Source organism: Pongo pygmaeus, chromosome 3 (assembly GCF_028885625.2).
Source record: "Pongo pygmaeus isolate AG05252 chromosome 3, NHGRI_mPonPyg2-v2.0_pri, whole genome shotgun sequence".
Taxonomy (NCBI): domain Eukaryota; kingdom Metazoa; phylum Chordata; class Mammalia; order Primates; family Hominidae; genus Pongo; species Pongo pygmaeus.
This window is the reverse complement of record NC_072376.2, coordinates 100,068,435-100,140,523: the sequence shown is the minus strand read 5'-3', so window position 1 is coordinate 100,140,523 and position 72,089 is coordinate 100,068,435. Positions and strand designations below refer to the sequence as shown.

Here is a 72,089-nt window from a genome sequence, read left to right as displayed (position 1 = left end):
GAAATTTACATGGAACAGAAATAAGCTTCTGTCTTGTGGACCAACATTTTTCATGTCCTTGTCAAATAAGCTGAACCAACATTCCACTAACACCAGTCTATGAAAGGAACTGGAATGGGAAGAGATTGCTGTGGGGAACATTTTTGAAAATCCAACTTCTGGCCCTGGACATGATGGAAGGAATAGATATTAGACTTATTCTCCCACTTTTAACAGATGTAAGACTGTATAAGATATATTAATCAAGTTTTTTCAGCCTTTGGTCAACAGACATCTAAGGGCTATAATCCTTGAGAGAGACATAAAGCATAGGTGGATGCCTTATTTACTATAGTTTACTATCTGAGAGTAATTTCCAAACTGTGACCCCAAAAAGTGGAGTTAAGCAGAGAGCAACAGTCTTGCTGGCCATATAAAAGGGAGATTGAAGGTTAGGACTACTGAAGAAGCTGAAATTTGCATCTCAGGTTACCAGAAATAAAGGAGCTTAGCAGAGAAGAATCCCCAGGAATCTGCATCGATATCCTCTGTTAAGTCTGACTGAATGCCTGTGCATGCACATGGTACAATTCAAAGAGGCCTAGGAAAAAGCAGATACTTTGGGCTGCTTTTTGTGGCTTAAATGGAAATACTAGAGAATACATAGTGCTGAGAGACAGGGGAATTCCAACAAACCAAAATTGAGGCCCCAGAAAGGTCATGATTTAGGAGTAGGGACTACTCTAGCCCTAGCATAAGTGTACTCTAGACCTACTCTAACAAAGCTGAAAACCAAGCCCCTCAGCAGAATCAAGCTGAGCTGCCAGTAACTTAATCCTCTGGCAGAATAAGATCCAACATTCTTCATAGGAAGACAAATAAATTCAGAAGCTCAACAATATAGCATCCCATGTCAGGCTTAAAAATTAAAAATTACTAGCCATATGGAGAATTTTTTTAAAATATGAGGAAGAAATGGCAATAGAAACAAACCTAGAGGTGACATTCATGGTGGAATTAGTAAACAAAGACTTCAGATGAATAGATGTGGAATCTCAGCAAATAAATAGAAACCAAAGAGACAGAAACAAATGAAAATCACAGAATTAAAAATATATAGTATCTGAAATTTAAAAATTTGCTAACTTTAACAGCAGTTTGAATACTGTAAAAGAAAAGATCTTGAAGACAGGTAAATAGAAACTATCCAAATTAAAGAACAGAATGCAAAAAGAAAAAAGACTGACTAAATATACCTATACACAGTTTCAGTGACCTGTGGATTCTTATAAAGTCCTCTAACATATGTGGAATAGAAGTCCTAGAAAGAGAAAAGAGATTTTGACAAGAAAAAAACGTGTTAAAAGAAATAACAGTTCAAAAATTCCCCAAATTTAATGAAAAATACAAATCCACAGAGAATATTGTTCAGCACCAAATAACTAATGCCCCTGAAGACATTAATTTATTTTCTCAGCAAGAAGTGAACATTTAAAAACTTGGTTTTGAAAATCCCAACTTCTGAATCTAGCCATAATTGAGGAATGAACCACAAAACTGCATAAACACAAAGAAAACCACATCTAGGCATATCATAGCACAATTGCTTTAAATTAAAAATAAAAATTCCAAAACATCTAGAAGAAAAAACATATTACATATAAGAAAGTAACAATAGAATAACCATTAATTTCTCATCAGAAACAATACAACCCAGAAAACAATGGAATGGCAGTTTTAAAATGCTAAAAAATAAACTATTAAATTAGAAGTCCAAATCCAGCAAAAGTTTTCTTCAAAAGTAAGGCAAATAAAGATATTTTCAGATAACAAAGGTGATGATCTGCACAGAAGAAATGTTAAATAAGCTCATTCCAGTTAAGGGGAAATTGTACCTGGCAGAAACTCAAATCTACATGAATGAATGAAAGAGCACTACACAATTTTCTATTTCCTTCATTTCGTTAAAAAGAAATTGATTGCTTGAAGCATAAGTAATAACAATGTGTTGTGGGATTCATAATGTATAGAAGTAAAATATATGACAAATGGTACAAAGAAGAGGGGAGGGTAAATGGAATTATATTTATATATGGTTTTTACATTATATATAAAGTGGTATACTATCAATTTAAGTTATACTATGATAGGTTAATAATGTATATTGTATTCCCTATGAAACAACTAAATAAATGAAACAATGAAATAATAAGCCAAAAAAGGAGATGAAGTGTAATACTAAGAAGTGCTTAATTAAAATGAAGGAAGGAAAAGATGGAAAAAGAAAAGGGATAAATGGGCCAATTAGAAAACAAATAGTAAAGAGTAAAGTGGTAGACTTAAACCTAACCATACCAGGAATTATGTTAAGTGTACAGGTACTAAACAATCAATCAAAAGGCATAGAGGCAAGACCTAATTAATTAGATGCTGTTTCAAGGAATTCTCCTCAAACATAAAGACATACGTAAGTTAAAAGTAAAAGAATGGGAAAAAAAAGATGTATCATGTAAACATTAATCATAAAAAGCTGGAAAAGGCTATATTAATATCAGACATAGTATCCCACTTCAGAACAAGGCATATTACCAGCACTAAAGAGACATTTTATTTTGATAAAACAGTTAATACATTAAGAAGACATAACCATGCTAAAAGTCTACGCACTTTATGATAGAACTTTAAAATAAATGAAGCAACAACTGGCAAAGGTAATAGAAAAATAGACAAATCTATAATTGCGGTTAGATAGTGTAGCACTCCTCTCTCAGTAATTGAAGTATAAAAGACAAACAATAGTAAGCATGTTGATTTGGACCACACTATCAACCAACTTAGTCTAACTGACATTAAGAGAACACTGCAGCCAACACCTGAGCCATATACTGGGTCATAAAACAAGGTTTAATAAATTTTAAAGAATTGGAGTATTCCAGAGTATGTTTTATTTTTTATTTTTTATTTTTTTTTTTAAATGGAGTCTTGCTCTGTTGCCCTAGCTGGAGTGCAGTGGTGAGATCTTGGCTCACTGCAACCCCCACCTCCCGGGTTCAAGCGGGTCTCAGGCCCCAGCCTCCTGAGTAGCCGTGATTACAGGTGCCCACCATCACACCTGGCTAATTTTTGTATTTTTAGTAGAGATGGTATTTCACCATGTTGGCCAGGCTGCTCTCGAACTCTTGACCTCAGGTGATCCGCCTGCTTCGGTCTCCCAAAGTGCTGAGATTATAAGTGTGAGCCACCACGCCTGGCTCTGAAGTGGGATACTATGTCTGATATAGTATTTCCCATAAATGTTTAGGGATAAATTTAACAAAAGCTATGATACCTTCTTGGCTAAAAACTATGAAACATTGCTGGGAGAAATGAAAGATCTTTTAAAACAGAGATATTAAAAATCATGTTATCTGACTAACATGGAATTAAATTAAAAGTAAATGAAAAACATATCAGAAAGAAGTTCTTACATGTTTAGGACTTAAGCAACCACTTCTAAATACTATAATTTTAGGTAAGAGAATTCAGAAAAGAAGATTAGAAAATAATTTGAGAGATCGCTAAAAACTGTGCTTAACATAAAACATACAGCTTTAAATGCATATGTTAGAACATAAGAAAATATTTAAAATACATGTTTTATGTTTTCACTTAGAGAAGATAAAAAACAGGCATAAACTAAACTGAAATTAAGTTGAAAGAATAAAATATTTGTTCATTTATGAGCAGCAATCAATTTTTTTAAAAAAAGAAAAGGGACATACAATACAGAAAATCCATGAAAACAAAAGTTGGCTTTTTGGAAACATTAATGAATTTGATAAGCCTTATACTAGACTGAAGGAAAAAGAGAGAAAATAATACAAAGCACAAATATTAGAACTCAAAAAATGAACATCTCTGGATAGACATTAGATAGACATTAAGGCACATAAATGTTTAGGGATAAATTTAACAAAAGATATGATAACTTCTTGGCTAAAAACTATGAAACACTTCTGAGAGAAATGAAAGACGGTCTTTAAAAACAGAGATCTTAAAAAATAGATTCAATCTATGAATCCCATGTGCATAGACTGAAAGATACAGATGTCAAGTAGATGCACGATGCTGGTGTCAAATCTCCTCAAATTAATCTATAGGCCCAACGCAATCCCAGTCAACTTCTAGTTGATTCTAAACTATATATGGAAATATGAATAATCTAGAAGAGTTTTAACAAACTTGTAATAGAACAAAATTGATTATACTACTTATTTCAAGACTTACTGTCATCAAAAGATACTGTCAATATGTGAAAAGATGAGAAGATATTCACAAGACATATCTGATAAAGACTTGTATCCAGAATATATATATAGAAGTTCTACAACTCACTAATACAAACAGCACAATAAAATTAATGGGCAAAGAACTTTAACAGAAAGTTGATAAAAGAAGATACACACTGGTCGATACCCACAGAAAAAGTGTTCAGCACAAAAGTTATTGATAAATGCAAAATAAAACCACAATGAGATACCGCTACAGTTGGAATGGCAGTTTTAAAGTGCTAAAAAATAAATTATTAAATTAGAATTCTAAATCCAGCAAAAGTTTTCTTCAAAAGTGAAGGCAAACAAAGATATTTTCAGGTATCTTTCACTGAATAACAACATCAAGTGTTGGCGACAATGTAGAATGATTATAACTCTCACACATTGTTGGATAGAGTGTATAATGATACTGGTTTGAAAAACTATCAACTTTATAAAGTTGAACATAGGACTTAGCAATTCCACTCCTAGGTGTCTACTCAAAAGAAAGATAACATATATCCAGTGGTATGCTGATAAATGTTTAACCACCACTTTAAAATTAATTCATAAAAGTGAAAAATTTTTAAAGCCTGATTTGTAGTATTGGCAATTTCTGTGGTGTAAATACTCCCACGGTGGCCAATCTTAAGCTACCAACATAATGTCACTGAACACAGAGTTAGGAAGAGATACCCATTATCAGCTCTACTGAGCCAGTGAGAGCTAGCTCCACCATACGTATGTATAGGGCCAAAATATATTTTTAGTCATAGTTTCATCATCATAACAAAAAACTGGAAGCAACTGAAATATTCTGCAACAGAAAAGTGGACAAACATATAGTGGAATAGTCATATAACAAACTGACAATGAAAAGGGATGAGCTACGGATGCATGAACCATTATGAATGAAAAAAAGCACAGACACAAAGGAGTATACAGTATGGTTCTACTAATATGAAGTTCTGAAACAGGCAAAACTCAGCCACCATAATGCTGGCTGCGGCAGGGAGGCACAGCTGGGACTGCACACTCCAAGGAGCCAGTAGGAGCCCCGCCCCTTCTGAGTTGGAGCAGGAGCTATCCTGGTGCCACTGCAGCTGCTCAAATCCAGCTGCAGATCCAGGCCTCCTGCTGCATGGAGCAGGCAGAAGATGGGGAAAAGTGGGAGCCCTGCCCCTTCCGAGTTGGCAGGGCAGAGCTCCACAGGTGCAGCTGCAGCTGCTGCTGCCCTCCCAGGCACAGGCACAGAATCTGGGCATCTCTGCAGCTTGCACCCTCAGGGGCCAGGAAGCTCCATACCCTCTGTGCCTGCAGGCTGGGGGTGTCTGCTCCACTGCTTAGCCTTTCTCCTCTCCCAGCCTGTCCTCTTTCCTCTCCCAGTGCCTGCTCCAGTCTCTGAGCAGGGTTGGGGCTGAACCCCAGGACCATGAATGGCAGTGTGAGGCACACAGATTCCTGGGTGGAAGGTGGGGGCAGGTTCCTGGTAAAGGCCTCTCCTTCAGGCTAGGGAGGGCCTGAAGGCTGGGGGCCAGCCTGCCAGTCCCACAGACCGGAGTGGGAACTTGTGGTGCCTCCTCTGGATACCCATGGCCTCCCAAGGACCAGTGGGCACACACTTCCTCTCCTCTGAGGTCCATAAAAGCCCCGGGTTCAGCCAGAGAGGGAAGAAGATGAGAGCCAGAGAGGGAAGAAGATGAGAGCTTCAGAGGTTTGCAGAGATGTCCAAATGACCAGTGGACAGAGAGGAGCCACCCTCTCCAGGGCCTCCTCCCTGATGGAAGCAGCAAGGGACTGGACAACCAATGGGCAGAGAGGAGCTACTCTCTCCAGGGCCTCCTCTCTGCTGAGAGCTGAACACTCAACCAGAGGGGAAGACTTGCCTTCAGAGAGGAGCTACCTGCTGCAGGTCTCCACTGAGCTGTTCTAACACTAAATAAAGCTCCTCTTTGTCTCCTTCACCCTTCACTTGTCTGCTTACCTCATTCTTCCTGGACACAGGACAAGAACTTGTGCAAACATGCCACTGGCCACAGAGGTTGCCAGAAAGAAAATGGACACCCCAGAGATCCCGTAACACTAATTTATGGTGATAGAAATCAGAACAGCTACTGCCTCTTGCGGTGGGGGTGGGGTGGGCAGTTGACAATTAACTGGGTCGAAGCATAAAAGAGCTTTCTGGGGTAATGGAATGCTATATCTTAATGGTGGTATCGGCTATATATGTGTACATATTTGTCAAATCTCATCAAACTGTGCACTTGGGATATGTGCATTTACTCTAAGAAAGTACACCTCAATTTAAAAACTTTAAAACTTTAGTTTTGCTTTTGCTATCCTGTCTCAACAAATATTTTCATCAAAAGTTGTAAAAATATGTCTGGATATATAATATGTTAAAATGTTTGTAAGTAAACTAAAATCATAAAGGACTGGCCTTGGATAGAATTTTAAAAGTGTTAAGGCAATTGGAGTATATAAAGATTTTAAACAATTTTGAAAGTTTTAGGGCTTAACTATCTTAAAAATATGGGAAAATGTGAAAATAAGTTTGCTAGAGCTTCTATTATATGTTTTTATGCTCAGGGTTTTTATTTTATGGCTGGGTTGGATAATGTCAGTTTTTAAGTAATGCCACAAATATTGAAGTATTGGAGGATAAAACAAAATGCAAGTCATGAGTTTCCCAATTGACCTATCTTTTTATAGACATTATTTGTTTACAGGGGTAATGTAATCTTTATATTTGCAAACTGGAACTATAAAGTGGAAATATGAAAGAAAATTTTATGTTCTTCTCAACTGCCTGAGACCTTTGGCTACATCATATACACATTTTCTCTTTAACATTTTCCAAATTATTCTTCCTCTCCACCTCATCAAAGAAGTGTATCTGTCAAGGTTAAAGGAAAACATCATGGGCTTATATTTAGATGACACTTTATGAGGTACTTCCAATAAAATGTTACAATTACTATTGTTACAAGTGGCTTTGTTGAATTACAGAGGGAGAGATTCTTGAACTGCTCTCTAAATATGAATCAAATTCAAAGCACCTTATTTTTTTCCAACTAGTATCTCTTAACTCCCTTAAACACATGAGCATTTTAAGTGTGATGTGAAACCTTTCAAGTTGTTTTATATTCATTTATGCTTATCAAAACATTATTTTCAAGTAACTATTTATATGCAAATGTTTTCCTGAGCATTTCTCCTTACAGGAAGTTAAAGTAAAAAGGTCAAATTGTAGTCAGAACATTTAATTTAGGGCTTTATCTTGATCAAATCTCATTTTAAAATATATTTTTCCTAAAGCTTTAGAATACATTTCCTTTCTCCCACCTCCCCATCCTGTATCATCATTTAACTTGTATTAATCTATCAACATTGCAGAATTTTAACCAAAAAATGTTAATAGACTTTGATTAAAAAACAGGTTTAATAATGTGAGAACGTGCTTAAAAGATAATCCACATTATTTTAATATATAAGAAGTAGATGGCATTTATAATGGGAAGTTTTGCCTTAGCAAAATATTTCAGATATCCATATTCTTCATTTCCTTTCACCTGGAAATGGAAGAGAGATGAGCTGTCTTAATGGATAGTCTCCACATCATCCTTGCTCCCTTATCATTTGATTTTGACCTATGGGAAACAGCAATATCAGGAGATCAGAGGTTTGGAAGGAGATGGGGATCTATGGGAAACAGCAATATCAGGAGATCAGAGGTTTGGAAGGAGATGGGGATCGGGTATTAATACTCCCACTCCCTCCCTATGTTGCTATGGTTTTGACAGTTCCTGTCAGGCAGCGCTTCTTTCAGAGCTCTTTCAGAGCTCAACTTCTTCCCAGGCTTGGTTACATGATTCCCTCCTTTTGATCCTTCAGGTCTATGAGTGGTAACAACTTCTTATTGTTGGAGAAAGCTGATTGCCTCACCATCAGTTGTTTTTCCTTCCTTCTTCCCTTCCTTCCTCCTTTCCTCCCTCCTCCCTCCTTTCCTCCCTCCTCCCTTCCATCCCCCTCCCCTCCTTTCCCTTCCATCCCCCTCCCCTCCCTTCCCTTCCATCTCCCCTCCCTCCCTCCCTCCCTCCTTTCTTTCCTTTTCTTTCTTTCTCTCTCTCTTTCTCTTTCTTTCTTTCTTTCTTTCTTTTCTTTCTTTCTTGTCTTGCTCTGTTGCCCAGGCTTCAGTGCAATGGCACAATCTAAGCTCACTGCAACCTCCACCTCCTACAATTCTCCCTGCTTCAGCCTTCTGAGTAACTGGGATTACAGACACCTGTCACCATGCCTGGCTAATTTTTGTATTTGTAGTAGAGACAGGGCTTCACCATGTTGGCCAGGCTGGTCTCAAACTCCTGACCTCAGGTGATCCACCGGCCTCGGCCTCCCAAAGTGCTGGGATTACAGGCATGAGCCACCACGCCTGTCCCATTTGTTTTCTTAACTGTGCCCATACCTCTGTAAAAAGTCCTTTCATTAAATTCTCTTCCATTATGTCTTTTTAGGAATGCCATGTGTTCTCTGTGGACACTGATTGACAGAGTGACTGGTTAGGCATGACCCCAGAAAACAGATTCTCAAAGTAGACTCTGGACTGATTGTCATGAGTACCAGATAATCTTCTTAACAAGAGAAAATATGCCATTGGTAAGCTATGGCATGAAAAGGCACTCAAATTATCAGCAGTAATAGCATGAGACAGGGTCCAAGTGGAGAACAGGGTTTGGGAGATGAAGTAGCTGGACATTTGTTGTTATTGCTTTGACAGTAATAACATATCTATAGGGGGTGATATACCTACTTCTGACTGCCTTGAAGAACTTTTTTTAAAAAAGATGAACGTAAAGCTTTACCCTCCAAAATCAAGGTTTAGGGGGAGAATCAGAATGCCTTTTTGATGTCCCTAAAGAAAATCCTTATCTTATGTAGCTGTAAGGAAGATATGGTTAAGGTTCATGCCCAAGGCATGATTGCATAGGTTACAGAGTTACAAAACCAGTTAAATAGGCAATCTGATCAAGTTAGGCTAAGCTAAGGGCCTCATTCAGAAAGCACTGGGACTCTGAAACTTGGTATAGGGAAATTTGGGCAGAAATAGCCCATGCTGAGAACTATAAATCCCCCCAGACCTCCCTGCATCATTTTTGCCAATTGAAGTAAACTTTCACCTTCTCTAGGGGAACAGAATTCCTCTGCATAAAATAATTTCACAGCCTTTATATTTAGCATTTTCCTTCAAGACAGGGTACCAAATTTTGAAGGGATCCACTCTACCACTCCCCCTTGCTTCCAGAGCTTCCAGATGTATAGTAGATCCCAGCACAGTCTAGATAGGGAAGGTCTGCTCTAAGAGGAGATGGTATAGACACTGAAGACATTGTAGGGTCTTGCTAATTTATAGTGACAATTCTGGGGACCTTGCATGGAAGTAGATTCCAAGGGTGTTAGAGCAAGGAGAGTGAAATACACTGTTGGATTGGACCAGATTCATCAATATGGGTGCACATTCCTGAGATTTTGGATTTAATGTGTTGCCTCCAGCTCTTGGCAATGGTGCCAACAATTTCCTGTGTTTTTAAATAAAGCCTTGGCTCAGTGGTAGCCTATATCCAATATGACTGAGATGCTAGAACTTCTCTGGCATAGTGTTGAGAAAGGAGTGTAAGGCTTAAAAATGTGAAAATATTGGAGTGAATATATTATGTTGAATATGCTTAGCCACTCTCTAATGCTACCCTCCAGAGGGACTGGTGGACCCTTCTTCTTCAAGACATTCATTGGTGAAGACAGCATAAGCATCCCTAAAAAGAAGGTTCTGGTTTGCCACTAGGGCAATGTATTAGTCTGTTTTCATGCTGCTGATAAAGACATATTGGAGACTGGGAAGAAAAAGAGGTTTAATGGACTTGGAGTTCCACATAGCTGGGGGGGCCTCACAAACATGGTGAAGGCAAGGAGGAGAAAGTCACATCTTACATGGATGGCGGCAGGCAAAGAGAGAGCTTGTGCAGGGAAACTCCCATTTTTAAAACCACCAGATCTCATGAGACTCATTCAGTATCATGAGAACAGCCCAGCAAAGACCTGACCCCATAATTCAATCACCTCCCACTGGGATCCTCCCATGACACATGGGAATTGTGGGAGTTACAATTTAAGGTGAGATTTGGGTGGGGATATAACCAAACCATATCATTCTGCCCCTGGCCCCTCCCAAATCTCATATCCTCACATTTCAAAACCAATCATGCCCTCCCAGCAGTCCCCCAGAGTCTCAACTATTTTCAGCATTAACTCAAAAGCCCACAGTCCAACATCTTATCTGAGACAAGGCAAGTCCCTTTCACCTATGAGCCTGTAAAATCAAAGCAAGTTAGTTACTTCCTTGATACAATGGGGGTACAGGCATTGGGCAAATATAGCCATTCCAAATGGGAGAAATTGGCCAAAACAAAGGAGCTACAGGACCCATGTAAGTCCAAAATCCAGTGGGGCAGTCAAATCTTAGAGCTCCAAAATGATCTCCTTTGACTCCATGTTTCACATCAGGCCTCACTGATGCAAAAGGTGGGTTCCCATGGCCTTAAGCAGCTCCGCCCCTGTGGCTTTGCAGAGTACAGCCTCCCTCCCAGCTGCTTTCATGGGCTGGTGTTGCCTGTGGCTTTTGCAGATGCAGAGTGCAAGCTGTCAGTGGATCTACCATTCTGGAGCCTGGAGAATGGTTGCCCTCTTCTCACAGTTCCACTAAACTGTGCCCCAGTAGGGACTCTGTGTGGGGGCTCTGACCCCACATTTTCTTTCTACACTGCCCTAGCAGAGGTTCTCCATGAGATCCCTGCCCCTGCAGCAAACTTCTGCCTGGACATCCAGGCATTTCCATATATCATCTGAAATCTAGGCAGAGGTTCCCAAATCTCAATTATTGACTGCTGTGTACCTGCAGGCTCAACACCACATGGAAGCTGCCAAGGCTTGTGGCTTGCACCCTCTGAAGCCGCGGCCCTAGTTCTATGTTGGTCCCTTTCAGCCATGGCTGGAGCAGCTGGGATGCAGGGTACCAAGTCCCTAGCCTGCACCCAGCATGGGGACCCTGGGCCCAGCCCATGAAAGCATTTTATCCTCCTAGGCCTCTGGGCCTATGATGGGATGGGCTGCTCTGAAGACCTCTGACATACCCTGGAGACATTTTCCCCATTGTCTTGGTGATTAAAATTCAGTTCCTTGTTACTTATGCAAATTTCTGCAGCCAGCTTGACTTTCTTCTCAGAAAATGGGATTTTCTTTTCTATTGCATTGTCAAGTTGCAAATTTTATGAACTTTTATGCTCTGCTTCCCTTATAAAACTGAATGCCTTCAACAGCACCCAAGCCACCTCTTGAATGCTTTGCTGCTTAAAATTTTTTTTTCTTTTTCTTTTTCTTTCTTTCTTTCTTTTTTTTTGAGACAGAGTTTCACTCTTGTTGCCTAGGCTGGAGTGCAGTGGCACGATCTCAACTCACTGCAACCTCTGCCTCCCAGGTTCAAGTGATTCTCCTGCCTCAGCCTCCTGAGTAGCCAGAATTACAGGTGCACGCCAGCACGCCCAGCTAATTTTTGTATTTTTAGTAGAGATGGGGTTTCACCATGTTAGTCAGGCTGGTCTCAAACTCCTGACCTCGTGATTCACCTGCCTCAGCCTCCCAAAGTGCTGGGATTACAGGTGTGAGCCACTGTGCCCAGCCTAATTTTTGTATCTTTAGCAGAGACAGGGTTTCATCCTGTTGACCAGGCTGGTCTCAAACTCCCAGTGTCAGGTGATCTGCCTGCCTTGGCTTCCCAAAGGGCCAGGATTACAGGCATAAGCCACTGCACCTGGTCACTGCTTAAAAATTTCTTCTACCAGATACCCTAAACCATCTCTCCCAAGTTCAAAGTTCCACAGATCTCTAGGGCAGGGGAAAAATGCCACCAATCTCTTTGCTAAAACATAACAAGAGTCACCTTTGCTGCAGTTCCCAACAAGTTCCTCATCTCCATCTGAGACCCCCTCAGCCTGGCTTTCATTGTCCAAATCATTATCAGCATTTTGGTCAAAGCCATTCAACAAGTCTCTAGGAAGTTCCAAACTATTTCACATGTTCCTGTCTTCTTCTGAGCCCTTCAAACTCTTCCAGCCTCTGCCTGTTGCCCAGTTCCAAAGTTGCTTCCACATTTTCAGGTATCTTTTCAGCAGCACCTCGCTCCTGGTACCAATTTACTGCATTAGTCCATTTTCATGCTGCTGATAAAGACATACTCAAGAAAAGAAAAAGAGGTTTAATGGACTTACAGTTCCAGATGGCTGTGGAGGCCTCACAATCATGGCAGTAGGCAAGGAGGAACAAGTCACATTTTATATGAATGGCAGCAGGCAAAGAGAGAGTTTGTGCAGGGAAACTCCCATTTTTAAAACCATCAGATCTCATGAGACTCATTCACTATCACTAAAGTAGCCCAGGAAAGACCCAACCCCATAATTCAATCATCTGCCACCAGGTTCCTTTCACAAGATGTAGGAATTGTGGCAGTTTATAATTTGAGATGAGATTTGTGTGGGGACACAGCCAAACCATATCAGGTGAGTAGAGATTAAATGCCTAAGCCTGGCACACCAAGCAACTGTATAACCTGATCTTCATGTCATGAACTAGATGTTATATGTTTTACAAATCATAAAGTTGGACTTGTATAGAATTATTTTATTATTACATTGAGATGGTGTATGACAGTGGTCCCCAACTTTTTTGGCAGAAGAGACCAGTTTTGTGAAAGACAATTTTTCCATGGATGGGGTGAGGGGGTGGATGTTGCTGATGGTTTAGGATGAAACTTTTCCACCTCAGATCATCAGGCATTAGATTCTCATAAGGAGCACACAACCTAGATCCCTTGTATGTGCAGTTCATGACAAGGTTCACCTTCCTATGAGAGCCTAATGCTGTGGCTTATCTGACAGAAGGCAGAGCTCAAGTGTTAATGCTCACTTGCCTGTGTTCACCTCCTGCTGTGTGTTCCAGTTTCTAATAGGCCACAGACTGGTATGAGACAACGTGTAAGCAAGATAATAAAGAACAGGTAACTTACCTAAGTAGGTGGCTAACATCTCACCAGGCTCTTGTAACAAAATTCCCTCCCTTGGCACTTTCAGACCTAAGAGTGGCAATGGTGTCCTACTATGGCTAGTCTCTGGGTGCCTCACCATTCTGTTGGGATCCTTAGCCCCACCCATACATCTGTAGGTAATCTCTTCACTACATTCTTAAGTTAAACCCTTTTGAGTGAATGAATTATCTACTACCTACTATGACCCTGACCCTAATTTAGTGCACAAAATACATACCCACATGTACATACACACACACACACACACACACACACAATATTCCCATTATCCACGATTATGACAAAAAAAAAAAGAATGGAACCTGCGTGAGTCCAGAGAAATAGCATGCTGTTTTAGAAAACAGATAATCTCTGGAGTTACATGCTCTGAGATTTAATACCCAAAGTCATTATCTGACTTTGGATAAACTTATTTTCCCCTTTGAACCTCAATTTCTTAATCTGTAATGAAGAAAATAAGATTATCTCATTAAGTCATTTTGATGATTAAATGAAACAATGTGTAATAATACGTAAAGCACCTAAGATACTACATGTATAATGTGTCATCTAATTAGTTGTAGGAGTACAGTAGAGGATCATTTATCAAGGAATATAAACACTGGAAGCAGCCAAATGAACTTTTTAAAGCATTTGCTTTATGATTATGTATCCTCAAAAAAATCAGAGCAGTTTGAATAACTGAAGAACAAGTCAGGCTGGGCACGGTGGCTCACGCATGTAATTCCAGCACTTTGGGAGGCCGAGGCAGGCGAATCACGAGGTCAGGAGTTCGAGACCAGCCTGGCCAATATGGTGAAACCCTGCCTCTACTAAAAATACAAAAAATTAGCTGGGTGCAGTGGCAGGTGCCTGTAATCCCAGCTACTCAGGAGGCTGAGGCAGGAGAATCATTTGAACTCAGGAGGTGGAGGTTGCAGTGAGCCAAAATTGTGCCACTGTACTCCATCCCAGGCAACAGAGTGAGACTCCGTCTAAAAATAAAAAAATTTAAAAATTTAAAAAAAAAGAGCAAGTCACTATGGTGCATCTTGCTGGGTAATAGTGAATTTCCACCAGACGGCAAAAGGCTGTCCAGTGTTAGAATCCACACTGCCCTCACAGAGTGTTGGAGATCCCAGTGGATGAGTTCAATGACATCTTGGTAATCTGGCTGGGACAGCATGACTTGTGAGAGAGGCTGTTAAGAATGTGAATATTCTTTACATGTTTTATCAGATCATCATTCTTCTGGGAGGTAAAATATCAAAACTCTGGGAATAACCATTAACTGAGAAGAGTCTGAGTCCTTGGCTTTCAAAATTAACAATTTTCTACCTCTTGCACTTTGTAATTGCTGGCTACTGATAAAACCTGTACTCACCTTGAAGTGCATAGTGGATTATTTTTCCTCTAATAGAATCATGGACACCTAATGGGATAATTGTATTTTCATTTAATTTAGTTTAGCTCTGTGTTGTTACTATAAAAGGATTTGAGGCAGCTTACAAAAATATACAAATGGGAAGAAACTAAACAGATGACCAAACCTGAGTGAAGGGAAATGAGGGTAGGAAAATAAAATAAAGCCAAGGGAACTGTTAGTATGTAAAAAATCCAAGTCATAAACTACTATGCACTTATTAAAGCGGGACCACAAGTATGTGTTTAAACTTTCTGGAAAAGAAGAGAAACACAATTGGCTATAGGATTCACAGAGTGCATGAGTTTAAAATAGATCAGTTGCTGAGAAGACACAGCATTTCCTGGCAATGAAAAGTGAGAGCAATTTCTCTATAGGTCAACATTAGAGGGACTACAGAAGGTTATGTCCTTTACAAACATTTCCTACAATAAACAAAATAGTATCATCTCATGGGACTATTTCATGTAACTTCCCTAAATATATTTGGTAAAAGTTAGTCACTGAATGTCAAATGATACATATAGTCAAAGTTTGTAGGATATGTGTGGTCTTGTTTGGTAGGAATGGTAAAATTAAAACACCAAGAAAAAATTAACATGACACATATACACTGTTAGGAACTAGCAGAACACTCATTGATATTCTTATAAGCTAATGTAATAACTTGGATGGTAGAGATTTGATGTTGCTCACTAAAGACATATCCATATGCTTTGATCATCAATTAAATGGTGGAGGACTGGTTTAACAGTACCTATGAAAGTTAAGAAGCCCAACCAAGACACATGGCTGATCAACTGACTATCTTACCTTATAAGAGGTAGACTGAGGGTTTATAAGGAAGAGCCAGGATTTAACAAAAGAATTCCTATAACGAGATAAGTGCTACAAATATTCTATTACTTTTTTCCATTTATGTCCAATTTATATTCTTCAAGCTTTTTAAGTGGAGGTTGAACTGACACAAAACGTTTCCAAAGTATGTCGTATTTCTCTTCTCTCTTACTCTGACATTGGTTGACAGCCAATTACAGGTCAAGCACTGTGTTAGACACTAGAAATGCAATGATGGGAAAGATACAGTTATTGTCCTAAATGCCTAGAGAGGTAGACATATTAGGTAGCAGATATATTAGGTAGCCATATTTGTAAACACCAGTTCCAATGTAGTCTACGATACTATAGCAGTAAACCAAAAAAGCACTTAGCTTTTCTTGAAAAAGGAATTTAGGGAAAACTGCATAGAAGAAGAGATGACTAAAATAAATTTTAAAAGATGGGTGAGGCGGGACACAGTGGCTCACACCTGTAATCCCAACACTTTGGGAGGCTGAGGTGGGTGGATCCCATGAGCTCAGGAGATCGAGACCAGCCTGGCTAACATGGTGAAACCCCATCTTTGCTAAAAACTCAAAAATTAGCCAGCGTTTTGGTGTGCACCTGTAGTCCCAGCTACTTGGGAGGCTAAGGCAGAGAATTGCTTAAGCCCAGGAAGTAGAAGTTGCAGTGAGCCAACATGGCGCCACTGCACTCCAGCCTGGGCAACAGAGCTAGACTCTGTCTCAAAAATAATTAAATAAATAAATAAAGATGGGTGGGAGTTGCTGAGTGGAGAAGGGGAGAGAATGTGCTTTAAATACAGAAGATAGCCCCTGGAAAAGCAGAAAGTGAGAAACAGTGCTTCAAGCACAGCCTGTGGAGAGACACAGAGTTGAGAAATGTATGACAAATATGGGTAACAGCAGGTAATTTAGCAATGAAGATGTACAGGGAGAAGTAAGGGAAGGAGGGACTGGAAATCAGGGGCTTTTAGGCTAACTGAGGCATCCAAAGATGTTAAGTAAGGAAACAACACCATCAGACTTGGCTTTTAGAAAGATCTCTCTGGTAATAGATTGCAGGACTGTGCATAAGTAAGTTTCACCCCTGTATGGTTTGAGATTGCTGATAATGATGGTCTGATATATTTAGAATGTAATATTTAGAATGAAATACTTAGAATGTAAAACTGACGTGACTGTGTGGTCAATTAGATTCGATAGTCAGTGATAAAGAAAAAGTGTAATTGAGAATAACCTCCAGATTTCCAGCTTGGGCAACTGTGTGGCTAATAATACTATTCACAAAGATAAAAGAAAATGAGAAAGAATAAATCTGAATTAATGAGTTCAGATTGGCTTTATTGATGATGAAACACCTTTGGGAGATCCGATGGTGTCTTATTGGACATTGGAGAGATAGCAAGGCTGAAGAGAAAATGGTAATTGAAACATAGGTGTGTGGATAAGATTGTGAAGGGCAAATGTATAAAATTCAGGACAGAATCATGACAAACCCATATTTAAGAAAATTAGAACTTGTAAAAGAAACCGGTTCTGTAATTCCAGAATATTGGGAGGCCGAGGGGGGCAGATCACCTGAGGTCAGGAGTTCGAAACCAGCCTGGCCAACATGGAAACCCTGTCTCTACTAAAAATACAAAAATTAGCCAGGCGTGTGGTGGTGGGTGCCTGTAATCCTAACTACTCAGGGAAGCTGAGGCACGAGAATCGATTGAACTCCAGAGGCGGAGGTTGCAGTGAGCTGACATCACGCCACTACACTCCAGCCTGGGAGACAGAGCAAGACTCCATCTCAAAATAAAAAAACAAAAAGAAACCAGTCAGGACTGGTCAGGCAGGAAGAGAACAAGTTATCAGGGAAGCAGGAGACAGAAAACTATTATAAAAGAAGAAGAGTTCTATAGCATTAAATGCTAAGAAGTAAAATTGAAAATAAAATGAGTCAATGGGCTTTGGAAATTCAATTTTTGTTAACCGTGTTTAATAAAGCACACCTACTCCGAGGCACTCTTACAAGAGCTACAGATATAGCAATGAAGAAAACAGACAAAAATCCCTTTCAACATGAAGCTTACACTCTAGGCAATAACAAATAAACATATTCCATAGGTAAAAAGTAAATTTGATTTCACTTTGAAGATTAAAGTGTTATGGGGGAAAAAGTGGGGTAAAAAGAAAGGGGTGGTGAAAGGAGGGCATGGAGGAGGATGACTTGAGTCAACATCATTGGCAAGGTGACCTTCAGGCAAACACATGAAAGACACGAAAGAGTGAGCCATGAGGATAGCTGGGGAAGAGACTTCAGGGGGAAGAAGTGGCTCCTGGAAAGGCTGCAGATATCCCTGGCATGTTTCAAAAATATGGAGGAGGCCAGTGAGGCTGGAGGAGGGTTAGCAAGGAAAAAGCAATGGAGTTGGGGTCAGAGGATTCTGCTCATCTAAGACCTTGTAAGCTGTTGTAGGAAATTTGATTTTCACTTTCTGTGAAATGGTGAGTCCACTGGAGGGTTTTGACAAGAAGACTGACAAGACCTGACTCCTGTTTTAAAGACTCACTCTGTCTACAGGAAAGAGAATAGACTGTTGGGTGCGGGAGAGGACATATTAGGGCAAGGGTGGAAGGAGGGTGCTAAATAAGATGCTCTTACAACCCTCTAGGCAAGAGGTGCTGGTCAGACCAGGTAGCCAAGGTGCTGAGGACAGAGAAGCTTCTAGATATTTTCTCAAGATAGTGCCAGCAGAGTTTTCTGATGGAGATGATGTATGAAACCACGCATAAGCAAGTCCATAAAGAACAAATAACTCACATCAGAACAGGGTATGAGATGAAGAGAGGAGCCACTATTTTTGGCCTGAGAAACTGGAACAATGCAGATGTTATTGGCTGAGGTGGGGAGATAATGGATAGAACAACTTTGGGTAGGGGAGAAATCAGGAGTTCAGTTTAGGACATAGGAAGATTGACATTCTGTTAAATATCCTGGTGGAATAGGTAGTTGGTACACAAATATAGAGTCTATGCTCACTTCATGGTATTTAAAGCCATAAGACAGGTTGAGTTCATCAAATGGAAGAGAAGAGGACTAAAGACCGAACCCTGGGGCCCTCCAATATTAAGAGATGGAGAAAACAAGTCACTGAAAGAGTGGTCAATGAGGTAGAGGAAAAATCAAGTGCATATGTTATCCTCAAAATCAAGTGAAGAAAATGCAGCAAGAGGAGGCTACTGATCAACCACACCAAATCCTGCCATTAAGTCAAGTAGGCTGTGGAATGAGAATTGACTATTGAATTTAACAACGTCATTGAGGACTTTGACAACAGCATTTCACTGAAACAGTAAAGGCAACCCACTGAGTAAGATGAGTTTAAAAGACACATTTGAAATAACGAGGAGTTTTGTTGCAAAGAGGAGCAAATAAATGAAGATCAGTTGGTGGAGGAGTGGTGGCAGGAGAAGGAGTTGTGTTGTTGTTATTGCTACAGATGAGAGATGCCTACAAACCATATTGCAGTGGGTTGAAGAATGAATGGAAGTTGAAAAAAAGGCCGGGCACAGTGGCTCATGCCTGTCATTCCAGCACTTGAGGAGGCCAAAGTGGGCAGATCACTTGAGCCCAGTAGTTCGAGATCAACCTGGGCCATATAGCAAAACCCCATCCCTACAGAAAAAAAAAAACAAAAACAAAACCCGAAAAATTTAGCCTGGCATGGTGACACATGCCTGTAGTCCCAGCTATTTGGGAAACTGAGGTGGGAGGATCTCCTGAGCCCAGGATATCGAGGTTACAGTGAGCTATGTTCACACTACTGCCCTTCAGCCTGGGCAACAGAGTGAGACCCTTTCTCAAAAAAAAAAAAAGAAAAAAGAAAAGGGAAAAGAAAATAAAAAAGAAAAAGAAAAAACAAATGATTCTTTCAGAAAGCTTGGTTGTAAAGGGATGGAGTAAGAGAAGATACTAACCAAAGGATTATTCAGGGCAGAAGAAACGTTTGCTTCCTGTCTTTTTAAAGAAAAATAATGATGAACTGTGGCCCTGAGAAGGTAGAAGAATCTGGGCCCCAGTGCACAGGTAGATGGTGCTGCCTGGACAGAATACAGGCAGTCCTTAAATCAGGATGCAGTAAGGATAAAGATGGAGGGAGTTGGAGATGTTTGTAGATGTGAGCATCGAGTGATCAGGGAGATTGTGCTGACTGGTTTCTATTTTCTTTGCAAAATGAAAGAAAAAGTCATTTCCTGAGAGTTGGGAGAAGAGCAGAGATGTAAGAAGAAGAGTGGAGATCCTGGGCTTAGGTGATGAGGGAAACTCATGAGGGGGCATATGATTTGGAATGGTTGTTATTTGCTCTCTGCTGCTGGCTGAACACAAACTACTCTTCTCTAAGCACCCAAACATAGACACATAGCCACACACAAACACAGGCATGCAAATAGGAAAAAATGCAGCTGAACATAATCTCTTAAATACCCCACTAGGATTGTAACATTCTTTCTTTTATTTACTATATAGCATGTGCTAGGTGTGGGGCAAAATTCAAAGATAGCCTCCCGCGATCCTCACTTCCGGATAGTCATGGCTTTGTGTAATCCCCTCCTCTTAAGTGTGAGCTGGATCTAAAAACTTGCTATCAACGAACAGAATACAGCAAAAAGATGAGATGTCACTTCTGAGATTAGATTATGGAAGACTATGACTTGTCTTGCTCACTCTCTTGCTTTCTCCCTCCAGTGGAAATTGACTTCCTTGTTCTGAGCTGCCCCATGGAGAGGCCACGTGGCAAAGAATTGAGGGTGGCCTCCAGCCAACAGCCAGCAAGGAACTGTGGCCTTCAGTGGGAGGAACGGAATCCAACTAACAACCATATGAGTGAGCTCGGAAGCAGATGCTTCCCCGGTTGAGACTTGAGATGACTGTAGACCCAGTTGACACCTTGATTGCAGCCTATGAAAGGCCCTAAAGCAGGGGACCCAGCTAAGCCAAGGCCAGGTTGCTGACCCATAGGAACTGTGAGATAATAAAATTTTTTTTTTGTAAACCACTAGGTTTTTGGATAATTTGTTACACAGCAACAGATGCTAATACACTCACAGATTTTACACTTCTGTTTCTAAAGTACACAGGCCCCTTCAAATAACTAAAACTTTCCCTGTCCCTGAGTATTTACCATGACAATAACAAAATAAATACATTGTATAGAATGGGCAAGAATTGAGTAGGAGGTGGAAGAGAAGTTTAAAGGAAAAGTGAGGAAATTGATCAGGATATAAGTCAGTAATTTCACCTGTATGGGAGCAGACATAGGATACAAGACAACCCAGAGGAATGAAAAAGTGAAGGAGAAAAAGAAAAGGATTTTGAACAAAAAGAGTGGAGGCATGAAGGAGACAAGCCCTCCCCAAACTTGCTTTAAATAAGCACTAAATAAACTCAGTGTTTAAGGAATGGATAAATGAGTAGCCCTTGCCACAGACCAGCCAAGATTCCTCAGTGCAGATACTGATTTTAGACTGTGAAATAGCAAATTGTGATATAGAAGCAAGTCAGTTGCCCAAGATAGCTCAGTGCCTATCTAGTTGGATAGGGCATTGGATTAAGTTCTTTAGGTTCCATGGCACAGGACAGCATTACCTTGTGTCTAGGCCTCAATAATTACCAGGCACAATATCAGGTCTGTGCAGCCCCAGCTTTATCTCCCAGAAACCAACCTGCTTCTCCCATCTGCATGGTTAGGACACATCCATTTTGAACAACTTGATCGCATTCCACTGGTTGCAGATGATCCGTCCAAATTAGGCTAGTCAAAATTCGCCTTTGTTCTCCCAAATCACAGATCTTTTAATGCAACAGCGACAATATCATCAATCCTCTGGATTTTAGAAGAGTAAAAAGAGCATGTAGTGTATCTATACATTCTGTCTAGTTATAATCCTTTTCTATTTCTTATTGGTTGTCTAGTCTGAGTAATATGGATAACATTTCTTTAATCAAATAAAAATAATACAGAGGTCCTAGTTAAAGGGAGCCCAAATTAGATTTGAATCAAGAACTCCTGGATTTAGTCTCCTACACTGTCTGTTTTTGCCTTTTAAGAAAAAGGCAGATTATTTGGACTGGGATCCTGATTTCATTATGTTGTCAATATTTAAAAGGATCCTACTAATGTCTCCTCTGAGTGTTAAATATGTTTATGATTCAAGTCCCCATTTTTGGTGTTGGGTATAAGGAAAATTACATGTCAGAAATAGAATCCGTGCTCCCAGAAAGAAAATTGCTACTCTTGGGTGTCTTTTTAAAGGTTCTGAGATTCATGATGGTGCTTCTGCCAAAATAGAGAAGCCAGTTCAGATCTGACTCTCATGAAAGTAAACTTTCAAAACTTAGAGCAATTCATTGAGTTTTTAATTTGAGAATATAAGAACTAAATTTAAATCCTTCTTGACCTATATTACGATCTGCCACAAAAATCCTGGTGGACGTTCCAAGCCAGTTCAAAACCATCTGCATCTTCAAATCACTCGATTGCATTCATGTCATCCCCCCATAGTTCCACTTTTTCCCTTTTCTTGTTTTGATTTATAGTACTTGGAGTTCTTTGATGCTTTCTTTCACCTTTTATCTAATCATTCTCCATGTTGTACAAATTCTTTCCCCAAAATGTCTCCTATGTATGTCCTCTTTTTATTGTTCCTTCAACATCACCGTGGCACAGTACAGCATTATCTCACGTCTAGGCCTCAATATGTATGGGGCACATTGTCAAGTCTTTGCAACCCCAGCCTCATCTTCCAGGAACTGACCTGCTTCTCCCATCTGCATGGTTAGGACACAACCATTTTGAACAACTTGATCGTATTCCACTGGTCACAAATGATCAGTCCGAATTCGGCTAATCAAAATCTTTCCCCAAGACTGACAAAAGAATCCGTTTCTGTGATGACGGAAAATGTAGGATCTGGGTTGATGGTCATCTTCTCCCCGTGTGTACCAAAAAAGGAGGCCGAGTGCAGTGGCTCACGCCTGTAATCCCAGCACTTTGGGAGGCCGAGGCAGGCAGATCACTTGAGGTTGGGAGGTCGAGACCAGCCTGACCAACATGGAGAAACCCCGTCTCTACTAAAAATTCAAAAAAAATAGCCAGATGTGGTGGCACATGCCTGTAATTCCAGCTATTCAAGAGGCTGAGGCAGGAGAATCGTTTGAACCCGGGAGGCGGAGGTGGGAGTGAGCCGAGATTGTGCCACTGCACTCCAGCCTGGGCAACAAGAGCGAAACTCCATCTAAAAAAAATAAAAGAGAGAGAGAGAGAGAAAGTGCCCGTTTTCAAGAGAGAGAGGGAAACAAATACATAGATAAGAGCAAAGACAGAAATTAGAGGCAGAGGTCTGATAGTGATCACCTTCCCTGTTGATATTATTCCTCGGGCCTGCTGCATTCCAATCCTTTATAATGAACTCCTTTTTAAATTTCAGTAATTTAAATCGTTCTAACTAAAACACTGCGGGAATCTCCTAATTGTTCTCCCTACTTCCTGTCTTTCCCTATTTGTATCCATCCTCTATGCCACTGCAGGAGAGGCCAAATTTACCCCTACTCAGAGATTTTTGGCTGGGCCTGAGACTGAAATTGGCGTAAGACAGACTACTTGGAGAAAAGTATACACATTTATTTAATACAAGTTTTGCATGGCACAAGAGCTCTCATAAAAAATGAAGACCCCAAGATGCAGTTACAGTTGAAGATTTAGATACTGAATTGAACAAAGAGCAGTAAGTTGTGAAAATGCGAGAAGGCCAAGGGGTTTGGGCTAGGGGAGTTAAGTAAGCGGATATGTGATTAGGAAGATCAGGGTTAATTTAATAAAGTTTGTTTGCACAGATTCCCCTCAGCTTCAGCTTCCCCCTGCTGATAAGAATGGAACTTTCCCTCTGGAATAGGAAGGACATCTTTCACATGGGACTTTCCTCGCCTGCTGTTAAGAAACAGAAGGAAAGTCAGAGTGACCTTCTTGCACCTGCTGTTTTCCAAGTGCCTTCAACTCCAAATAATCAGTATTCCAGAGCAGCATATTGTGACGCCATGTCCTTAACTCTTTCACCACTGACAGACAGATAAATTGGAATCAGTGGGTGAAAGCTCTTAACTTTCAGATTAAGGAATTAAACTTTTTGAATAATCAAAGGGAACCTATGTGCAGTTGTAGAGAGGGGGTGACGTGGGGGAAAAGTTAGTTTTACAAAGTGAAGCTAACTCAGTTTAATAAATAGTTTTAGAAGTTTTTAGTGGTTAACAAAAGACTGCATCCCTCTGATGCAAGAACTGCCCATGTTTCATCTTGTCCGAGGATGACCATCCGTCTGTGCGCTGAACGTGACTCTTCCAGCCCCTCAGGGACCACAGCAGCGAGCAACATCGCCACCTTCTGGGACTTAGAGAAATTACAGAATTGGATTATCTAGTCAAATATTCTTGGATTTCAGGGTTTAAAGGTATATTTTAAAATCCTGTTTTTTTTTTAAAAGAAATACAAACAAGTTCCAGTTGTGTTTAATGATAATTTTTATAGTTTATGTCATAACGGTATTGTTAAATTATAACTCTTAGACTTGAACTCTGGAAAGGCTGCAATTTAGGAATTGCTGCTGTCTTTGAGTAATTTACATTTTAACTCTCAACTGGTGCCATTAAATCACCAACATTAAATCAAGAAACTATAGCCTATGTGTTTTGCAATAGACGGGGGTTAAGGCACATATGATTCTGTGATTCTCCATTCAAACTGGGTGGAAGAATAAATGTAATTAAATTAAAAGGCATCTTGCTAGAGGGAAAATCTGTTCAGTGTTACTCTTGGTAATGGATGCTCTTTTCTTTAGTTAATTTATAAGAGTCAATCTAGGGTTTTAAGCAGCAAAATGATATTTGCCTAAAGTTCATTGCCTCATTACTAATAGCAAAAAAAAAAAAAAAGAGAGAGAAGAAAGATGGACAAGTAATTAAGTAATGTATGATACCTTGAAAACTGTAAAAATCCAAGAATATGTAAGTTAAATGAGGAAAATAAAAATTGCTGTAATATTGCAACTGTGGAAAAATATGCATGCTTATGGAATGGGGCCCCAGGAAGTCAAGCCATGTTTCTCCTTATGGAACTCTTCATGTTAAAGCATTTGCATGTTCCCTATGGTACCTTTGCCATGTATCATAATCCTAATCATATTAATCTAGTTTTGGCCAAGGTCTGAAGCACCCTGTCCCACTTCCTTCTATAGAACCTTCTCTAGGCCACTGACCTCATGTGGATTAGATTTCAATTTGCCATAAACCTTCAGGCTTGCTATTGGACCTCTCCCTGTGTTCACTACTCTCCTTAATACTGCATTTGAAAAGTCAGGAAGGTACAGTCCACTCCCAGATAGAAAATGGTAACATTGCAGCATCAAGCACATAACAATCTCCAGAGGACAGTGAAAACAGTTCTTTACTTTGGCACTCAGACAATTATTAATCCATGTGGTATCCAGTTCCCATGGACATAAGGATGTCTCTGGTCTCCCTTCTCTGTCTTCCTCTTTCTTCTCTTCTCTCCTTTCATGCCTTCTTATTTTACTCTTTTCTTATCCCTCAGGGTCATTTGGTTCCATCAAATTTATCCCTTGGTGAAGCTAGAGCAAAGAAAAGTGGGGAGAGTAATTCACATCCCTTAAGTCCTGCATAGGGAAGGATAAAGGACAGTGATCCTTTGAGGTCCATCCTCAGAGTGAAATATCTAAAAGACAAACAAAAACTTTCTCTTACTGATATTGTCTTCATTTTAAAACATAGAAAAGCTTGTCCTTTCTGCATCTATGTAAATTCCCTATTTATTTCTCTCTTTTGATATTTCCTGGAGTTGGAGGGGAAGCATGATTTAAGTGGGGAAACACCTAACCTGGGAAGGAGATGAGGGAGGGTTGAAGTTCTACTTGGGGTGGGGGTGGATGTGAACCCAATGACCATGACCCATTCAGACTCCCCACCCTCCCTCCGCTCCCAGGCCAGCTTCCAGCGTGCTTCCTTCCTCCCCACGGGGGACTTCCAGCCAATCTGCTAGACCTACAATTTATAAAGGATAGCTTGTGTTGCATAAAAGGATGGTAGCGGTCTCTTTCATATCAGTTACACAATGAGGCCTCTGAGCAAACTCTACATTTGCATTTTGTTGCTTAAAATAATAGTTATGATCTGTGCCGAAAAGGGAAGGCCAGACTTTCTGTTTCATGTGTCTGACCATGAGACCTCTGGTCTGTAGCTATTTTTCCTGCTGTAATTTCTTCCATCTGTTGTATTGTGGTATAAGGACAGAAGGAAACCATTCACACGCTTAGGTGAGATTTCTTTTGATGATGAGGTAGATGCTAATGGAAAGCCAGTGAGAGTGAAACTCAGAGATATTACATTATAATTGACCTTGGGATGTGCAGTTTATCAAAAACTAAACTATTTTTACATTTTTTCAGATGGCTGGTTATGCCTTCGCTAGTCACTATCTGTGAGCTGATCAAAGCTACAAGTGCCAGTTACTGAAATGTTGGGCCTATTAATGTGTTGGAAGAAGAAGCAGGAGAGCCTATGTGACTGAGCTAAAAATTTAACCCATCATAAGAAATGGGTCAGAGTTTGTTTAACATTCTGTCTCCAATATTGATATATGCCTAGGACCCAAGAATGGCCAAAAGTTTCCAGAAGTAATGCTGACTGCACTTTAGAATTTAAAAGTACCATTACAGAGGCCTAATCTCAGAGCAGTTAAATGAGAATCTCTAGGATGGAGCCCAGACAATAACATTCTTTAAAAGCTCCTCAGGTGATGTGCATCCAGGGTTGAGAACTAGTACTAGTAGGCAGACTACAATGGAATAGGAGCAAGCTTACATCCTTATCTCATTTTCATGACATTAATTTACAACGGACAGATTTGCAAACTGTACTTGCATGATTAATGTCCCAATTTAAAATTCTGACCAATAATTATAGTTTCTGATGTAGCAGTTTACCAAATAGTATCTAGCAGTTTGTTTTTTTAATTTAAATTTTATTTTAGATTCGCGGGGGTGGGGGACACGTGCATGTTTGTTACATGGGTAAATTGTGCACTGGTGGGGATCTGGGCTTCTAGTGTGCCTATTATCCAAATAGTAAACATTGTACCAAATAGGTAACTTTTCGACCTCACTTTCTTCCACTTACCACAGTTTTGATGTCCTCAGTGTCTATTACTTCCATCGTTATGTCCATGTGTACCCATTGCTTAGCTTCCATTTATAATTGAGGACATGTGGTATTTACTTTTCTGTTTTCGAGTTAGTTTGATTAGGATAATGCCTTCCAGCTCCATCCATGTTGCTGCAAAGGACATAATTTTATTTTTTATGGCTGCATAATATTCCATGGTGTATAGATACCATATTTTCTTTATCCAGTCAATTGTTGATGGACACTTAGGTTGATTCCATGACTTTGCTATTGTGGATAGTACTGTGGTGAACGTAAGTACAGGTGTCTTTTTTGTGTAATGATTTTTTTCCTTTGGGTAGATACCCAGTAATGGGATTACTAGGTCAAATTGTAGTTTTATTTTTAGTTCCTTGGGATATACTTCTACTGTTTTCCATAGAGATTGAACTAATTTATATTCCCACCTACAGCGTATGAGCATTTCCTTTTCTCTGCATCCACGCCAACATTTGTGGTTTTAAAAATTGTTTTAATAATAACCATTCTGACTGACGTAAGATAACTCATTGTAGTTTTAATTTGCATTTGATAATTAGTGATGTTGAGCATTTTTTCATGTGTCTTTTGGCCACTCTATTCTATGATCAGGATGAGCATCTAATTCAAATTATGGACTACTCAGTGCATTGCAAGCTGTAGCCCAGACAATTTCATATGAAGTCACCCTACCCATTATGCTATTATCAGTTCTACTGATAAGATTATTCATGTCCTTTGCTCAGTTTTTAATTGAGTTGTTTTCTTTTTTCTTGTTAAGTTGTTTAAGTTCCTTATAGAGTTTAGATATTAATTTTTTGTCAGCGGCAATTATTCTGTCCCATGATGTAAGTTGTCTCTTTATTGTTTATTTCTTTTGCTGTGCAGAAGCTTTTTAGTTTAATTAAGTGCTATTTATCTGTTTTTGGTTTTGTTATATTTGCTTTTGGGTTCTTCATCATAAATTCTTTGCCTAGGTCAATGTCCAGAAGAATTTTTTCCAGATTTTCTTCTAGGATGTTTATAGTTTCCCAAAACTTACTTTTTTTTTTTCCCTGGAGACAGAATCTCACTTTGTCACCAGGCTGGAGTGCAGTAGAGCCATCTTGGCTCACTGCAACCTCTGACTCCCTGGTTCAAGCGATTCTCCTGCCTCAGCCTACCAAGTAGCTGGGATTAAAGGCACATGCCACCACGCCTAACATCACACCTAACATCCCTAACATCACAACTAAAAGAACTAGAAAAGCAAGAGCTAACACATTTAAAAGCTAGCAGAAGGCAAGAAATAACTAAAATCAGAGCAGAACTGAAGGAAATAGAGACACAAAAAACCCTTCAAAAAATTAATGAATCCAGGAGCTGGTTCTTTGAAAGGATCAACAAAATTGATAGACCGCTAGCAAGACTAATAAAGAAGAAAAGAGAGAAGAATCAAATAGACGCAATAAAAAATGATAAAAGGCATATCACCACCAACCCACAGAAATACAAACTACCATCAGAGAATACTACAAACACCTCTATGCAAATAAACTAGAAAATCTAGAAGAAACGGATAAATTCCTCGACACATACACTCTCCCAAGGCTAAACCAGGAAGAAGTTGGATCTCTGAATAGACCAATAACAGGAGCTGAAATTGTGGCAATAATCAATAGCTTACCAACCAAAAAGAGTCCAGGACCAGATGGATTCACAGCCGAATTCTACTAGAGGTACAAGGAGGAACTGGTACCATTCCTTCTGAAACTATTCCAATCAATAGAAAAAGAGGGAATCCTCCCTAACTCATTTTATGAGGCCAGCATCATCCTGATACCAAAGCCGGGCAGAGACACAACCAAAAAAGAGAATTTTAGACCAATATCCTTGATGAACATTGATGCAAAAATCCTCAATAAAATACTGGCAAACCGAATCCAGCAGCACATCAAAAAGCTTATCCACCATGATCAAGTGGGTCTCATCCCTGGGATGCAAGGCGGGTTCAATATACACAAATCAATAAATGTAATCCAGCATATAAACAGAACCAATGGCAAAAACCACATGATTATCTCAATAGATGCCGAAAAGGCCTTTGACAAAATTCAACAACCCTTCATGCTGAAAACTCTCAATAAATTAGGTATTGATGGGACGTATCTCAAAATAATAAGAGCTATCTACGACAAACCCACAGCCAATATCATACTGAATGGGCAAAACCTGGAAGCATTCCCTTTGATAACTGGCATAAGACAGGGATGCCCTCTCTCACCACTCCTATTCAACATAGTGTTGGAAGTTCCGGCCAGGGCAATTAGGCAGGAGAAGGAAATAAAGGGTATTCAATTAGGAAAAGAGGAAGTCAAATTGTCCCTGTTTGCAGATGACATGATTGTATATTTAGAAACCCCATCGTCTCAGCCCAAGATCTCCTTAAGCTGATAAGCAACTCCAGCAAAGTCTCAGGATACAAAATCAATGTACAAAAATCACAAGCATTCTTATACACCAATAACAGACAAACAGAGAGCCAAATCATGAGTGAACTCCCATTCACAATTGCTTCAAAGAGAATAAAATACCTAGGAATCCAACTTACAAGGGATGTGAAGGACCTATTCAAGGAGAACTACAAACCACTGCTCAATGAAATAAAAGAGGATACAAACAAATGGAAGAACATTCCATGCTCATGGGTAGGAAGAATCAATATTGTGAAAATGGCCATACTGCCCAAGGTAATTTATAGATTCAATGCCATCCCCATCAAGCTACCAATGACTTTCTTCACAGAATTAGAAAAAACTACTTTAAAGTTCAAATGGAACCAAAAAAGAGCCCGCATCGCCAAGTCAATCCTAAGCCAAAAGAACAAAGCTGGAGGCATCACGCTACCTGACTTCAAACTATACTACAAGTCTACAGTAACCAAAACAGCATGGTACTGGTACCAAAACAGACATATGGATCAAGGGAACAGAACAGAGCCTTCAGAAATAACACTGCATATCTACAACTATCTGATCTTTGACAAACCTGAGAAAAACAAGCAATGGGGAAAGGATTCCCTATTTAATAAATGGTGCTGGGAAAACTGGCTAGCCATATGTAGAAAGCTGAAACTGGATCCCTTCCTTACACCTTACACAAAAATTAATTCAAGACGGATTAAAGACTTAAATGTTAGACCTAAAGCCATGAAAACCCTAGAAGAAAAACCTAGGCATTACCATTCAGGACATAGGCATGGGCAAGGACTTCATGTCTAAAATACCAAAAGCAATGGCAACAAAAGCCAAAATTGACAAATGGGATCTAATTAAACTCAAGAGCTTCTGCACAGCAAAAGAAACTACCATCAGAGTGAACAGGCAACCTACAAAATGGGAGAAAATTTTTGTAACCTACTCATCTGACAAAGGGCTAATATCCAGAATCTACAATGAACTCCAACAAATTTACAAGAAAAAAACAAACAACCCCATCAAAAAGTGGGCAAAGGACATGAACAGACACTTCTCAAAAGAAGACATTTATGTAGCCAAAAAACACATGAAAAAATGCTCACCATCACTGGCCATCAGAGAAATGCAAATCAAAACCACAATGAGATATCATCTCGCACCAGTTAGAATGGCAATCATTAAAAAGTCAGGAAACAACAGGTGCTGGAGAGGATGTGGAGAAATAGGAACACTTTTACACTGTTGGTGGGACTGTAAACTAGTTCAACCATTGTGGAAGTCAGTGTGGCGATTCCTCAGGGATCTAGGACTAGAAATACCATTTGACCCAGCCATCCCATTACTGGATATATACCCAAAGGACTATAAATCATGCTGCTATAAAGACACATGCACACATATGTTTATTGCGGCACTATTCACAATAGCAAAGACTTGGAACCAACCCAAAAGTCCAACAATGATAGACTGGATTAAGAAAATGTGGCACATATACACCATGGAATACTATGCAGCCATAACAAATGATGAGTTCATGTCCTTTGTAGGGACATGGATGAAATTGGAAATCATCATTCTCAGTAAACTATCGCAAAGACAAAAAACCAAACACTGCATGTTCTCACTCATAGATGGGAATTGAACGATGAGAACACATGGACCCAAGAAGGGGAACATCACACTCTTGGGACTGTTGTGGGGTGGGGGGAGGGGGGAGGTATAGCATTAGGAGATATACCTAATGCTAAATGACGAGTTAATGGGTGCAGCACACCTGCATGGCACATGTACACATATGTAACTAACCTGCACATTGTGCACATGTACCCTAAAACTTAAAGTGTAATAATAATAAAATAAAATAAAATAAAGAAAAAAGAAAAAAATGACTTTAGTAATTTGATAAGGATTGTGTTGAATCTACAGATTGGTGTGATTAGTATGGCGATTTTAATAATATTGATTTTTCCCATCCATGAGCATGGGATATTTTTCCATTTGTTTGTGTCATTTGTGATTTCTTTCATTAGGTTTTGTAGTTGTGTTTATAGAGATCTTTCACTGCCTCGGTTAGATGTATTCCTAGGTCTTTTAATTTTTTGTAGCTATTGTAAATGGGGTCGGGTTTTTGATTGGTTCTCAGCTTGAATATTATTGGTATAAAAATGTTACTGGTATTTGTATGTTGATTTTGTATCCTGAAACTTTACTGAAGTTGCTTAAGTCTCAGAGTCATTTGGAGGAGTTTTTAGGGTTTTCTAGGCATATGATATGTCATCAATAAACAGAGATAATTTTACTACCTCTTTTCCAATATGCATATTTTTCATTTCTTCCTCTTACCTGATTTTATGCTTTGGCTAGTACTTCTAGTACTGTGTTTAAAAGGAGTTGTGAGAGTGGACATCCTTGTCTTATTCCAGTTCTTAGAGGGAATGCTTTCAACTTTTTCCCATTCAGTATGATGTTGGATGTGATTTTGTCATCTATGGCTCTATGACTCCTATTCTTTTGAGGTATTTTTTTTTTGATGCTAGTTGGTTGAGGGTTTTTTATCATAAAAGGATGTTGGATTTTATCAACTGCCTTTTTTTCAGCAGCTATTGAGTTGATCATATGGTTTGTGTTTTTACTCACTTTTATGTGGTAAATCACATTTATTGATTTGCAGATGTTGAACCATCCTTGCATTCCTGGAATAAAACCCACTCAATTGTGGTGAATTATCTTTTTGATGTGGTGTTGACTTTTGTTTGCTCGTATTTTGTTGAGGATTTTTGCATCTATGTTCATCAGGGATATTGACCTGTAGTTTTCCTTTTCTGTTGTGTCCTTGCCTGATTTGGTATCAGGATGATGCTGGTTTCACAGAATGAGGGAGAAATTCCTCCTCCTTGACTTTTTGGAACAATTTCAGTAAGACTCGTACCAGGTCTTTTTTATACATCTGGTAAGATATGGTGGTGAGTCCATCTGATCCTAGGCTTGTTGGAAGATTTTTTATTACCGGTTCAATTTCATTACTCATTATTGGTTTATTCAGGACTTCTAATTCTTCCTTGTTCAGTCTTGGGGTGTTGTATGTTTTCATTTCCTCTAGGTTTTCCAGTTTGTGCACATAGATGTGTATGTCACAGTAGTCTCTGACAATCGTTTGTATTTCTATTTTATCAGTTGTAATGTCACCTTTCTCATTTCTGATTGTGCTTATTTGAATCTCCTCATTTTTCTTGGTTAATCTAGCTCGGGGTCTGTCAATTTTTTTATTCTTTCAAAGAACCAACTTTTTGTTTTGTTGATCCTTTATATAACTTTTTTTCTCAATTTCATTTTATTATACTCTGATTTTTGTTATGTATTTCCTTCTGCTAGCTTGAGGTTTGGATTGCTCTTGTTTTTCTAGTTTCTTGAGGTGCAATGTTAGGTTGTTAATTTGAGATCTTTCTACCTTTTAAATGTAATCTAACAGGTTCTTAAAATGGTGTAACTTCAATTTATTCCCATGGAATAGTTTATATGCTGGGCATTCATTACCCAGATTTGCAAAGACTAAATATTTTATTCATTTTAACTGATTCTTTTGTGTATTTTTTGTATACTACATAGATGTTAGTAAGGATATAGATTAAGCTTCTGTAATAAGGAGATCCTAAAATACAGTGCATCAAATAATGTTGAAGTTTGTTTCTCCCTCATGAAACGACCAAGAAGAAAAATATCTTTTGGTACAAAAAGGTTATTTCAATAGTTGCCAATTTACAGTCAATGGGAAGAGAGAAAAGGAAGAAGGCATAACACATCACTTCTGCTCACATTTCACTGGCCAGGACTTAGCCATATTTGTATTCCTTGATGCAAGGAAGGCTAGGAAATTGGAATTTCCATCTAGGCAGTCATATACCTAACTGAAAACCAAAAGTTTCTATTTCTAATACAAAGAAGAAGAGAATAGATATTGTGGAAATCGTCAGTCTCAACAACATCTTCATAAAACTCATAATCTAAATATACTTGGAATATAAATAAATGATATTATTTATAATTTTATTTTGAGGGTATTTTCATTGTGCCTTTTAACTCTTCAGAAGCTTAAATTTTGTGTTTATTTGATCAGAAAGAAATTTTATGATACACTGTTTTCCTTTATACATAGCTTTATCTACTAACCCTAGTAAGTGACACATGAAATATGGATCACAGTATACTTCTAACTCTTTAAGATCAGCATTGACTTGGGTTTTTCAGGAAGACAAAAATTTAACAGAGCAAGGTCTAGACAGATCTTATGATTGTAAATGTCATTCCTTTATTCAGTTGAATGGATTCCAGCAGCACACTCATGGACTCCTTTGAAAATCTCATGAAAATCATGGATTCTCTATTTACATAGATCAATAATTTTAGGGGGGTTAGGGAAACCTCTCCCTATGAAGTTCAATTTTAGAATGCCTTAAGTATATATAAAAGGATATCCTCCCATTTTTCACAGCAGCCTGGCAAAGTATACATAAAAATCATGAATCTGCATCTCCGGGACCCATCAGTGAAATTCCTGGAGCACTGGCCTAAGGTGAGACATCTCGCACAGGACCTGGGGCATAGTGCCTATGCAATAAATATCAGTTCCCTTGCATTTCAAAGCTCCTCTATTCTCTGTGAGAATCCCTTGGTGTTTTACACACTCCTCTTGGGATGAGTGTTATGCCTCCCATCTTCCTCAACACAGATCACACCTCCCCCGCCGTGGAAGTTGACTTGGCCATTCTCACATCATTAAATGCTGCTCCTCCTTCTGGCATGGACATGTTTCTTCACTTCATCAGTGGAACATTTTTTAATCTTTTTGCTCACTCAGCATCAGAACCTTTTTTTTACATACGGTGCATACATTATCCCTTTATATGTTTGCACATGAGACAAAATATACCTTGTGATATAGACACCAAAAATGCAAGACGCTATCTTTCTAAATTAACTTGTAACTAGCACATGGGCACTTGGTATAGGCTCTTCTTCAAATGGAGAATTAAGAACTTGTGATACAACAAACCAGGGCCTATGGAGAAAGGTCTCTGGCAGCAGTGACAGCTGGAGATTAGGGGCATCAGTAGTTCCAGTGTTATTGGCAGCATCTAGAGTTATTGCCAGTGGGATCAGCAGTACAAGCGACAGTGTCTAGTGCTTTGTGGCAATATCTGCAGCTTCCAGGCTGAATGAGTTCTGCCGTGCACTAAACCATGTTTGTTAAAGACTTCAGTATAAACTTCCATTTTTGGAAATCAGTATTTCTAGAGTTTCTCCAAAATCACCACTGCAGTTTTTTGTTTTGTTTTGAAAAAGCTTAAATAGTAATCTTTATCACTCTGATCTATATCTTCATGAGGAAACTTTGGGAGAATAAGAATGAACTCTACTAAATGTGGCTCTCTCAAAATAACAGAACTAGGAAAACAAGCCATTAGGAAGTGACTGGGAGGCTCTTGAGTTCTTTAAGTGTTGAGATCAAACAGAGAATATAGCATTTCCCTTGCCTATTTTATTTTGAGCAGATAAGGTCATATTCATGAATGTTATTCCACTGCTTAAAACTTTCAGTGCCTTATCATTGAACTGAAATGAAATCTAGGCCCTGCCATTTCTTGGATTTCTAACTAATTAACTTAGCTTTCTTATGCTTCATTTGTTCCTCTTTATTTTTTACATCTATTTTTAAGGGGGAGAGAGTTTATAATATCCATCTCAAAAACATTTGTGCTATGTATAATATATCATGTATGAAAACCTAGTGCTGGGAAAGCTCTCAAGAAAAATGAAGACTACTCTCCTTAGTCTGTTATTCAGAGATCGTCCCATTGGATCCCAGTTCACCTTTCCAATCTCTTCTCTTACCATTTTCCCTTCCTCTTTCTCTTTTTCCCATGCATCAGTGACTCCGGATTTTTTTAAATCACATCTTAACTTGCCATAAACAATTCTGTACGTTTACTTTGGTGTTCCCTCTGCTAGGAATGTGCTTCTCCCCTGTTTTCTCATTCACTTCCTTAGATCAAACTTGTTTATGCCTAATGCCTGGATCATAACATGTGTGCTTTATTGAAATAATGAACGTTAATGAGCAAATGGTCTCAGTTGGAAACCATCAATTTGTATTTATTTGGGAGCAACAAGGAGGTGCCCACCTCTCCAGAGAATTAGGATGAGTAAAATAAGACTGCCATTTAGAAACTAAATTTTAAGAGCTATATAGATATGTAAAATCATGTAGACAAGACAGAATGGCTCCAAGGCCAGCCAGATTCCACAGAAAGCAACTTGAGTGTACTACTTTATTTAAAGAAAGAATGGCAATATTGGTGGGCATGTAAGCTAGTACAGCCACTACGGAGAACAATATCGAGGTTCCTCAACAACCTACAAATAGAACCAACATGTGATCCACCAGTCTCCCTACTGGGAATTCATCCAAAGGAAAGGAAATCATTATATTGAAGAGACATCTGTATCCCCACGTTTATTGTAGCACTATTCACAATAACCAAGATATGGCATCAACCTAGGTGTCCAACAACAGATGAATGGATAAAGCAAATGTGATATATATACACAATGGAATACTATTCAGCCATAAAAAGAATGGAATCCTGTCATTAACAGCAACAGGGATGGAACTGGAGGACATTATGTTAAGTGAAATAAGCCAGGAACAGAAAGCTAAGCACCACATGTTCTTACTCATATGTGGAAGCTAAAAGTAGTTGATCTCATAGAAGTGAAAAGTAGAACAGAGGATACTAGCTGCGGGGAAGGATAGGAGGAAGATAGAGAGTTGTTAAGGGGTACAAAATTACAGCTAGATAGAAGGAGTAAATTCTAGTGTTCTATAGCACTGTAGGATGACTATATTTAACAATAATATACAGTTTCACTAATGCAGGAACAGAAAACCAAATACTGCATATTCTCTTATAAGTGAGAGCTAAATGGTGAGAACACATGGACACAGGGGAACTACACATTCTGGGGTCTGTTGGAGGGTGGGAGGAGGGAGAGGATCAGGAGAAATAACTAATGGGTCCTAGGCTTAATACCTGAGTAACGAAATAATCTGTACAACAAACCCCCCTGACACAAGTTTACCTGTGTAACAAACCGGCACATGTGCCCCTGAACTTAAAATAAAAGTTATCTTTAAAAAAAGGAAATTGGTTGTCTGATGAAAAAGAATGTATGTGTATATATATACATATTATACAAAATATATACATAATATATTAAAAAGTGTGTGTGTGTATATATATATATATGGTTTCAAATAGCTGGAAGGAGGACATTGAACATTCCCAACACAAAAACATAATAAATGCTTGAGGTGATGGATATCCTGTTTACTCTGATCTGATCACTATACAGTGTATGTACCCCACAAATATGTACAGTTAATTACTTTTCAGTTTAACAACTTTTTAAAAATAAAGAATGGGCAATTTAATGAAGGTGGATCAGCCCTCACAAGCTTAGAAAAATAAGAACCACTGAGGCAAAAGTTAATCATGGCACTTTAGAGCACTTTTCAGGGAGAGATAATGTTTCAGTTCCTACTGTGAGGTTTCCAGGGAGCATCGTAGATGCACCGTCTTATTTTAGCCCAATGCTGTTAAGCATTCATACTGCATAGCTCCCTCTGTTCCCATTTCTGCTCACCATACAGGCTTTTCATTCTTATTCTTTCCCATTATAAATTTAAAATTATTTGCTAATTATAATTTGGATTCCCAAGTGGACTCATTTACTACAGACTTCAAGAGGAGCTCCACGAGGAAACTCCTATACCTTGAAAGCCAAAGATCAAGTCCAGCCACCTTTCCTTTGAATAATGTGTCTCTACCACTTCCAACTGCGAGATACAACAATGCCTATAGCAAGCGCATGAAATGAGTCAATAGGAACTTAAAGGAAAACCCTCCTACATCTGCCCCACAGGGGCATTCTATCATGAACATAGCTGAAATTCTTATCACTGTTCTTTCTTCTAGAAGTCCTGTGAATTATCTGGATAAAGCAGTTATAACAGAGCTCCTCATACCCCGGTTCCTAACCGGTTCCTAACCAAGCCTCAGCAACAAAAGGTGAGAGGCAGATGAGCAAGTGAAGCTTCATCTGTATTTACAGCTGCTCCCCACTGTTCATATTACTGCCTGATCTCTACCTCCTGTCAGATCAGCAGTGGCATTAGATTCTCCTAGGAGTGGGAACCCTATTGTGAACTGTGTATATGCCTGATGATCTGTCACTGTCTCCCATCACCCCCAGATGGAGCCATCTAGTTACAAGACAACAAGCTCAGGGCTGATTCTACACTATGGTGAGTTGTATAGTTATTTCATTATATATTCCAATGTAATAATAATAGAAAATAAGTGCACAATAAATGTAATGCACTTGAATAACCCTGAAACCATCCCCCTCACCCCCCATCCCTGGAAAAATTGTCTTCCACGAAACTGGTCCCTGACAGCAAAAAGTTTGGGAACCACTGGATTATAGAACCTAGGAACACTAGCTAACATAACATAAGTTTCTAAGTCTCTGTTCATTAGGCATTTTGGTTGCTGGGAACAAAGACTCACTCAAGTTGCCTCAAGAAAGGTAGGTGCCCTCATGCAGGGGGCATTTGAGAAGACAAAACATCCCAGAATACAGGAAGGCCTAGGGGCAATAAAAGAGTCAAATCCGACTTGCAGGCTGGAAGATGATTATTTTTCCCCTCAGCATCAGGAGCTCCATAATTTTCTATTTTGTGTGCCACATTAATGGGGTTTAGCCCACTCACTGTTTCTGCCTCTCTGTGTATTCCCTTCTGTTTTTGTTCTAACCACTTTCTGACATCTCTTTCCCTAAATATTCATATTTGCAGAGAAGGAAAATAAGATTAGACCTCAAGCCCCCATCATCCGCGTTCAGGCAGATGAGGCCTTTGCAACATGCCTCCTTGGAGGCTGCCAGCCAGGCTCCCCTCACATCAGGTGCTCATTCTTTCCAATCCCCTATGGTGAGGTGGGGAATGTGAGTGGTTAGAACCTGGCCACCTGTGCCTCAGGCACCCAGGAGGTCTGCGCATGGGGCAGTTCTTCTCAGAAGGAGCAATGGGTTGGCAGGAACCTGTAGGTTAATAGAGTTAGATAATTAATCCAACTGGAGATCCCAAATAGTGATATTGGATGGGCTCCATCAGAATTTCCTGGAATCCTTTTAGAGATGCAGAACTCTGGGTCTCACTCCAGACCTACTAAATTAAAAGCTCTAAAATTTCAAGGGGAAGCATTAGAGAATACACACACACACACACACACACACGCAATCTTTAAATCTCCCCAAGTAAACACACCTTTGACCTTGTGAGGGAACAGAGAAATGTGAAGGATGGGAAGGGTGAGACTGAAAGTTAGGAAGTCTTCTTGATTCTTTTTTTTTTTTGAGACAGGGTCTTGCTCTTGTTTATCAGGCTGGAGTGCAATGGCACAATCTCGGCTTACTACAACCTCCGCCTCCCAGGTTCAAGTGATTCTTGTGCCTCAGCCTCCTGAGTAGCTGAGACTACAGAGGCGTGCCACCACACCTGGCTCATTTGGCATTTTTAGTGGAGACCATGTTGGCCAGCCTGGTCTCGAACTCCTGACCTCAAGTGATCTGCTCACCTCGGCCTCCCAAAGTGCTGGGATGACAGGCGTGAGCCACTGCACCCGGCCAGGAAGCCTTCTGGATTCTATTAATAATTTTGTGGGGAATTTAAGCGGAAGTGTGGGTAAAAACAAATTTGTAAAGTAAAAGTGCAGAGGTGAAGTCGTTTCTTTCAAAGAAATAAAAATATAAGGAATATGGTTCTCTGTAGCTTCCAGAGCTTACACAAATGAGTCTGAGAGACTAGTAGGAACTAATGTTAAGCCTAAACATCATAAACTTTTACTGTGGCCTCAAACAAAAATTGAGAGTTTGCTTCATTTTTTCTCCCTGTTCTGTAACAGGTATAGTTAGTGAAATGTCATAAGCAACACATAGTACTTTTATCAAATGCTACCTGAATTACAAATAAAATTTTCAGGAAATTTAAGAAAATCTTTCATTTTAATAGGAGGAAGGTACTGAACTATTTGGGAATGCTTTAAAGAAAGAGTTGCTTAACATAAATATATCCTAATAACACCACGATTACAAATAAGCACATATTTCTTCTGGGTATTATAATCTTTATTACAAAACAAGTATTTTACGTTGAGGTAATATTTCAAATGGTATTTGGCAAAAATCAATTGAATCTTATATACAGAATTTTTCTCTGTAAAGGACTCAGAGAAGTTTTTTTCTAGCATTGCACACAAACTGATTTTAGAAAAAATAAAGCTAAAAATTATCTATGTAAGGAGGGATTTCTTTCTCCCACTCTTCCTGACCCAATCCTTCTTATCATCACCAGTGATCAGTAAGGTGATGTTTATGGGAGTTCTACCAAAAAAATGAACTGGTAAATTAATTGCGAGAAAAAGATTTTCTTATCCAAAACAACTCACTGTGCCATAATTTCAAAGTGCTTTTGCAAACTAAGTATTTGATCCTATGGAATTTACTATTATTTATCCCAAGAATAGAATTCCCGGTCTCCAATGAGGAAACCCTATGCAACCTTCCAACTCCAATGTCTTCTGCTGTGAAGCCCTCCCTCGTTCTCCAATGCATTGGTCACCCTTCTCAGTGCTCCCAGATAGATATCGTGTTCATAGCTCTGTCTTGGCACTCACCATACTGGGTTGTAACAACCCTTGTTTCTCTTATACATATCCCCCTTTAACTCTGTAGCTTTGTGGGTCCTTCTATACACTCCTCAGGAGCAAGAAACAAGTCTTAACCTGCCTTACATTCTCAACACCTAGCATAGTGCCTGGTACATCATGGACACCCAATAGCTTTGTTTGTTAGGTTGACGAGTTAGGAACTATCTCAGCTGCAAAGTTATCATGCAGATCCTTTCTTGCTTCTAGCCCCTTTGGATGTGTTCTGGTGTCACTCCACAGTATTTAAACCTCTATGAAATGACACCCTAGAAACAAGTGTAATGTCCAGCAATTCCTTTCAGGAAAAATATGACATCTGGTTATTCTTTTGATCAAAACATCAATAAATTATAGTTATCATGATACACTTTCAAGCCCCTAAGACTCCTTTATGTGACAGCTGCTTCTTAGGACAGCTGATGTTAATAGCCGTCTTGGCAGTCATTGTCATCTTGGTCCCCAATAGGTTTGTTGTGATAGGCATCAACTGTTAATTTCCGGCTCTCTATCTCAATGTTTTTCAACTGGCCATCTTCCTCACTGCTTGATTTGCTCTCCGTGGAGCTGCTATCTTCTTTGGATCTGCTGCTGTCTTGAGAGTCACTGTCGTCTTCCTCAGAATGGCTTTCCTCGCTCTGACTCTCTGCTGAGGTGCTGTGAGACTGGAGGCCCTCCTGGCTGGAGCTGTTCTCATCCTCGGGGGACTCTGGGCTTTCCTCCGAGAAGTTGAGGCTCTCACTGGATTCGCTGTCTGCTTGCTCCTCTCTGGATTCACTTTTTGAGTGGGAGAGTGTGTGCGAGCTGTCCTCCTCGCTGGAGTCACTGTCTTCCTGGTCTTCTACATGACTTGTTGGGGGGTCGGGGTTATCTCCCCTGGACTCACTCACCACCTCTTCCTGAGACTCACTGCTGTTCTCTTGAGATGACAGGTTGACCTCTTGGCTGGACTCACTGCTGGGACCATCTACGTTTTGGCTGTCTTCCTGGGACAGATTCTCCTTGCTGTCTTCTTGAGAGTCACCCTTGCTGTCTCTCCTGGGTTGGCTGAGGCCAGTGTCTCTGGAGTTGCTGTTTTCTGTAGAGTCACTCTTGACTTCTTCCATTGTGTTTTTGTCATCAAGCTCGCCTCTGTCATCTTCCTCTGAGATGCGAGACTTCCTAAAAATTTTCCTACTGGGATGCTCCAGCAATTGGCTGTCACCTGAATCTTGAGTGTTTGCTTGCTCACTGTTTTCTCCAGATTCTTTTGATTTCATGCCTGCACTGTTCATTCTGGAGTTTCCCCTTTCACTCCTGATGCTGTCTGGGTCATCACTCTGCATTCCCTCATCGTCCAACTCGGAGCCGTCTCCGTGGCTGCTCTCCCCATCACTGCCGCCTCCCACCCAGTGCTCTTCACTCTCACTCTCTTGAGTGGAGTCACCTCCCTCAGGCCTGTTGTCCTCCTGGTCCTCATTGTCAAGTTCCCTGCTCTCACTGGTGGTATCTTGGGCACTGTCTTGCCCTTGTGGGGCACCCTCTTCACTGGATTGTATGGTGTCATCAGAGTCCTCATCACTTCCCAGCCTGGAGCTTCCTCCTTCTTGTCTGTCTTTGGGCCCTGGGCCACTGTCATCGTCACCAAAGGTGTCATCTCCACTGTCATCTTCATCGTCATCTTTATCATCTCCTTCTTTTCCTGTGCTCCGAGAGAAGCCACCAGCTGGCCTATAAATGTATTGATGATCATCAGAGCCCAGGCCCTCCTCTGACTCAATGCTGTCCCTGGGGTCTTCATTTGCCTAGAATTTGGGGTTAACAGATATGGTCAGTATTCCAGGAACTGATAGAGAAGGAGTTACCTAGAGCCTTTCTAGTCTTTCTGCTTCCTTCGTCCTATGTCCCCTCCTCTAATCTATGGTCAGTTTTACTACTCAATAACCTCTCTACCAGAGCTTAAACAGGAAGGAAGAGGAATTGAAACTCAAGTGGTTCCATTTTATATAGCCACGCTTCACTCAATGCTGCCAACATTTTCTCAAAAAGCTTTCTGGAAATCACATTTATGAAATTCAAATCATACTGTATATATAATTCCTTTAACAAAAAAAAAACAACTCTTGGGCTGGGCACGGTGGCTCACACCCATAACCCAGCACTTTAGGAGGCCGAGGTGGGCGGATCACGAGGTCAAGAGATTGAGACCATCTTGGCCAACATGGTGAAACCCCGTCTCCACTAAAAATACAAAAATTAGCTGGCCGTGGTGCCACACACCTGTAGTCCCAGCTACTTGGGAGGCTGAGGCAGGAGAATCACTTGAACCTGGAGGGTAGAGGTTGCAGTGAGCCGAGATCAAGCCACTGCACTCCAGCCTGGTGACAGAGAGAGACTCCGTCTCAAACAAACAAACAAACACAACAAAAAAAAACCTCTTAGGTAATTGTTTGTGAATTAGTGTTGGTTTATAATGCTCATGCATTAAAGTGTTTGGTGTGAAACAGAGTTTTTAAAAATATTGAGTGATCTTAAAATGACCCCAATTTTTTTTCTTCAGGAGGATAAAATCTTTAGCTAAAATGAAAATTAAATATTATAGTAAGGTATATAGTTCACCCAAACCATGTTTCTACCTCGTTAGTACAACCAGAAAGTTGCCTATAGATGATTCAGCTAGAAGACACCAACTAGTGTGACCAACAAGGCACCTTAGTGCTACGTGGGAAGTCAGAGAGGTGAGCCCTGTAAGTGAAACAATTGGATGCTCTGTACCAGTAAGGAAGGACAGTGAGTCTTCATACATTATGCTCCCAAAATATCTGCTCTCTTTACCATACCCTACAACAGAGCATACCTGCTAGTTTTGTTTTGTTTTGTTTTGTTTTTACATATCCCTACTGATCAATGTCTGAGTCTGTAATTGGGTGATTGGGAGTACTTGTGTATATGCTGTTGACCTCTCTTCCTAGCACTGGAGTTTTATGCTAGTATAGTGGAACTGAGCATGGGTTTAACCTGCCATACCTCGTTAACCCAACTCAAAAGCAGGAACTGCAGGAATCACCATACCTCATTACCCTTTCTCAAGCAGGAATTGCTACCGTAACTTGAAAGCTTAGGGACCCTTGAGGCAACAAATCACAAAGTCCCCAGCAAACAGCATTTCTCCAGTTCTATACTTTTAAATTTCTAGAATGTTCTTTTGATAACCTTAAGTAAATAGGGATAAACAGGCTAATAATTCATCTTCCAACTCTGGCTAAGTGTAGAATGCAACATGGATCAAAGCCTTAGGGAGAAACCTGGCTCCTGGACTCTCTGGAGCCCCACAGGATTGAGTTTGGTCAAAACAGTAGCATAGCTAAGAAAGTAACAACACTTAGTCTTAGAAAAATGAAAAAAGAATGCCAGCTTTAAGGAATATAAACTGAGTCTGCCTTTCTCACTCCCAGAGCCCAGTCCCACAGATGGGACTATTTTTGAAAAGAAAGTCATTACTGAAGCAGTTCTTTTCATTAAAGTTTCCTCAGGGCTGTCCTGTTCTGTCTTCAAGCAGGATCCTTGACACAGAGAATTTCCCAGGCACTTCTTCACCTGATCTGAACTGCTCCAATTGTAAAAGCAACATTTTAAGTTGAGGAGTAAGTTTGACATGGTCAATGACCATTTGTGAGTGTGTGTGTGTGTGTGTGTGTGTGTGTATGCGCGTGTGTTTATTTTTTAACTAGGAGAGACATTTGGGGCCACAGTGCCAGCAATCTAGGCTCAGTTATGAAAATAAGATGAATAGCATGTCTGCATGTGAATTCTCCTTACTCATGTTTCTCTTCTTATTTTATGGGACTCTTTAGCCAGCATAACTCATAGTTAGAAAATATTATATTTAGAACTGTTGCCAGGTAATTTAATCTAACATCATTTCCTTCCATTCCTAAGTAGCCTGAAAAGTTAAGAAAGGTCTGTTTAATTACCTGTTCCTCTGAGCTAACTTTACTTCCTTCTGATGACTCACTGCTCTCCTGAAAGGGGAAAAATGTTTACTTTTCTTTTTAGTAATTTCTTAGGAAAGAAAAAAACATGATGCACATCAATTGCTTCCAGTCTGGATTTACTACTTTCAAAATTGTAAAAGGCAACTGGAAGAGTGTTAAAGTTACTTCATGAGATGTTTATGACAAAAGTAAATGAGATAGTTACCAAGGGTGGTGTTGGTGCCTGAGCCAAATGACCCTGCAGAAAAGGAAAGGAAGGAAAACAAATTACTCCCTCACAGATGGATTTCATTATTGTAATTATTTACAATAATTTTAGGTGATTATTTTTAGTTTCTTGGTAGAGATCTTACATTTACATGAGTAATAGTGAAATTTTATGATGAAATGGTTCCAAAATGAAAGTAAAATGACTAATGGCTTGAAAAGATCTTGGGATATAAGAGACCTAGACAATGTTTATGTTTCTGATATTTCATTTACAGAAATAAATATGCTTTCTTTGAACCTGGCCGTTCATACAACCTAGAGGAAACGTAACACAGGAAAAGCAGCATTGAAACTCAGAATCCAGATTTAAGTCTCAATTAACTCACTGGTTTTGGTTTTAGCCCTGAAAACCAATCATCTTGGTGTTAGCACTGAAAGTCATGTGTTCCAGAAAACCCCTAAGTTCCAGGTAAACCGAGATGGTTGGTTACTCTAGGTGAAGGTGGGCAATTCACTTCACGTGTCTGACCACCAGTTTCTTATTCATAAATTAAGGAAATTAACACCCACTGTGCTTACCCCACAAGGGAGTTATGAGGATGAAACCAGCTAATGCCTATGGAAGTATCTCGAAAACTATTCATTCAACATGATATAAACTAAAGAAAAAATCCATTTGACAACATCCACCTTATAAAATTTAATAGTAAACAAAACTGAATTGAGAAAGCCATGAAACCTTTCTCGAGTCATGTAAAAGCCCTGGTATTAAAAACAAATGCTAAATCAGAAATTTAACTAGTCATACTTCTAATTTATTTCACTATCTTTAGTCTCATAAGCACTATAAGAATGCCTTAGCAACTTCTGGTACCCCTCCCCATCACTTCTCCCCCTTCCCCTTGAGGGAGGGCAAAGTCCTGTGTGGAACACCCAAGGCGCAAAGTAGAGCAGGGAGGAGCTGCTATTGACATGTCTTCAACGTGCGTCTCAGCGGTGCTGGACTGGGGGTATCTCCTTAGAGAAAGGAGCTATAATCACTCTGTCTTTGGCCTGCAACACTGCAGGCAGGCACAATGGCAGGCTGTGCTCCAGTCAATTATCATTTGGAATTAATGGGTAGAAGGGAGCAAGACATTGTTATTTTTCTCATGCCAAGGCTAGACTTGAGAACAGGGCATGTTTGTGTGTCTCTGGTTAAATGAGAGAGAGGATCTAGAGCGTCTGCTTTTAAATTAACCAGCCTATGGATATCTCTGAAGAAAGTTCATAATAAATACTGCAAAGTCTATTCCAGACTCAGGCATGGACAGGACCCCACCTCTGATCGCTGACATTATCTGGCCACCACCAAAAGCACTGGGGCCAAGCTTTATCATATGTAAAAGCCAGTAGGAAACATGGTAGTGAACAAAATGCTCTGATTTCGCATAAGATTTTAACCCTTAGTGCCAATCTTGAGAATTTTCTGACCTCTTAGACCTGGCTCCTTCCTGAGAGGGATATAACACACTGGTTAAGAATGTGGATTCTGGAGCTAGAGTGACATAATATCAAAGTCTGGCTCTAATACTAATCGACCATGTAACCTAGACGATTGAATTACTCTCTGTGATCAGTTTTCTCATCTGTAAAGTGAGAATAAAACACAATGCCTAATTCACAGAGGTGTGAAAATTAAGGAAGTTAATATGTGTAAAACACTCAGAACTGTGCCTGGCAATGATTCTTGAGTTATTGAGAGTTAGTAACTCTCAATATAATAACATGCTAGCAACATTAGCTCTCATTCCAGAGACTCTAGTGTCCTCTCATTCTTCTTTCTTTTTTCACCTTCCAGAACTTGACCTCTTGCCCACCAGATAACTCTTGTTAAAACAGATTTCAAGTCATAATCTCTCCTGAAAACTCTTGGTTCATTGTCATGCCTCCCCTGGTAATATTATACACATCCATTATAAGAAGAAAGCTAACAGAAAATATGCTTCCTTGCCACAGTATACTACTAAGTTGGAATCACAGCATTATTTTCTTCTATGAACTCTATAGCTTAGCTTATTAATATGCTCGTGAAGTCATTAGCAGTTTCAACATTTGCAATGAAGTCAATTTGGTTATAATCATAATAAATTAGAATTAAAATATTTCAAAAAGTCATATTTCTACTCACCTTCCATTCTTCAGAACCCTCAGATTCATTATTTTGATACCTGGCTACCTAGAAAATTTAGTACACATGGTAAATCCAAAGAGAAATTTCTGAAGCAACAGTTATTAACACTTTTCATACATAGGAGTAGGGATAGTCAAATTTTAGGCTGCATCAGAATCACCTGGAGGCCTTGTTAAAACACTGATTTCTGTTTCCTATCCCTAAAGAGTCTGGTTTAGCAGCTCTGAGGTAGGGTCCAAGAATTTAGATTTCTAACAAGGTCCTAGTTCATGCTGATGCTGGTGGTTCCAGGATGACACTTTAAGAACCACTGCTTATAAGGAAGGAAAGTATGAATGACATCTATATGAATGGCAACTGAACAGAATAAAAAACAACTTGAATGATATTTCTTAAGAAAACAGCGTGCTAAGAAACTACTATTTTTACTGGACTGGAACATACACAGCCATCTTGGTTCGTAGCCAATGAAAATTGTGGAGTTTTAAGTATGAAAGGGTTTTTTCATATATCCCTACCCTAATACTTACTGGGAGAGCACAGGATAATCCCCAAAGGAACATGAGCAGGATGCTGATCTTCATAGTTGGGTGTGATACCTCTACCTGGAATGAAGGACATAGATGTTTCTCTCCATGTTAAAGAAATAAAGTAGCTTCAACTTTTTGACAGTTTCTTCCTACTAAAAATTCATCCAAATGTCCATGAACTGATGAATGGATAAATAAAATTTACTGTATCTATAAAACAGAATATTATTCAACCATAAAGAGGAATGAAGTACTGACATGTGCTTCAGAGTAGAGGAAGCTTGAGAACACTATGCTAAGTGAAAGAAGCCAGATAAAAAGGCCACATTGGAATGATTCTATTTACATGAAATGTCCACAATAGGCAAATCTACAGAGACAAAAAGTAGACTAGTGGTTGCCCAGAGCTTATGCAGATGGGAGGTTGAGGGGTGACAGTTAATGGGTACAGGATTTGTTCTGGAGGTGATGAAACTGTTCCATGTATTGTGGTGAAGGTTGCACAACTGTGTGAATATACTGAAAACCACTGAGCTATACACTTCAAATTAGTGAAGTATGTGGTGTATAGATTATAACTCAACAAAGTGGTTTTTAAAAACCTCACTCCTAAGAAATAAATTGAAAATGTTTCAATGAGGAGATGTACAAACGCTAACACATAAAGTATGATAAATTGACGAAAAAGTAAAGAAAGAAGAATATAGAAATTTCTGTCCATTCCCTTTTACAATAGTTATGCAGCTTGGTATGGCAGAGCACCCTAGCAAATGTATTCTCCCTAAAAAACTACACTTATTGACACCAGTGATAGGTGGTGGGCATTTGTTTTCACACACACACACACAATGGCTTCTAAGTCACATTTATGACTGCATAATAATGTCTACACAAAACAGATTGTTTTTGCATTTTTTTGTAATCTGCAAGAGATGTGCTAGAGTAGGCTTTGTATCACAACTTCAGAAAGCTCTTAATATCTATTGTGACACGTTTAGTCATACATTATACATGATTATGCTAAATTATTTTTGCTGTCATTCACAGTACTGAAGGATTTGGGGAAGATTACAGGTTTGGGATACACTTGTAAATCATGCTGAGAGAAACATGCCAAATCAAACTATTTTTCTGGAGGGTAACTTCATTTCACACTTCAAGAACTGTTGCTTTGGAAAACACTTTGTTTTGTATTTAAAAATAGAAGTACTAGATGCTAAAGTAAAAATTTACTGAAATGGTTTAAGGAACGCAATTTACCCTGCACTAGTAAGCCCTGGTAGCTGCCCTAGCATACTTGTCTGATGAACTTCCACACATTTCACAAATAATCCTGCAAGTTTATTTCACATTTGTTGATTTGTTTCATTTCTTTAAATGTTAAATGTATACTGTGAAAGGAAAATAAAATCTTGGGACCCCAAACTCACTAAGTCAAAGGGAAAGTCAACCTAGGAACTGGGTCACTCCAACCTGCCTCCCATTTTGTTCTTAAAAAGATAGCTACAAGGATAAAAGGCTACGTACCTCCCTCACAATTTTCTCACAGGGAAATTCCTGTGGGCCCTGAAATCTTTACCCTAAAACAGTCTGGTTGAATTTCACCCTCACAATGTAAATTAACAGCTTACCTTCATAAGTTCAGGACAAAGGACAGAACTAAAAGTCATTCCTCTTCTCTCCTGAGACAGATGCATGTCTGACAGCTTCCTCTAGTCTATGTTTACTTTATCTTATGTAGAAATGCAGATTCACTGAGCATGAGACAAATGTGTAATTGACTATTCCTCTACCCTCTCCTTTCACATATAAAATGTGGGTTCAGTGAGAACTAAACAAAGACTCAAAGGAATGCAACCACTCGCCTCTTTTATCTATCCTTCCTTTCTCCTATTGCCTGCTCTTTCCCCTTCAAATACTGAAGTCCCCGGACTCTCTTTGTAAAGAAACATGGACCATAGATGTTTCTGGTGGTTTTGTGTTCGTTTTTCCCAGGTGCCTCCTCAATTTTGGCAAGATAAGTCTCCAAAAATAATTGAGACTCACCTCAGTCATTTTCTTTGATTTGCAATAGTTTACAAGTATAGGAACTCAGAAAACAATACTCTATGATGAAGGCCTCAGAAGCAGCCTCAGAAGCAAAAGCTTCTCTGACTTTCCCCTGCCCTCCTATCTCTGGCCCCTCATTCTCCCCTAAGACTAACCATAGAAACTAGAATCCCTCTTCCCAAAGGCAGGTTATAGAAACCGGAATCTCTTTTCCCCAAAGCCAGAAATAAAACCTAAAAATATTACCCTAAGTCCCCCTATCTTTATGTGTAACAACTGGCCTTAAAGAAATTCTCTGACCCACCTAGTTTAATTGTAGGTCATAAGACCCCCATTCCAGAGAAGGTCCTGTCCCATATCGAGAAGGAAGAAATGCTGCACGGAGAGGCCAAGAAGAATCTGGACAGGCTTTGCTGGGCCACCCCACTTGGTCTACTAGTATAAGGTCAAAACCTTTTTGTCCAATCGTATTTCTACCTGGCTGCCCATGTTTTGTTGGACATAAGCATAAAGATGGACAGTTTCTCCTGTATCTTTAGGTCTTCGTTCTGAAGGCTCCTGTGTCACATAAAAATAAATTTGTATTCCTTTTCTCCTATTAATCTATCTTTTGTCAGTTGATTTTCAGCAAACCTTCAGAGGGTGAGGGGGAAGTTTTCCCTTGGCCCCTAAACTAATGATAGGAGTTAAAAGCCAAAGATTCTCAACCCTAAATGTATATTACTATCAACTGGGAAGGGTTTTAAAAATGCCGATGCACAAATCCCATCCCAGGGCAATAAATCCATTCACTTGGGTGGGCACAGGAATAGGTTTGTTTTTAAAGTTCCACAAGAGATTTTAACACTTGATCTAAGAAATAAAAATATCATAATTAGCCAGGCTTGGTGGCATGTGCCTGTAGTCCCAGCTACTCAGGAGGCTGAGTGGGGAGAATTCTTTGAGCCAGGGAGTTTGAAGCTGCACTGAGCCATGATTGTACCACTCCACTCCGGTTTGGGTGACAGAGCAAGACCCTGTCTCAAAAAAAAAAAAAAAAAAAAAAAAAAAATATATATATATATATATATATAGCACTCAGTAATGCCTGAATATGCTGAACATTGTCTGAAACATTGGGATCAAGAAGCCATCTAATCTTATTTTTAATGTATTCAAGAAAATAATAGAAATCCTAAGATAAAGAGCCTGAACAGGATTCTCATTTCTGCTTTCACACAACTCAAATGGTCAAACAACCTCTCATGTATATTATGGGCATTATCTCTCCTCAGCATAGTTATTCTTAATTTGTGCTACTTTCTTTATTCTAATTCAGCATAGTGTATATCAGTTCTTATGTTTGATACTATCTTAATTTCTTTTAAAAATCCTTCAATTAATATCAACAGAGAAAAACATATGAAAATGCTTAACTACACCAAAATCAAGCTTAATTTAATAGATGTTACTTCTCTTTAGATATCACAATCAAAACTTTTTAAAAAATTTGTTAGGTTTATTTCTTCAGAAAGCAAAATTTTCTCAAATATGATATTCTCAAAATAACCCTTTCAATGGTTTCAGCTTCACAGATCAAATGAAAATTACCTCATCATTTTAATTTTCAAAGTGAAATTTGAATATGGTTATAATTTCATGATTCTCTGAAAACTAGCAAATATTAGAGCCTTGACAGAAGGTCAATGACTATTGAATTCTCTTGTATTTTCTTTAGCTTCTCTAATCTAAATAATTAGAAAATTGGGAATGCCATTTTGCATTTATTCTAAACCAATGAATGTTGTGTTTTCTCACAAAGAAGTGCATGCCCCGAGTGCTCAAGTTTCTTAGGGATGGAAGATTCTAAAACACAAGAAAGATGCCCTAACTTGCTCAGGATTCTAGAAATACTAGTTAGCACCCTGACCTAAAGCAATAATTTCCCACATGCAAGTCTAGTAAACTAAAATAAGAGACACTCTAGAGTTCTGAGAGAGCTGATGTTGCCACCCAAAAAATATAGTCCAACCTTTTAAGCATTAAAGAAAGTCAGATCTTAAACCCCATATTAGGTTTGCATTTGGTATTTTTGATAAAAATAATTATAATTTTGTGAAGTGCATTTCCAAACAAGAGCTCCAAACTTTTATAAACATTTTGGCTACTATTCAAAAAAGAGTAGAAGCAGATAGGCAGTAGCCATATTCTGAATAATAAATGTGAACCACGGCTACAAGCCTGCAATTAAAAGTCCAGGACTTTGAGTTCTTATTCAGTGATTGGTTAATGCTATTTCTACATTCCACATGCTGTCATTCTACAGTGAGATGACGTAACAAAAGGAAATAAACAACTTGAATTCCGTCTGTTTGGAAGGTGGTGTATTAGAGAATTTCTGCCTTTGTGAATTGTTTTCACAGAGTTGAAAAGAGCCAAATGTTTAGAATGTGGAGAGGGAAACTAAAGTCAAGATTTCAGGTGTGTAGCCAAAACTTCTTTTGGTTCTTCAGTAAGGAAATTTGTTCTAGCATTTTCTCAAGGTTAAGATACATTTGTAAAATATATATCTTCTTCTATGTAAACCAAAATGAAGGAAATAGGCCAAAAGAAGAAAATACAGGTTTGAAAAGTCATAGACTCTTTTTTCTTTTGGAAAACAATTCATCATATTAATTTGCTTTATTTGTCTTAGTATTGTTATCTTCAAGAACACAACTGAACAATACATTCATTCATTAGCAGTCAGTAAATATTTATGAACATGCTATGTGTTAGGAACTTTTCTAGACCATATTCTCGAAATCAACAATTTAAGAAACTCTAATATTTTAGTAGCTTTCTCCATGTACAACCTGTAAATGTACATTAACAGGAAACTTTAATAATAATAAAAAATAATAATAAAATAAGCTGGTTTTATCAAAAATAAAATTGACCAGAATCCAACTAACTGGAACCTGCCATTTTCTATTTGAAAATAGAATCAAACTTGGCCAGGATATGAACTCTAACAGGAATCCAGAGAAACAAACAAACCGAAAAAATTCCAATTCTTCCTATTGTATGTGACTTAAGGTCAATTATGATGAATCCAATATTATATGCTCTTAACCACAGGAAAATAACTCTGAGGTGCCCCCAAAATTAAATATAGATTTGGAAGGCCTCTAAGCATCTGAAGCACGTTGTTTTACATCACAATTTTCGGGTAGCTAAGTGGACTAATACCCTTTAGAAAATAGTTTGTTCACATTTTTAAACAACAAGGTTAAAATAGGATAGTCAAGCCTCAGTTAAACAGAAAGTATGGTTAACCACAAGTTACTGCTCTTGAGGAAGACAAGTTGCTAAAACACATGTACTCCTCTAAATGTCATACAGATGAAGAAGTGCACTAAACACAGTAAATAAAAATACATATGGACATTTTAAAATATATGTTTTAAAATGCAATATTTTAAAATACAATTATATTCAACATTTATTGAATTTTAACTGTATTCAAGGCATCATGCTAACATGAATACAAAAAACATAATTATCACACCCTCGGTTATTTCAGTAGTTTAATCATCATTTAGTTACTTATGCAGTTCATAATAAATGTTACTAGGTGCTCTCTAGATGAATAACACTACATTTTTTAATTTAAAAAAAATTCTTTTGAAAGTCCTGCCATTCAATGAGTTCAGCTTTTTTTCACAATCTTGTAGGCCGCAAACATTCCCATATTCATGAACACACTGTAAAAGTTTTATATGTTTTGCTAATTAAAACTAAATTTCAAAATGACCTTCCATCTGCCTCCTGTTCTATAAACTTTCCCTGTTAGAAGTATCATGCAGAGATCTAATTAAAGCATTACCAAGAAAAACACCTGGCTCTATTGACTTAACGCGTCATTTTAATATCATTATTTACTGTGGCATAAACAACAGGCACGAAAATAGAAACTGTTTTTACCCAAAGCACAGCTCTCCCATCTCTCTCTATATGGTATAATGCCTCAAACATGTATACATATTTAATATTTTCCAAACAACCAGCAAAAGTCATTTTAAAAAGTTAAATGATGAAAATGACTTACCCTCCGTAGTTCACAAAGAATTTTTTCAAAAAGTCTCAAAAATCAGGTTGACGTTCTCACAGAGGAAATCTATGCCCAATGAAGCCACTCTTGTGTTGATATCCTGGACACTTCTCTGATGGTGCAGGAATTTAAACTCTGCTGCAGCTCTTCATAGCCAATCAACCTCAGTCTGGGGGTGACTGACATCACAAGGTGTCACCGGGACCCCGGTACACCCACACTTCCTCCAGCTGGCAGAGGCATACTTTCCCTAAAAAGCTCTTGTGGTTCCCAAATGACTAGACTAGTTTCCATTAAATTGAAGATCTTCCCAAAACTTTATTTTGATTTCTAAATATATGTCATTCACATTCAGCAGGCTTATGAACATTATAAACAATGACAATGTCTTCTACCCACCGACAGATCCCAGCAGACCCACGGATGGGAAAGGCGGAGGCAGGGGTGGGTAGAAAGTTTCCTGTTAATGTACATTTCCAGGTTGTACATGGAGAAAGCTACTAAAATACTAGAGTTCCTTAAATTGTTGGTTTTGAGAATATGGGCTTTTATTTCTTCCTTTTTCCTCTTTTAACAACCTCTACTACTCACCTCCTTTTCCTCTCATTTCCCCACCCCCATATACACACAAAGATCCCAAACTCCTACTAATCTAATAAAGCATCCACTAAAGTACCCCCCTTAAGTAGCTATTGTGTTATTCAAGAAATTTAGATCTAACACTTAATCATTCCCCATTTGCCACATTTTAATGATTCTTTGAAATCAGAATTGGATCAAGGGGAATACTAGCTGGGTAGCATCCAAGGAAACTAATCTTGAAGGGACTCTATGCCACCACTGAAAATGTAATGAAATGGATAAAATGATATTTACCAAAACATTTTCGAGGAAGCGTACTAAAAGTTGTAGGGAGCTGGAAATGGGTTTGGCAATTTCCCAGGAGCGTGTTCAAGTGATGGCAGGATGGCCACTGAACAAGTATTTAGAGAATATCAGCTGCTGGACCTTAATTTCCTTAAGAGCAGAGATGTTTGCTTGTTTACTGATCTATAATCAGTGCCCGGATACCAAGAACAGTTCTTAATAAGCACTCAGTACTCTTTGAATGACTGAGTGGATTGGCTTGAAAATTAGCCAAACTATTAACTTGATTACAGTATCTGCATAACTCACTGTGACTTTTTAAAAAATGCTTTAATTGTTAAAAAAAAAAATTAAGCTGATGCTCCTAACACGGATCTAGAAAATTAGAGTGCCCAATTTATTCAGGCAACTAATGTCAGATATATGGGTTATCAACATATTTAGTGTGAACTATAATATGGGGGGGTGGTGCAGACAATGAGGAAAGAGATGTCTATTTTCATTTAGGGTTGATTAGAAAGCCAAAGTCCATATGGGGAAGCTACAAATTCCCTGTGATTTGCTCTGGTTCTGAATTACACTCTCTGATGGTTTCACGGGTCTTGACTGAGATCTATGCTAGAAGAACCTTATAATCTTATGACAGAATTGGATTCTGGGCAGATTTGGGCAGATCGCATTACAAGACATTATTTTAGACTCTCTTCAAATCCCTACATAAAAACAGAGGAGCAATTAGATAACAAAATGAAAACTGTGGAAAACATTTACAATAAAACTAGGCATTTTTGTTATCTGTTGCTATAACAAAAACCACTTCAATACTTTGCATTTTAAAACAACCACCATTTTGTTATCTCTCACAGCTAGCACTGTAGTCATCTGAAGACTCAGTTGGGGCAGAACATTTCAGATGCCACTTTCATAGTTGTTACCTGAGAGCTCAGCTGGAGCTGTAATTCTAAGCACTTTAGTTCTTTACATGGCCTCTCCTTGGCTTGGCCTTCTCACAACCTGAAGGCTGGGGGCCAAGAGTTCCTAGAATATCATTTTTCCATATTCTGTTGGCCAGTCAGTCACAAGGAGATCTCAGATTCATAAGGAGAAATACTCTCTACCTTTTGGTGTCAGATCAGGATGCACAAGTATAGGGAGCAGAAGAAATGTTGAGGCAGTTTTTGATTAGTTACCATCCTGTATGACAAGTTATATCCACTAACTCCAAGGTGACTAAGGACAAAGTCCACAACTGCCACAAGACTTAGAGAGTCTATGCAGGAGTGAGCAGAGGGAAGCAACAGGAAATCTGATGAACATGAGAACAGCAGAACCCAAAGCAGTCAAGAATTACTGCTGATGGGTGCCAATGGTTCATAGCACAGCTGAAGGATCTAGAGCAGTCTAGCCCCTAAGGATTCTGAGCCACTACAGCTGCTTTCTAAGACAGACTCACATAGAGGAGAAACTTCTGGGAGTGGAATAAAAATTGCACAGGATATAGGCAATAGAGAAGACACAGGTAAGTATGGGAGAGGGGAATGGATCCAAGAAATCTTAGAAAGCTGCTATTTTTTTTTAACATAACATGAAAGCAACAGAAGAGGGAGCCGTGTGAAGTTTGAAAGTTACCCTGAACCACACTTCTTTCTAAAAGTACAGGAAAACCAATTTCATATAAAACAAACAGCAAAAAACTATGAAGGGTAAATCCCATAGGAGCAGAATAACAACCTGATAGACAATGAAAGTATGCTTAAAAGACACCATTAAATAATAAATTAAAATCTTAAGCTTCTATTTTTAAAATAGTAAAGAAATATCAAGAAAATGACACAATAGGTGAAAAAATACATGGAAACTAGAATAATTCAGAAAATAAATATCAGGACTCAGGAAAATATTAGAATAAAAGAAAAAATATTTTAGAAATGAAGACTAATCTAGAGGGAACACAAAAGAGAATAAATATAATAGGTAATTATTCAATGGAAGTAGAAGGCAAAAAAGAGGGAAATATTTTAAAGTTAAAAAAATAAAGAAAGAAAAAGTATTTGGGAAAAAGTGAATTATATTAAAGATTGGCAAAGAACATCCAAATTGCAGATTATAGGAGGCCTAAAGAAGGTAACAAAAGTGAGAGAACAGCAGAAGTACTAAAAAACAAATGAATAACAAACATATCATTGAAGGAAGTTTCCCTGAATTTAAAAAAAGATTTAAAAACTCTTATTTAAAGAGCATATCATGTACCTGAGAATATTGGCCCAAAATGACCAACACCAAAACGTATTCTAATAAAATTACTGAACTTTGAACATAAAGAAAAAGTTCTTTGGGCTTCTAGGCAAAAGCAACAACTGATTCATAAGGGAAGGGATATTAGATTATCATTAAGACTTTGACAGTAATGATTCGTGCCAGGAAAAATAGGGTAATATACTTAATGCATTCAAGATAAGAAAATGTGAAGCAAGGATTTTATAAGTCAGCAAAACTGACATTTAGGTCTGAAAGGCTAAAGCAAACTGTTATCAACAGGCAAGAATTCAAGGAATATTATTTTCTCAAACCATTGCTGGGGAATCTACTAGATAAAGAGCTTCAGACAACGAAAATAACTAGAGAGGCATTGTCGTAAGAACAGGTGATAAGCATAAAACATATAGTTACTTGTAGAAATGTAATTAAGTGAGGCTAAACGGGAGACAGCACGGTATATAATAACTAAATACTTAGCATTGATATAGTGCAGCTTTTAAAAAGGTGGGGAAAATGGAGAGCATATATGCAGAAATAATTTCAACTGTTCTCAATAATTATACTAGTGATGGCAATATTATTGTTATTCTGAGAATGTTGTATGTGTAATGTGGAATAAAATATATTAGTAATTTTGAATTATTCTCTTTCCTTAACCAATGAGTCCATGAGAATCAGGATTCTCAGTGTGAAAGAAAGGAGATACAAATTTGATACAGAAGAGTAAGAGTCCTTTGGGAGGCCAAGGCCGGCAGATACCTTGAGCCAGGAGTTCCAGACCAGCTTGGGCAACATGGTGAAACCTCGTCTCTACAAACAGTACAAAAAAATTAGCTGGGCATGGTGGCTTCCACCTGTAGTCCCTGCTACTCAGGAGGCTGAGACAGGAGGATCGCTTGAGCCCAGGAAGTCAAGGCTGCAGTGAGCCATGATCACACCACTGCACTCCAGCCTGGATGACAGAGTGAGATCCTGTCTCAAAAAAACAAAAAAAAAAAAGAGTAATGAACTCCATAATCCTATAATCCTGAATTTAAATGGAAGAGATTAGAATTTACTCAGGGATTATTATAAAGACATACTCACGCACACACACACATATCCCACATGTATATCTTAGCTCTGTCGCTGTAGAGACCTAAAAACACAGTCATAGCTAGGACCCCTAGAACCCGGATTGTGATCTAGCATCTGGGGCCTGTTGGGAAATTGGTTGATCCTAGGTCTATGACCCAAAGTATGCAAGATGAGTTTGGAACATCTTGTCTACCCAGATTCCAGGAAAGCTATCAAAGATTACTAAGATTCTGTCAAAGGACTCAGGAGCCAACGCAAATAGGCCTCTACTGGCCAAAGATGGAGCAATGTAGTCTTTAAAATAGATAATTTTAAATCTCTGAGTTCACAATGATATTACAAAAATGAAATAGAACACTAATTGGTCACCTTGGGATGATAACAGGAGCCACTTCATGACCTTGAAAACTTGTAAGTAAGTGGAAAGAATGAGGCATTTGTGCAGACCTCTATGAACTAAACCAAATTAGACATGAGGGGAAGCTTATCTTTGTAAAAGAATTGTGTGATGATTAATTTTAGGTGTCAACTTGACTGGATTAAAGAATACCTAGAGAACTGGTAAAGCATTATTTCTGGGCATGTCTGTGAGGGTGTTTCCAGAGGAGCTCATCATGTGAGTGTGTGGACTTGGTGAGAAGCATCTGCCCCTAGTATGGACAGGCAATATCCAGTCTGCTGGAGACCCCGATAAAACAAAAAAGGAAGTGAAAAATGATTTCCTCTCTCTCTCCTGGAGCTGAGACACTCTTCTTCTCCTGCCCTTGGACATCACAACCCCAGCTTCTATGGCCTTTAGGCTCCAGGATTTATACCAGGCTACTCCTCCTGACACCCAGGTTCTCAGACCTTGGGCCTCAGACTGCGAGTTACACCATCAGCTTCCCATGTTCTGAGGCTTTCAGACTTGGACTGAGCCACACTACCCTCATCACGGGGTCTCCAGCTTGCAGGCTGCATGTTGTGGGACTTCTCAGCCTCCATAATCACATGAGCCAATTTCTCTAATAAGTCCCTTATCAATTAATATGATATATATATCCTATTTATACATATACATTTACATATCCTATTATATATATTTATATATCCTATTTATATAGGCTATATACACAGATATATATACACACACATATATCCTATATAAATAGAATATATAAATAAATATACATATCATAAGATATATAAATACATATAAATAGGGTATCTGTATATAAGTATATATAGAAATATATCCTATAATATACACATGGAATATATGTGGATATATACAGATATGTACATGTATATGTGTATATATATCTTATGTATATACAATATATGTATATGTGTATACCTATCCTATGTGTGTAAATATATGTACATATATATGTGTATATATATATATATATACCTATCCTATGTGTGTGTATATATATATGTGTGTGTATATATAGCTACACAGCTATGTATATAGAGTCGGGGTTCTCCAGAGAGACATATACAGGGGTATATCTGTATACGTCTATGTTACGAGAGTATGTTTTGGTGCTCGTAATGTAATATTATTATGAACTCACAGATTTAAAGTCATTTGATAGGTTTCAGTCTGTTGCAATTACTATCTATCTTAAAGATTACATGGTTCCATCTTTGGCTAGTAGAGGCCTATTGGAGTTGGCTCCTGATATATATCTCTGTACATGTCTCTCTGGAGAACCCTAATACATATTCCAACTAATAAATTAGAGAGCCAGGCACGATGGCTCACACCTGTATTCCCAGCACTTTGGGAGGCCGAGGTGGATGGATCACGAGGTCAGGAGTTTGATACCAGCCTGGCCAATATAGTGAAACCCTGTCTCCATTAAAAATTCAAAAAAGTGGCTGGGTGTGGTGACACACCCCTGTAATCCCAGCTACTTGGGATGCTGAGGCAGGAGAATCACTTGAACCTGGGAGGCAGAGGTTGCAGTGAGCTGAGAACACGCCATTGCACTCCAGCCCGGGTGACAGTGCAAGATTCCATCTCAATTAATAAATAGAAAATGACATAAGTCACCATTTTACAACTCCCAGTGAATTTATCCAGGCATTTGCAAATCAATGTCTAGTTAGCTCATGAAAAGAAAGACAACCAGGCTATGTGGTTCCTGGTGAAAGAACGCAATATCACCTATAGTCTGTTAAAGGGATCAAATTCATTGTGATCAAACTTCTGGATCCAGCCATCAAGTTTCAGGAAATACAAATAGCAGGACGATTTTGAGTTGCATTACACATGTAATCGGTAACATTTAGACTGTGGGAAACTCGACAATTCAAATACCCCAGGTTCTTCATCAGATAAATTATTAGGAAAAAAAAAGAAAAAAACGAAGTATAGTTTAAAAGATTTTGAGACTTAAAATACACAGCAATCTTTTTTCTTTCTTTTTTTTTCATTTTCTTTTTATTTTATTTTATTTTATTATTATTATTATTATACTTTAGGTTTTATGGTACATGTGCTCAATGAGCAGGTAAGTTACATATGTATACATCTGCCGTGCTGGTGCGCTGCACCCACTAACTCGTCATCTAGCATTAGGTATATCTCCCAATGCTATCCCTCCCCCCTCCCCCCACCCCACAACAGTCCCCAAAGTGTGATGTTCCCCTTCCTGTGTCCATGTGTTCTCATTGTTCAATTCCCACCTATGAGTGAGAATATGCGGTGTTTGGTTTTTTGTTCTTGCGATAGTTTACTGAGAATGATGATTTCCAATTTCATCCATGTCCCTACAAAGGATATGAACTCATCATTTTTTATGGCTGCATAGTATTCCATGGTGTATATGTGCCACATTTTCTTAATCCAGTCTATCATTGTTGGACATTTGGGTTGGTTCCAAGTCTTTGCTATTGTGAATAATGCCGCAATAAACATACGTGTGCATGTGTCTTTATAGCAGCATGATTTATAGTCCTTTGGGCATATACCCAGTAATGGGATGGCTGGGTCGAATGGAATTTCTAGTTCTAGATCCCTGAGGAATCGCCACACTGACTTCCACAATGGTTGAACTAGTTTACAGTCCCACCAACAGTGTAAAAGTGTTCCTATTTCTCCACATCCTCTCCAGCACCTGTTGTTTCCTGACTTTTCAATGATTGCCATTCTAACTGGTGTGAGATGGTATCTCATTGTGGTTTTGATTTGCATTTCTCTGATGGCCAGTGATGGTGAGCATTTTTTCATGTGTTTTTTGGCTGCATAAATGTCTTCTTTTGAGAAGTGTCTGTTCATGTCCTTCGCCCACTTTTTGATGGGGTTGTTTGTTTTTTTCTTGTAGATTTGTTGAAGTTCATTGTAGATTCTGGATATTAGCCCTTTGTCAGATGAGTAGGTTGCAAAAATTTTCTCCCATTTTGTAGGTTGCCTGTTCACTCTGATGGTAGTTTCTTTTGCTGTGCAGAAGTTCTTGAGTTTAATTAGATCCCATTTGTCAATTTTAGCTTTTGTTGCCATTGCTTTTGGTGTTTTAGCCATCCTTCTCAAGGTAATTTACAGATTCAATGCCATCCCCATCAAGCTACCAATGAGTTTCTTCACAGAATTGGAAAAAACTACTTTAAAGTTCATATGGAACCAAAAAAGAGCCCGCATCGCCAAGTCAGTCCTAAGCCAAAAGAACAAAGCTGGAGGCATCACACTACCTGACTTCAAACTATACTACAAGGCTACAGTAACCAAAACAGCATGGTACTGGTACCAAAACAGAGATATAGATCAGTGGAACAGAACAGAGCCGTCAGAAATAATGCCACATATCTACAACTATCTGATCTTTGACAAACCTGACAAAAACAAGAAATGGGGAAAGGATTCCCTGTTTAATAAATGGTGCTGGGAAAATTGGCTAGCCATATGTAGAAAGCTGAAACTGGATCCCTTCCTTACACCTTATACAAAAATCAATTCAAGATGGATTAAAGACTTAAATGTTAGACCTAAAACCATAAAAACCCTAGAAGAAAACCTAGGCATTACCATTCAGGACATAGGCATGAGCAATCTTTTTTCAATGGGCAAGACTAAATTATAGTGTCAAGGTCACACACTTGGGTAATAATACTTTAAAAAGAAAGTCCAGGAAATGATTTCTATAAAAATCAGGATGATTGTTACTTCTTAGAATAAGGTGTTTCATTGAGATAGGGCAAGAGAGGAACTCCGGAGTGAGTTCCCGACCTCTGTCTCTCGACCTGAGTGGTGATTTCAAGCATATCTTTCGTATAATAACTCACTAAGCTACAGATTCATCTTGTGGAGCTTTCTGTATCTGAGGTTATTTTACAATAAAAGTTTTAAAATATATTTAAATCCATGTGTTTATGCCTTTTTTAGAGACAGGATCTTGGTCTGTTGCCCAGGCTGGAGTGCAGTGGCACAATCACAGCTCACTGCAGCCTCGACCTCCTGGGCTCAGGTGATTCGCCCACCTCAGCTTCCTGAGTACCTGGGGCTACAGGTGTGCTCCACCACACCTGGCTAATTTTTTGTTTTTTGTAGAGATGGGGGCTGGTCTTGAACTCCTGGGCTCAAGTAGTCCTCCTGCCTCAGCCTCCCAAAGTGTTGAGATTACAAGTGTGAACCACCGTACCTGGACAGTTTATTCATTCTTATTGATACCAATAACAAAATAATGCACAGACACACACACGCACACACACACACACACACACACACACACAAATTTCCCAACATTAAGAATATTAAAGAACCAATTCATTACTTTTGAACTTTACCTAAATAAAAATAATCAAGCATTTATCCTATCTTTCCTTTATAAACTATACCACTGGGTAACAAATGAGAAGTTTTTCTTTATAGACATAAATGAAGAAGGAATGATAAAATTAGAATATCATCATTTTGCAAACCCAAACCAAACTGCAAACTCAGTAAAATTCAGACAGAGAAAATCTATAGGACAAACAACTTTGTTTATTCAACAAATAAGTTGCAAATAAGAGAGCAAGAAAGAAAGTAAAACCTACAGATTAAAATAGAACTGAGAGAAACAGCAATCACTTATAACATGTGAATTTTATTTGTGTTCTAATTCCAAAAAAAAAGCTGAAAGAGATGACAGTTACAAAACAATTGGAAATGTAAACACTGACATGAAATCTGATGATTTTAAAGAATTATTTTTATTTTTAGCATGATAACAGTATTGTGACATTTATTAAAGAGTACTTAGCTTTTTTTCCCTACTTTTATTTTCAATTCAGGGATGTATGTGCAAATTTGTTACATGGGTACATTGCATGATGCTAAGGTTTGGGGTACAAATGATTCCGTCACCCAGGTACCGACCATAGTTCCCAATAGTTAGTTTTTCTATTTGTCTTTTTTATTATTATGGTTTAAGTTCTGGGGTACATGTGCAGAACTTGCAGGTTTGTTACATAAGTATACATGTGCCATGGTGGTTTGCTGCACCCAGCAACCCGTCATCTGGATTTTAAGCCCCACATGCATTACCTATTTGTCCTAATGCTATCCCTCCCTTTGGCCCCCCACCCCCCAACAGGCCCCAGTGTGTGATGTTACCATCGCTGTGTCCATGTGTTCTCACTGTTCAACTCCCACTTTTGGGTGAGAGCATGCGGTGTTTGGTTTTCTCTTCCTGTGTTACTTTGTTACATGGATGAAGGTTTCCAGCTTCATCCATGTCCCTGCAAGGGGACATGAACTCATCCTTTTTTATGGCTGGATAGTATTCTGTGGTATATATGTGCCATATTTTCTTTATCCAGTCTATCATTGATGGACATTCGGGTTGGTTCCAAGTCTTTGCTATTGTAAACAGTGCTGCAATAAACATACGTGGGCATGTGTCTTTATAGCAGATTGATTTATACTCCTTTGGGTATATACCCAGTAATGGGATTGCTGGATCAAATTGTATTTCTGGTTCTAGATCCTTGAGGAATCTCCCACTAACAGTGTAAAAGCATTCCTATTTCTTCACTTCCTCTCCAGCATCTGTTGTTTTCTGACTTTTTAATGATTGCCACTCTAACTGGCATGAGATGGTATCTCATTGTGGTTTTGTTTTGCATTTCTCTAATGACAAGTGATGATGAGCTTTTTTTCATATGTTTACTGGCCACATAAATGTCGTCTTTTGAGAAGTGCCTGTTCGTATCCTTTGCCCACTTTCGATGGGGTTATTTTTTTCATGTAAATTTGTTTAAGTTCCTTGTAGATTCTGGATATTAGACCTTTGTCAGATGGATAGATTGCAAAAATTTTCTCCCTTTCTGTAGGTTGCATGTTCACTCTGATGATAGTTTCTTTTGCTGTACAGAAGCTCTTTATTTTAATTAGATCTCATTTGTCAATTTCAGCTTTTGTTGCCATTGTTTTTGGTGTTTTAGTCATGAAGTCTTTGCCCATGCCTATGTCCTGAATGGTATTGCCTAGGTTTTCTTCTAGGGTTTTTATGGTTTTAGGCCTTACTTTTAAGTCTTTAATTATCTTCAGTTAATTTTTGTATAAGATGTAAGGAAGGGGTCCAGTTTCTGTTTTCTGTATATGGCTAGCCAGTTTTCCCAACACCATTTATTAAATAGGGAATCTTTTCCCCATTTCTTGTTTTTGTCAGGTTTGTCAAAGATCAGATGGTTGCAGATGTGTGGTGTTATTTCTGAGGGCTCCGTTTTGTTTCATTGGTCTGTATATCTGTTTTGATACCAGTACCATGCTGTTTTGGTTACTGTAGCCTTGTAGTATAGTTTGAAGTCAGGTAGTGGGATGCCTCCAGCTTTGTTCTTTTTGCCTAGGATTGTCTTGGCTATACTGGCTCTTTTTGGGTTCCATATGAAATTTAAAGTAGCTTTTTTCTAATTCTGTGAAGAAAGTCAATAGTAGCTTGATGGCAATAGCATTGAATCTATAAATTACTTTGGGCAGTATGGCCATTTTCATGATATTGATTCTTCCTATCCATAAGCATGGAATGTTTTTCATTTTTCATTTGTTTGTGTCTTATCTTACTTCCTTGAGCAGTGGTTTGTAGTTCTCCTTACAGAGGTCCTTCACATCCTTTGTAAGTTGTATTCCTAGGTATTTTATTCTCTTTATAGCAATTGTGAATGGGAATTCACTCATGATTTGGCTCTCTGTTTGTCTATTATTGGTGTATAGGAATGCTTGTGATTTTTGCACATTGTTTTTGTATCCTGAGACTTCACTGAAGTTGCTTATCGGCTTCAGGGGGTTTGAGGCTGAGACAATGGGTTTTTCTAAATATAAGTCAAATTGACTTCCTCTCTTCCTATTTGAATACCATTTATTTCTTTCTCTTGCCTGATTGCCCTGGCCAGAACTTCCAATACTATGTTGAATACAAGTGGTGAGAGAGGGCATCCTTTTCTTGTGCCAGTTTTCAAAGGGAATGTTTCCATCTTTGGCCCATTCAGTATGATATTGACTATGGGTTTGTCATAAATAGCTCTTATTACTTTGAGATATGTTCCATCAATATCTAGTTTATTGAGTGTTTTCAGCATGAAGGGGCGTTGAATTTTGTCAAAGGCCTTTTCTGCATCTACTGAGATAATCATGTGGTTTTTGTCATTGGTTTGGTTTATGTGATGGATTACGTTTATTGATTTTCATAAGTTGAACCTGACTTGCATCCCAGGGATGAAGCTGACTTGGTCATGGTGGATAAGCTTTTCGATGTGCTGCTGGATTCAGTTTGCCAGTATTTTATTGAGGAGTTTCACATTGATGTTCATCAGGGACATTGGCCTGAAGTTTTCTTTTTTTATTGTGTCTCTGCCAGGTTTTGGAATCAGGATGATGCTGGCCTCAAAATGAGTTAGGGAGGAGTCCCTCTTTCTCTGTTATTTGAAATAGTTTCAGAGGGAATGGTACCAGCTCCTCTTTGTACCTCTGGTAGAATTCAGCTGTGAATCCATCTGGTCCTGGGCTTTTTTTGTTTGGTAGGCTACTAATTACTGCCTCAATTTCAGAACTTGTTATTGGTCTATTCAGAGATTCAACTTCTTCCTGGTTTAGTCTTGGGAGGGTGTATGTATCCAGGAATTTGTCCATTTCTTCTAGATCTTCTAATTTATTTTCGTAGAAGTGTTTATAGTATTCTCTGATGGTAATTGGTATTTCTGTGGGATCAGTGGTGATATCCCCTTTATCATTTTTTACTGTGTCTATTTGATTCTTCTCTCTTTTCTTCTTTATTAGTCTGCCTAGCAGTCTATCTAGTTTATTAATCTTTTCAAAAAACCAGCTCCTGGGTTCATTGATTTTTTGAAGGGTTTTTCCATGTCTCTATCTCCTTCAGTTCTGCTCTGATCTTAGTTATTTCTTGTCTTCTACTAGCTTTTGAATTTGTTTGCTCTTGCTTCTCTAGTTCTTTTAATTGTGATGTTAGGGAGTTGATTTTAGATCTTTCCTGCTTTCTCCTATGGGCATTTAGTGCTATAAATTTCCCTCTAAACACTGCTTTAGCTGTGTCCCAGAGATTCTGGCCCGTTGTGACTTCATTCTCACTGGTTTCAAATAACTTCTTTATTTCTGCCTTAATTTCATTATTTACCCAGTAGTCATTCAGGAGCAGGTTGTTCAGTTTCCATTTGTTGTGCAGTTTTGAGTGAGTTTTTTCTAATCCTGAGTTCTAATTTGATTGCACTGTGGTCTGAGAGACTGTCATGATTTCTGTTCTTTTGCATTTGCTGAGGAGTGTTTTACTTCCAATTATGTGGTTAATTTTAGAATAAGTGCTATGAGCTGAGAAGAATGCATATTCTGTTGATTTGGGGTGGAGAGTTCTGTAGATGTCTATTAAGTCCTCTTAGTCCAGAGCTGAGTTCAAGTCCTGAATATCCTTGCTAATTTTCTCTTTCATTGATCTTTCTAATATTGACAGTTGGCTGTTAAAGTCTCCCACTATTATTGTGCGGGAGTCTAAGTCTCTTTGTAGGTCTCTAAGAACTTGCTTTATGAATCTGGGTGCTCCTATATTGGGTGCATATATATTTAGGATACTTAGCTCTTCTTGTTGCATTGATCCCTTTACCATTATGTTATGCCCTTCTTTATCTTTTCTTATCTTTGTTGGTTTAAAGTCAGTTTTATCAGAGACTAGGATTGAAACCCCTGCTTTTTTTCCTTACATTTTCTTGGTAAATATTCCTCCATCCCTTTATTTTGAGCCTATGTGTGTCTTTGCACATGAGATGGGTCTCCTGAATACAGCACACCAATAGGTCTTGAATCTTTATCCAATTTGCCAGTCTGTGTCTTTTAACTAGGGCATTTAGCCCATTTACCTTTAAGGTTAATATTGTTATGTGTGAATTTGATCCTGTCATTATGATTCTAGCTGTTCATTTTGCACATTTGTTGATGCAGTTTCTTCATAGTGTCATTGGTCTTTACATTTTGGTATGTTTTTGCAGTGGCTGGTATGGGTTTTTCCTTTCCATATTTAGTGCTTCCTTCAGGAGCTCTTGTAAAGCAGGCCTGGTGGTGACAAAATCTCTCAGCATTTGCTTGTCTGTAAAGGATTTTATTTCTCCTTCACTTATGAAGCTTTGTTTGGCTGGATATGAAATTCTGGGTTGAAAATTCTTTTCTTTAAGAATGCTGAATATTGCCCCCACTCTCTTCTGGCTTGTAGGGTTTCTGCAGACAGATTTGCTGTTAGTCTGAAGGGCTTCCCTTTGTAGGTAACCTGACCTTTCTCTCTGACTTCCCTTAACATTTTTCCTTCATTTCAGCCATGGTGAACCTGACAATTACGTGTCTTGGGGTTGCTCTTCTCAAGGAGTATGTTTGTGGCATTCTCTCTATTTCCTGAATTTGAATGTTGGTCTGTCTTGCTAGGTTGGGGAAGTTCTCCTGGATAATATCCTGAAGTGTGTTTTCCAACTTGGTTCCATTCTCCCTGTCACTTTCAGGTACACCAATCAAGCATAGGTTTAGTCTTTTCAATAGTCCTGTATTTCTTGGAGTCTTTGTTCATTCCTTTTCATTCTTTTTTCTCTAATCTTGTCTTCACGCTTTATTTCATTAAGTTGATCTTCAGTCTCTGATATCCTTTCTTCCACTTTATTGATTTGGCTATTGATACTTGTGCATGCTTCATAAAGTTTTTGTGCTGTTTTTTCCAGCTCCGTCAGGTCATTTATGTCTTCTCTAAACTAGTTATTCCAGTTAGCAATTCCTCTAACCTTTTTTCAAGGTTCTTAGCTTCCTTGCATTGGGTTAGAACATGCTCCTTTAGCTCGGAGGACTTTGTTGTTACTCACCTTCTGAAGTCTACTTCTGTCAATTCATCAAACTCATTCTCCATCTAGTTTTGTTCCCTTGCTGGTGAGGAGTTGTGATCCTTTGGAGGAGAAGGGGCATTCTGGTTTTGGAATTTTCAGCCTTTTTGCACTGGCTTTTTCTCATCTTTGTGGATTTATCTATCTTTGATCTTTGATGCTGTTGATTGGATGGGGTTTTTGCATGGGCATCCTTTTTGTTGATGTTGAAGCTATTCCTTTCTGTTTGTTAGTTTTCCTTGTAACAGTCAGGCCCCTCTGCTGCAGGTTTGCTGGAGTTTACTGGAGGTCCACTCCAGGCCCTGTTTGCCTGGGTGTCACCAGCGGAGGCTGCAGAACAGCAAAGATTGCTTTCTGCTTCTTCCTCTGGAAGCTTCGTACCAGATGCCAGCTGGAGCTTTCCTGTATGAGGTGCCTATTGACCCCTGCTGGGAAGTGTCTCCCAGTCAGGAGGCACAGGGGTCAGGGACCCACTTGAGGAAGCAGTCTGTCCCTTAGCAGAGCTCGAGCACTGTGCTGGGAGATCTGCTGCTTTCTTGACAGCCAGCAGGCAGGAACATTTAAGTCTGCTGAAGCTGCACCCACAGCCGCCCCTTCCCCCAGGTGCTCTGTCCCAGGGAGATGGGAGTTTTATCTATAAGCCTCTGACTGGGGCTGCTGCCTTTCTTTCAAAGATGCCCAGAGAGGTGGAATCTGGAGAGGCAGTCTGGCTACAGAGGCTTTGCTGCACTGTGGTGGGTTCTGCCCAGTCTGAAGTTCCTAGCGGCTTTGTTTACACTGTGAGGGGAAAACTGCCTACTCAAGCCTCAGTAATGGCAGACACCCCTCCCCCCACCAACCTCCGGCATCCCAGGTCGACCTTAGCTTGCTGGGTTCTGTGGGGGTGAGACCCGCTTAACAAGACCACTTGGCTCCCTGGCTTCAGCCCCCTTTTCAGGGGAGTGAATGTTTCTGTCTCGCTGGGGTTCCAGGTGTCACTGGGGTGCAAAAAAAAAAAAAAAAAAAAAACTCCTGCAGCTGGCTCAGTGTCTGCCCAAATGGCCTCCCAGTTTGTGCTTGAAACCCAGGGCCCTGGTGGCCTAGGCACTCGAGGGAATCTCTTGGTCTATGGGTTGCAAAAACCATGGGAAAAGCATAGTATCTGAGCTGGATAACATCTTCCCTCATGGCACAGTCGCTCATGGCTTCCCTTTGTTAAGGGAGAGAATTCCCAGGCCCTTACACTTCTCAGGTGAGGTGACGCCCCACCCTGCTCGGTTTGCCCTCCATGGGCTGCACCCACTGTCTAAGCAGTCCCAATGAGATGAACCATGGAATCTGGCAAGATGGCCAAATAGGAACTGCTCCAGTCTGCAGCTCCCAGCAAGACCAATACAGAAGGCAGGTGATTTCTGTGTTTCCAACTGAAGAATCCTTAACTTTAAAAGACTGACATGCTATGCTATCTGGAATTTGCTTCAAAATAAATGGGAGTGTATAATTGGGTAGGGAAATAGATAAGACTGATTTGGTTATGGATGGATCACTGCTGACACTAGGTATGAATAATAATGGCTTATTATGCCATTTTCTCTAATTTTGTGTATTTTAAAATTTTTCCATAAAAAGAAGTTAAGGATAAAATATTATGTCAGATACTTAACCAGGTCTTCAGTATCAATACAGTTATCAAATGTTATACGGTCTGACAGCGCTAATATACGATCCAGCAATTCCACTGCTAATTATATACTGAAAAAAAGGAAATCATGTTATTGAAGAGATATCTGCAGTCTCATGTTTATTGCAACCCTATTCACAATAGCCAAGATTTAGAAGCAACTTAAGTACCCATCAACAGATGGATGAATAAAGAAAATGTGGTACATATACACAATGAAGTACTATTCAGCCATAAAAAAGAAAAAGAATGAGATCGTCATTAGCAACAACATGGATGGAACTGGAGAATGTTATATTAAGTGAAATAAGCCAGGCACAGAAAGACAAACTTCACATATTCTCACTTATTTGTGGGAGCCCAAAGTTAAAACAATTGAACTCACAGAGATAGAGAGTAGAAAGACAGTTACCAGAGGCTGGAAGGGGTAGTGAGGAGGTGGGCACAGGGGGAAGTGAGGATTGTTAGCGAGTACAAAAAATAGTTAGAAAGAATGAATAAAACCTAGTATTTGATAGCACAGTAGGGTGACTATAGTCAATAATAATTTAATTGTACATTTTAAGATAACTAAAAGAGTATAATTGGATTGTTTGTAATACAAAGGATAAATACTTGAGGGGATGGATACCCAATTTACTCTAATGTAACTATTACACATTGTATGCCTATATAAAAAATAACCTCTATACATCATAAATAGATATACCTACTATGTACCCCAAAAAATTAAAAATTAAAAACTATAAAAAGGCCTGGCTCACACCTGTAATCCCAGCACTTTGAGGGAATGAGGCAGGAGGATCATCTGAGCCTAGGAGTTCAATACCAGCCTTGGCAACATAGCAAGATCTCATCTCTACTAAAAATTTTAAAAATGAGCCAGGTAGTGGTGGCGTGCACCTGTAGTTCCAGCTACTTGGGAGCTGAGGCAGGAAGATTGCATGAGCCCATGAGGTCAAGGCTACAGTGAGCTGTGATCTTGCTACTGCACTCCAACCTGGGTGACAGAGCATGACCCTGTCTCAAAAAAATTTTTTTAATTTTAAATATACAATCTGGAGAATCAATTCATATATTTCATAATATCAGTATGAAACCTGGATGTATTTCCTACAAATAAAGGGTAATTTTATATAACTATAAAATTGTAAGTCTATACAACTTAAGTATATAAAATTCAGATGGATTAATTTATTTTTATTGTATATAAATTATATTCATTAAAATGCAAATTCAATACACAATAATGAGCATTACATAAGATGCATTCAATAAAAATGTACATAAATATAATTAAGAGTTAATTACAATTATAATTTCTTCCTTATTTATGTGAGATTATAGCTTTGAATTTAAATGGATGGAAATAGGACTCATCGAACCATGCAGTAACCTTCAGTAGGCAATACTCTTACAAATCAGTGTCTCAGTTTTATGTTAAAGCACATGGAACTGGGATAAATCAAGGATTTTTCTAGAGGGAAAAACCAAAACAATTAACTTTTTCAAATTTTATACTTGTGTATCCATTCAAATGTCTACTCCACAGTTGAATTTTGTGCTTTCCTTGGGTTAGGAACTGTTCCAGGCACCAGTGATAGATACAGCCTCTCTACTTTAGATTCACATTCTACGAATAGAAACACGCATGCAAAATATTAGTACAATATAACCTCATATCTTACAAAAATTAATAGGATATGAGAGAGAATGTAATTCCTTAATCCATGCATATACATTTTATAAGAACTGTGACACCATATTATTTGTATGAATTTAAAACACACAGGACAATAGAGTTTTCTAAGATACACGTGTATCTAAAGATATACCAAAATATCAGAGTTCAGCTGTCTGTGGGATATGGGGAAAAACAGCAAGCGTGTGGGGATGGAAGCTAAAAGGAAAAAAAAAATGAAATACTAGCATGTCAAAAACTAAACATAATTAATAACTCAATTACCTGCTACCTGAGGCAAAATGGTGGTGGATAAGGTGGAATGTGTGAAGGGAGGAAAAAGGGAAAGCCCATCTAGAAGTATTACAGATCACTTCCACTCACACTCCATTGATGATCATTGTGACATGGGCATATCTGAGTGCAAGGAGGAGGGGAAGGAGTCCTGAGCCCAGCAAAGTGTCTCCTAGAGACAACCTTCCATATTTTACAATAAAGAGCACATGTTTGGCAGAAAGCCAGATTTTCTGCTTAGCTGCCAAAAGCTGCTGAGCTTAAGACCGTGTTCAAAGATTTATAGTAAAAGGAATTTGCCAACCAGCAGACCCAGTTCAAATGAAGTGGAGTAATTTGCTATTATTGGTACCTTGCATGGATTTTCTCATTTAATGCCTATGTTAACCCTGTGAAATAGGTATTGTCATATCCAAAACTTAAAATGAGGAAACTGAAATGCCATGAGGTTATCTAACTTGCCCAATGTCACACAGTCAGCAAGTCAAAGAGCCAGGGATTCCAAATATTATATTTTTGATGTCTGTATGTTCTCCAGGCTCCAGGAGACACATGCAAGCTGTTTAAGCGGTCTCCTTAATACCTTTCTTACTTGGTTTATGATGAAAAGAAAGCAATCCTCTCCTTATCCCACATTACATTATGAATGGAGACTCGGAGTGGTACAAGAACATTCCAAACCTATCTGAAGGAATCTCTTTTTCTCTTCTCT

At 38.9% G+C, this 72,089-nt stretch overlaps 1 protein-coding gene across 2 annotated transcripts; it reads right to left on the bottom strand.

Moving 5' to 3' along the window:
- Nucleotides 1-39,606: 39,606 nt before the first annotated feature.
- DMP1 (dentin matrix acidic phosphoprotein 1) lies at nt 39,607-53,312 on the bottom strand. 2 transcript variants are annotated; one of them, XM_054485500.1, is made up of 6 exons: nt 53,208-53,312; nt 47,086-47,164; nt 46,557-46,600; nt 44,382-44,414; nt 44,156-44,203; nt 39,607-41,986 (listed from the first exon to the last, which is right to left on the bottom strand). In XM_054485500.1, the coding sequence occupies exons 2-6, from the start codon at nt 47,141-47,143 to the stop codon at nt 40,628-40,630; spliced, it is 1,542 nt and encodes a 513-aa protein (XP_054341475.1). In that variant the 5' UTR covers nt 47,144-47,164; nt 53,208-53,312; the 3' UTR covers nt 39,607-40,627. The 2 variants fall into 2 exon arrangements, with proteins under 2 accessions (XP_054341475.1, XP_054341476.1); XM_054485501.1 differs by lacking the exon at nt 44,156-44,203.
- Nucleotides 53,313-72,089: the final 18,777 nt, after the last annotated feature.

Bases quoted from the DNA above. Each gene is read 5' to 3' on its own strand.
- DMP1 (XM_054485500.1), bottom strand. From the start codon at position 47,143: ATGAAGATCAGCATCCTGCTCATGTTCCTTTGGGGATTATCCTGTGCT. The intron at 46,601-47,085 runs GTATTAGGGTAG...TTTTCTAGGTAG, and splicing joins ATCCTGTGCTCTCCCAGTAA to CCAGGTATCAAAATAATGAA. The intron at 41,987-44,155 runs GTAATTAAACAG...CCCAAATTCTAG, and splicing joins AAGTTAGCTCAGAGGAACAG to GCAAATGAAGACCCCAGGGA.